This window comes from Tauraco erythrolophus, chromosome 2 (assembly GCF_009769465.1).
Source record: "Tauraco erythrolophus isolate bTauEry1 chromosome 2, bTauEry1.pri, whole genome shotgun sequence".
NCBI lineage: Eukaryota > Metazoa > Chordata > Aves > Musophagiformes > Musophagidae > Tauraco > Tauraco erythrolophus.
The window spans coordinates 27144866-27216954 of NC_141466.1; the positions used below are offsets into that span (position 1 = coordinate 27144866).

At 38.6% G+C, this 72089-nt stretch overlaps 2 protein-coding genes across 2 annotated transcripts; both read right to left on the bottom strand.

Moving 5' to 3' along the window:
• Nucleotides 1-13952: 13952 nt before the first annotated feature.
• On the bottom strand, nucleotides 13953-39776 carry FHL5 (four and a half LIM domains 5). The gene is made up of 6 exons (XM_086608180.1): nucleotides 39681-39776; nucleotides 22793-22963; nucleotides 20318-20492; nucleotides 17726-17895; nucleotides 15332-15518; nucleotides 13953-14104 (listed from the first exon to the last, which is right to left on the bottom strand). Exons 1-6 carry the CDS (start codon nucleotides 39774-39776, stop codon nucleotides 13953-13955), a joined length of 951 nt encoding a protein of 316 aa, XP_086464306.1.
• Nucleotides 39777-44042: 4266 nt separating this feature from the next.
• UFL1 (UFM1 specific ligase 1) lies at nucleotides 44043-68818 on the bottom strand. The gene is made up of 19 exons (XM_086608182.1): nucleotides 68736-68818; nucleotides 67814-67959; nucleotides 66741-66769; nucleotides 65898-65995; nucleotides 64942-65056; nucleotides 63136-63266; nucleotides 62429-62487; nucleotides 58207-58353; nucleotides 56872-57047; nucleotides 55999-56178; nucleotides 55492-55612; nucleotides 52156-52278; nucleotides 50066-50186; nucleotides 48918-49081; nucleotides 47655-47785; nucleotides 47433-47513; nucleotides 46606-46691; nucleotides 46058-46238; nucleotides 44043-45376 (listed from the first exon to the last, which is right to left on the bottom strand). Exons 1-19 carry the CDS (start codon nucleotides 68810-68812, stop codon nucleotides 45164-45166), a joined length of 2379 nt encoding a protein of 792 aa, XP_086464308.1. The 5' UTR covers nucleotides 68813-68818; the 3' UTR covers nucleotides 44043-45163.
• Nucleotides 68819-72089: the final 3271 nt, after the last annotated feature.

The following is a 72089-nucleotide window of genomic DNA, read 5'->3' on the forward strand; positions in this document are numbered from 1 at the left end:
TGAAATTACTAGAGTCAAGAGGTTAGGAGTAAGGACTAATTACAGTAGTGTCATTAATATTGTTTAGGAGAATATAATGGATAGAATATCACTGGATAGAAGAAATTTGAACCTTTTCAGTCATAGAATCGTATAATGGTTAGGGTTGGAAGGGACCTCAAAGATCATCTAGTTCCAACCCCCCTGCCATGGGCAGGGAAACCCTCCACTACACCAGGTTGCCCAAAGCCTCATCCAACCCGGCCTTGAACACTTCCAGGGATGGGGCATCCACAACTTCTCTGGGCAACCTGTTCCAGTACCCCACCACCCTCAAGCAGAGTTTAGGTGTGCTGACAGACTGTCAGCAAGAGTTCAGTCTCAAAGAGGAGATATGCTCCTAGATAGTATCAGCAGGACCTTACCTCCATGCAAAGAAGGAGCTCCTGGCTCAAGATGGTTTTATATTTGATTTTGGTATTAAAGGTACCGAATGTTACCTACCAAGTGGTATTGGTGTCTATAATGAATTACTGGCTTGCATGACAATTGGGAGGGAAATTAGAAAAATATTGTAGTTTTTTTCCTTTATGCAATGTCATGTGGTAAACCTTCGGGTAACTGGCAATGTCCTGAGATTATAGGTGGTCTTGGAATGATGGACAGATTGTCTGTCAAGTAACATGTAGCAACACTAAGTAACTCTGTTTTAAGAGAGATGACTTTCAACCCCAGAAATATAGAAATGGCAAAACTGTGTCACACTGAATACTTGTTGTTTCCAAGGAAGTGGCACGTGTTTTGTGATGATTTTAATGATAAACTTAATGAGAGTTAGCTGCAGTTGTCTGGCTGTAAATGATGGGCTCTATGAAGAGCCCTTTGTGAGTGGTACCATAGCTGACCTGATCAGCATGTGAAAGACAGATTCCTGTGGTAGGAGAGACAACTACTGCACTGCAGGTGATGTTTAACCAATTCTAATAGATCATCCTTTCAACAGCTTTCTTTAGTGAGTTTTGAATTTGTAAAGGATAATGGCAAATGACTTGCATTTCTGCTTCTTCATGCTGAAAGGTGAGTTTCCGGTCATTCCTGAGGGCTGACGTGGAGAGCATAAAAGCCACTTGCTCTGGTTTTCCATTAAACCTGTCAGAACTGCCACATCTCTTTCATGACCTGACAAAACAGGTTTTTGAGTTCACTGGAGAATGCACTCTGGAAGGCTTGTTCAGCACCAGCTTGAGGCACAGGACAGCGGGGGATGCTGTGTGAGCCTTGTGTGACGGGGTTGAGATGGGCGCTCACATCTCTGAGCCACCTTGTGTAGCTGGTGCACGTGGTGTGACAGGCTACACCTGGTAATGTCGATGGTAGATAATTTATCAAGCTGCTTGCATCTTGTCAAGCCACACTTGCGTGCGGTGAGCCAAGACAGGCTTATTGCTCTCTGACTGAGATCTTCTGTATGTGAGCGAAGAAGCCAGTTCTTCTAAATCATGTGGGTGCAAACCCAACTCTTATCACTTCTTCCTTGTAACTGAGGACTGAGTTTGTAACTGCGAATGTAGCCGTAAGGTAGGGTAGTCAAAGCCTCTTCAAAATTTTATCCCATTTCTGCTGGGCCCACAAGTAAAAATAATTGAAGGACTTGCTTTTTGTAGATCCACTGGAACAAAGAAAACTCCCTTCTTTCTTTGTGAAGGCTATGGGACAAGTGAGAAATAAATGCATACACACACTTACCTATCTCTCCAGATAACAAGATAAGGAAATCTGTGTGGTAACATAAAATGTTTCCATCAAGTGAAAATAATCTTAGCTAGCCTGGATTATAATGATAGGAATCTACACAGGCTCTTCTATATGAGGCCTAAGTGATGCAGACACTAAGTATGCTGAAAATATCAATCATTTATAGGGAAAAATGCATTTAAAATTGTTATGGCACTTTATTGTGTTAACTTGTCACCCAGGGACTGTTGTGACAATACAATAGACAATAAAACAAAATATAGGATAGTTATATAGGATGAAAGACTTTACTTGTAGGTATTTATTTCCTTTTTTTTTTTTTTCCCCAGAGATTACTCCTTTTAATACCTGACTGATTCATGTGGCAAGTCATTAGTTTTAACATCATCTTGCCATGACTAAACTGCTACATCATTATAATATAAGGAGGTTTTTCTGTTAATACTGATTGATGCATTGCTGTTATTTTCCTATATTTCATTTGCTCCCTTTCACTTTTCTGTTACTATGCTTGTCATTCTTAGAATATGGTCTGCATGTTTAATATTTGATATTCAGAAGACTTATATCTATGCTTTTGATTTGATATTTACAAGGATTATTCTGATAAATAAAGCTGGAGCTAGCTTCAACAATTTATTTTCTGTCTCATTCTGTTAGCTATTACTGGGGTTATTTTTCTGTTAATACACCCTTATTTCATAGCTTACACAACACCCTTGTATTTGGGAACTTTTCATCCACCTGTTACTTGTTATACCCGCCTTAGTACCCACCAGGGATATTGTTAGGGACAGTCCATTTTGATTTTATCCAATCATATAATAGAGTAAAAGTAATCTTTCTTAACCCAGCAATTCCTACTGGAACAGATCGATTGAGAGTTATTCTTGGCTCTTTCCATTCTATGTAATTTTAAAATTCCCATCTGGTAACATAGAATGAGAAGCAGAAAGTAAATATGTTTGAAAGGTTTCCTAGTTTCCCAATAAAATTTATGGATCACCACTTCAAGAATGCCTTTGGGAACATGATGCAAAAGGAGGTCTCAGGTCATTTGATCAGAGGTAGACCGTGACAAACTTACACCCCTCTTCAAGGGACCCACTGCCCCTTGGCTTGTCATTGTCCCAGCCTCTGGGTGTCCAGCACCTTCTCTACAAATCTGCTTCTCTACTGTTCCTCAGGAGACAGACCGTTCCCATCAGGGCCAGTGTTTGAAATCATAATGTTATTGGTAATGTCTATGAATGAGCTAAATTTCTTGCTTCCCATGTTTACTGTTCTGAGAAAATAAAGATAAATGCTCAGAATATTACAGCCAATATTACTAATTAATAACTGTGACTGTGTACCACCATGCTGAAACTGGTTCTATGTTGGTTTTGAAGGGGATCTCTCAGCTGAATCTGTACCATGACGTCCTTAGTGCAGTCTTGAGAGAAGCTAACAATGCCCTTGCCCTGTTGTATGAATGTCCGCAGAAGAGTTTTGTTTTTATCCCAACAAATCTTTGCCTCATTCTTGGGACTGGTTGATATAATCACATAGTGACTGTTGTCATCTGCTGCAGCTGGAAATGGATACTCCAGGTTTCCCAGCTGAGCAACATGACTGTGTATGATAGAGCTCTTTTCACATGTTTGAACTGATGAATATTTAACATGTTTGAACTGATGAATATTTAATTACAGTATGTAATATGGAAATTTCTTCAGCAAGAAATGCGATACTTGATTCCAGAATGCACAAAGAATCGGTACTCTTGACAAGACACTTTCTTGAAGGAGTTTAAATTCTTAATCCAAATTGGATAAAGAAGAGAGATGATGCTAGATTTTTCACATTCCTGGTGACCATGCTCACTGCTGAGCTTTCAGGTCTAGAAGAGTGGTAATGCACCAATGTCCTTCTGTCAAGACTGTGTTTGCTTTAAGTACTTGGTATAGAGCTGAAGTATCTTGGTACAGCTTTCACAGCTTTGAATCCCAGAGGAAGACGTGTTGCTTTCCTGCCCTTAATGAATTGGAAGTGAGTGGTGTGACTTAGCCTATAACCTTCCCAGCAATAGTTAATTTTGGATAACTGAGACACTCCGCCACTCAGTCCAATGGCTGCTGTGAGTCCTGGTTTTTGATCGTGCAGCCTCTCTGTTCCTTCTAAAGGGAAGCCTGTTGTGATTCCTTGGTACAGTGAGGTCCTTGCAATTTAGGTAGTGCAACATAGATTTTGTAAACCTAGATAAGGTGGCTGGAAACAAACATTGGTGTCTGGGGTATGTTTTTTCATCACATTAATTGCTGATGGCAGGCTATTTAGCAGTCTCTACCATTGCACAGTCTGTTGGATATCAGGCTTGAAAGAAAGCACATGCTTTTCTGCTAGATGGTGTATTCTTGTTTTAGGCAGCAAAAAAGAGGTGTAAGGTGCCTACTAGCTGCCCTCCCTTGGAGTGTGTTCTCTATTTGGTACAGAGTACAAATCCCAGCTTGCTCAATGCTCCCGCTGTGAGCCAGTAAGAGTGAAGGGTCTAACAGGGATGTGACCTTGTTCCCCTCCCACAATGAAACAACAGCAACTGTTTCTGTACCAGGAATGCAGGAGACTACCTAAGCCTCCAGGCAAAAGGGAAGCAAGGTGGGAATCCTCTTAAACCTAAATTCCTCTTTAATAGCTCTGGCAGGTCTAAGTTACTCTTGTTTAACTATCAGACTGTAGTTACAGCTTAATCTCCACCCTTGACCATTGCTTTTCATCACACAGAGTGACTTTAATTTCAGGAATGAGAATCCATTAGATAGATGGCCATACAGAGCAGTATCACAGCCTTATGTTCTGACCAAGTCTTTTCTCTGTAGTCAACAGCCCTGCGGTTTGCTTTCTGACGGGAAATCTCCATCTTCCAGAAACAGCTCTGTGGAAATCAGTGGGGGTTGCTTAGGGACAGAGAGGCAGTTGGGTCCAGTGCACCTCCCATCTCTGTGCCTGACAGTAGGACATTGACAGGAGAAGCAGATGAGCGTTAATAAATCCAGAAAATAAGTATTACTACATTTCTGAGGCAGTGCATTCTAAATGTACAGTGAGCCAGAGCCCATGGGGCACATCCCTGCCTCAGAAGAGAGGGAAACTTGATTGGATTCCTGTAACTGTAAGAGTTTATGACGGTTTACAGTCAGTGTCAGGTTTGCATCAGAGTGGCCATGGGCCAGGAGGCCACCACGCCATTTAGTAGGGGCTGGTGGGAAGGGCTGCTTGGGTGCCATGGCCAACCTTCTGCTCCCTCCTTGGCAAGGGCAGAGGGCAGAAATCCTGCTAAAGCCTTCTTTTGAAAAGCCTTGTGGGTTTTGGTGGGTTGCCAAAAATATTCAACAAAAATAAAGTGACTAATCCTGGCTAATTTGGGTTAGATTTTTTAGAGCTTGTCTCTGATCCCAGTAAGGAAACACTGGAATTAGAGCTACCTCTGTGGCAACCTTACCTCTCCTACATAGCACAGACTTTAAGCAAAACGGCCCATAACGATTATCTTCCTAGGGAAAACATTCCCCATTGTCCATGCAGAGTGGTTCATGCTCTCACAGCCAGCACTATCCTGTCTTGGGATTTCAGCACTGCTTGCTATGCAGCTCCATGCTGAAAGCTATTCTGAAGACAGAATTGGGAGCTTTACTCAGAGGTTGACCTCATCAGGTTGGTCACCAGCAGTCTGCTATGGAAGTGCTTTAGATGGATCACTTTTCACAATTATCTAACTAACTTGATTCCTCCAAGATGGGGAGCTATCTCCATTTTACAGCTGAAGAACTGAAACATGTACTCAACCTAAAATGCTTACAAGTGGTTGTCACCAAGCATGTAGTATCTGGACCACACATTAAGCAGAAGAGATGTAATTGGGACAAGTGGATTTTGCAGGGATGGCAGGAGACATCTCCAGGAGAGAAAGTTTTCCTTTTTGTTGTCAATTAGATTCCTGAGCCAAAATCAAGTGAAACTCCTGAACTCCTCAAAGAAAAGGTTCAGGGTTCTTTAGTATAGGGAAAACATCATATTTTTTCCTGTGTTTTGTGAAATGTAAGATGGTTTTGACTGAAATCTTCTGAGGATGAAAAGGAAAAAGAGGAAGAGGAAAGTGGGAACTGGCCTAAGAAGTCTGGCACAGAGCTCGGCTCAAAGCATTTAACTTTGACAGTGTTTTGCAGGAAAGTAAAAACATGCTTTAAATCAAAGATCTCAGTAACCAATAACAAATATTGCATACCCGCAAAAATCAATCAGTGTAGGTTTACTTTCCAGTGAGTTAAGAGTTAAGATTACAAAAAGATTTTGTAGTAATTAAAAAAAAATATCGACCTAACAAGGAATAAGATGGATATTGTGAGAAAGCCAGGAAATTTAAGAGTTAAAGTTTAAAGAAATCCAAATGTTTAAAACCATTGGAATGTGACGTTAGGGTGACCCAACTTGTCACTTCTCCAAGGCCATATGAGAACAGGCTGGCCCCAGCAGGGAACTGGTGTCCTGAGCTGGGTCCTCTGTACAGGTTCACAAAGTACATGCTAGGCTACCATTTCTGTTATAGATTTGTTATCAATTTTTCTATTATTTGAGATAAGTCCTATTCCTCATATTAGCAGCCTTTTGCGGCCATCTGCTTTCATAGCCAGAAATTTGTACTCAGATCACTCTTTCCAATGAAAATGTTTGACTAAGGGCTTGATTTGCTTTTTTTATGAGTAAAGAGCATGTTCTCAAGAAATAAGTAGTCTTTTTTTTTTTTTTCCTTTGGGAAACAAGAACAACAAAAAATGTAATTCAGCAGAACTGGATAAACTGTTTACGCTATTTTGCACTGTATTTTTTTGTTTAAACCAGGAAAGTTGTGCTTGGCTGGAGGATATTTTATTTATTTATTTATTTATTTACCTGATAATTAGTCTAGCAAAAGCTAATCTGAAGTCTAAGATGAAGACAGAGGTGGTAAAATGAGGATCTTACTCCAGGAACAATGTGGATATGGTTACCTGAGGTATGACTTTTCTATAAAAGATCTCTAAACTGAGCACTGGAGTTCAAATGTGAGCAACTGTCAAAGGTTGTCTGGATTTTGTTACTTCCAGCTGGGCTAATCCTCTATTAAATAAGTCACTCGGGAGATTCCCAAGGCTGGGCATTGTGTCAGACTGAAGTCCTTTCACAGCAAACTGCTCTCCTGGTCATAAGTGGATATTACAGGAATGCACCTGAGGACAATTAGGATGTAGGGTGTGAGAGGCGAGATAACAAGTGACTTGAGAGAGCACTGAGAGACTGGAATGAAACATATGAGCTCCAAAAAACTTGCTGAATTGTTTCTTGATTTTGCTAGGTAGTTTTCTGCTTGACTCAGTTCCTCAAACATCTGAGGCCATGCTCCTTTTTTTGCTCTGTAAGTGATCTCGTCTGAGTATTTTGGTGGTCACCTTCATATCTGTGCCCAGGCTACAGGCAGGAGCCAAGTGTTTCTTTGTTGTTTTAATGTGATTCGTTCTCACAGCCTCACAAAAACTACACACAAGAGGGACTGGTGGCTCCTGTTTTTCAGAGATGTGGTGGCAAGTGCAGCTTTTTATATGCAGTAACTTAGTAATTCAGTCAGTGCTAAAAAATACCTGCAGTGAATCAGGTGAGTACCTACCGTCTTGAATATCTTACTGGAGAGGACAGTAAATAATGTACAGCAGAGGCACGAGTTGGTAAAACCAGATATCGAATTATATCCAAGAGAGAGATAAGGTTTGTTAGCTTGGATGTAATGCTGTACAATGGTTGTTCTTCTGATATTGAATTAGTTTTCACTGAGCAAATCCAGGTTCTTATGGGCTGTATTCACTAGCCATAGCGCATGTCTGTGTGACCGTGCTGTAGAGATGCTCCTGTCTGGCCTCATCTTCAAGGAGCCCCAGTAAGGACTTGGGTGAAAAATGCAGGATGGAAGTCTACAGAAATGTTTAAATGAACACTATTGGACAAACATTCTCTCTAGCAAGCTAAGAAAAGCTTAATGATTCCGGCCAAAGCTGATAGCTTTAGATCGTTCACTGCAGCTATGTATTGCCGATTGGATGACATCCCTGTGTTACATCCCTGTGTGCAACCATATCTGTCCTCCACAAGTCTTATTTGTCCTCTTTTCATATCAAAGTACTTGTACCTGGTGCTTCTGAATATGATGAACTGAACCTTCTGTTTGGAAAAAGTCTGTAACCATGTTAGGTGTTTTGTACTTTGGTTTAAGTTGCCAGGTTTCCTGTGACTCAATCCATTCCAGTTTTGGCAATTTGAGGGTGAACAACCATGCACGAACACACATGTTTTCTTTGAGATATTATTAACAAGACTGTAGAGGTTTTCTTGCAGCATTCCTGCTTGATTGGTAAACAAGTTTGTTCTGGCTATAGGCTTGAATCCCATCCAATGTTTTTGTTTACAGAAATGATCTCCCAGCTTCCACTTAAGCAGTTGTTTAACATTACTTTCCTTCAGCTATTGGTATCTGTCATTGTATGAATGTTACTGTGTTTTTACTTGTCTTCTAATACACTAATACACTGCCCTACATCCATTCTATTAAATCAAATGAGATTCATAAAAACTTTGACCAGGTGCTGAAATTGCTGGTCAACTCACTGAGATACAAACAGGTACCTCCCCTCTTGTGATGGGGCCCATGAAGTGTTTGAAACTACAGGTATAGGAGGCCTTGCAAAACCTTGCCACTCCCCTCCTAATGCTCCTGTGGTTGCACTGAGCCGCTCTTACCATGAGGAAAGCCTGGGATGATATTCACTGGTAGAGTACAAGAACCAGTTGAACTTGCATGTGCCGAGATACTGCAGAAAAACTACACTGTGATGTGACACCCACTTCACTTATATGGCCAGAATACACCCTAGCTCTTCTCCAGCCTAGACTCACAGATTTTCTTTTCAGAAAACCAGAGTACAAGGAGAGAGCATGGACGATGTCTAGGTTTCATCCTAGAAATAAGTCATGAGTCTGGAGCATGTGCCTCTGCCTATGAAATGAAGGGAAGAAATCCTAGGTTCCAGCGTTACTGCTGTTTTGTGTTGCTTGCTACCATATTTACTGAAAACATGCCTGGACTTTAAAAGTAGATATCAGCCTTTTCCTGGACTACTTGCTCTCACTATATGAACTTGTATCAGAGTGAAAAATGTGACATTCAGAAATGTGGGTAGAGAAGGTTCACTTGGTAACAATACTGCAGGGCTTGTCTTCGTATTTTAAGCATGTTATCGCCGGGACTTCTCTGGCAGTGGTCAAAAAACTTAAATTTAGCCTTAAGCACTGAGGGAGGTAATAGGGCACCGATTTCCCTCTCCAGAAGTTAGTCCCAAATGGCAGCCTCCCTCCCAATCCCCTGGGGTAACTATGAGTACAGTGGAGATGTGATCAGGGCATTAGAGACATAACAGCACCTTAGGATAATTGAACTTGACCATAACCAAAGCGATGAGATTACCTTAGAGCTGGGCAGCTAATACACAGGGAAGAACTAGATATATTTAAAATAAAGCAGTATAATGTGAAAGAAAAGCACATGATGTTAAAAAAAATTAGCTTAAAGATAAATCTCTCAAACTTCCATCCTCTGAAGTTTATTAAAGAGAATTGAATTGCACTGGAGTCTGTACCCTGATCATCCCGCAGTAAATCAAATGTTAGCAACAAAGGCTGAAGCTGACCATCTGGTTCATTTTGCCCAGTGCTTTGCTATCCCAGGCAATCATGTTATACACACCATTTAACACACTGATCAAGCATCAATTTCCAGTCTTGAGGAGTTTGCTTGACTTTGTTCTTGAACCAAATGTAGTCTCTTGGTTTATAGTAGCCATCTAATCCCCTCCACGATCTACAGCCCTCTGGAGAGACACACTGTTCCTTCCTGCAGCCCTTCTCTGCACCTGTTCAAGTTGGATTTCATCTGCATAAGCAGAGGTGACCGAAATTGCATGGAGTACTACTGTATTTATGTCTAGGCATTGATAGCTGGTGATAGAGACTAGGAAATATCAATCTGATATCTAATGTAACTTTTATTCAAACCATTTGTAGCAGTCACATTTGTTTCTTGTTATTACTCTGAAGTGAAAATGCTCAGCTTCAGATTAGTCTGTAGTTTAGTTTTTTTAGTTTACTGCAGGAGAAATAAATAATTCAGTTGGTATTTCTAAAAATATAATTAGTTGATGAGTCAGAGAAGACTTTCATCTTCCTAAATGTTAAGGCTTGAAGATTGAGATTATCATGATCAGTGTGTCTGACCTGTGACTCTGTCATGTCTTGGGACTCTGCCTGGTAATTCTTACATCAGTTTGTAATTAAGCTGGAAGATTGTTCAGACAAGACGGAATAAAGGGCCCAAACCGCATTCATGCAATTTATTGAATGTTATTTCACACGACACAAAAAATAGGTACACCCCACAGACAAGCCTGAATCTGGTGATTTATCATTTTAATTTAAAAATTTAAGACAATTAGCATTCACTGAAGGGCTAATTTCTAATAACTCGGTGCATAGTCTTAAAACATCATACATAACTGTGAACCACTATATATGTGTGTGTGTATATATATGTATTTAAGGCAATGAAACGTATTTCTATTTATGGGAATCCAAGTCTTACCAAGAACCTGTATCAGCTATGTGAATTGTGAAAACAGAAAAGGAGACAGCTGGGATAAAATGAAAGGGCATAAACTAATCAAACTCCAGACTGCAATAAAAGCTGCCATGAAAGAAGAAAAAATGAAAAACAAAAATGAACACCACGTAGAGTAAAAGATCAATATTTTATTGACTGGAAAACAGACCTCTGTGTACTTGTTGGTCAGTCATTATACATATTGATTCTATGCCACTGCAGTTCAGCTCTGGCTTAGCTATGATGTGTAGGTTTTGTGCGGCAAGGTTTTGGTAGTGGTGGGGCTACAGAGGTGGCTTCTTTGAGAAGCTGCTAGAAGCTCCCTCTACGTCTGACAGAGCCGATGCCAGCCGGCTCCAAGACGGACCCTCCGCTGGCCAAGGCTGAGCCCATCAATGATGGTGGTAGCACCTTTGGGATAACATATTCAAGAAGGGGAAAAAAAACTGTGAAAGGGCACTAGCAGCTGAAGAGAGGAATGAAAATATATGAAAGAAACAACTCTGCAGACACCAAAGTCAGTGAAGAAAGAGGGGGAGGAGGTGTTCCAGGTGCCAGAGAAGAGATTCCCTTGCAACCCATGGTGAAGACCATGGTGAGGCGGGCTGTTCCCCTGTAGCCCATGGAGGTGAACAGTGGAGCAGAGATCCACCTGCAACCTGTGGAGGATCCCACGCTGGAGCAGGTGGATATGCCCAAAGGAGTCTGTGACTCCGTGGGAAGCCTGTGCTGGAGCAGGCTCCTGGCAGGACTTGTGAACCCATGTGAGGGATCCACACTGGAGCAGTCTGTTCCTGAAGGACTGTACCCCATAGAAAGAACTCACATTAGGACTTGGAATCCTACTCTGAATTAATCAGTAATAAGTGAAACTAATTTTGCCAAGTTGAGTCTGATTTGCCTGTGATGGTACTTGGTGAGCGATCTCTCCCTGTCCTTATCTCAACCCATGAGCTGTTAGTTGTATCTTCTCTGCCCTGTCCAGCCTAGGAGGGAGAGTGGCTTGGTGAGCACCTGGCATCAGCCAAGGTCAACCCACCACATATGCACATACAATTTTTGTTTTTTTCTTTTCTCTCTTTTTCACTTTTCTACCTAAAGCAGTGGCTGGCTTCAGTATGAATAAAGCCCACTCAAGTCAGCCAAATAACTCTTATGCACTGAAGGTCAAAGTCTAAATTAGAATATATGACTTAAAGACATGCAAGATGAGGACTAAACCAGTGCTGAGCAGTGCAGAATCTGGCATCCTTAATGTCACTGTACCATTCACAGTGGCCTGGTACAGACATCGTAACACAAATCAGGCCACTGTAACATACAGTATGGAAGAAGGAAGAAGATAAATGCTTGTAACTCAGCTCTAGATGACCTTTAATAACACACACTCGACTGCTGAAGCTCAGCAAGCAGATATAACCTTCTCAAAGCCAGCTACCTAGAAACTAATACCTTGCACTACAAGCAAGGACTGCCTAGCTCACAATGACAACATAACCAATTCTTGACATAATATTGGAAAATACGTGTAGCGTACGGTAAGATGAATCAGGTACTGGTTCTGAAGAGTTTATAGCCTGCTACAGACAAGCAGGCATTTACAAGAAAAGGGGTAGACGGTGAATCAAAGATCCAGCAGTGTGGAAATGGTAAGGCCATTAACAGTGTCTTGATTGCTGGCAAATGGGTTTTGAGGGGAGGAAATGTACAAGGTTAAAGGGACAAGTATGAATTGGCTTTTGTGCCTACTACTAGAAATATTTTTTTTTATGCATGTATTTGAAGGTCTAGTGAAGACAATGGAGACAAAGTCTTAAGGCATATTAGCTATGGGAAAGTGTACATAGAATCACAGAATCATAGAATGGTTAGGGCTGGAAGGGACCTTCAAAGGTCATCTAGTCCAACCCCCCTGCAACAAACAGGGATATCTCCAACTAGATCAGGTTTCTCAGGGCCTCGTCCAACCTGGCCTTGAATGTCTCCAGGGATGGAGCATCCACCACCTCTCTGGGCAACCTGTTCCAGTGTTCTACCACTCTCATGGTAAAAAATTTTTTCCTAATATCCAACCTGAATCTACCTCCCTCTATTTTAAAACCATTACCCCTTGTCCTATCACAACAGGCCCTCCTGAACAGCCTCTCCCCATCTTTCTTGTAGGCCCCCTTGAGGTACTGGAAGACCACTATCAGGTCACCCCGGAGCCTCCTCTTCTCCAGGCTGAACAGCCCCAACTCTTTCAGCCTGTCCTCATAGGAAAGGTGCTCCAGCCCTCTTATCATCTTCGTGGCCCTCCTCTGGACCCTCTCCAGCTGGTCCATGTCCTTCTTGTGTTGGGGGATCCACAACTGGACACAATACTCCAAGTGAGGTCTCACGAGGGCAGAGTAGAGGGGGCAGAATCACCTCTCTCGACCTGCTGGCCACGCTCCTCTTGATGCAGCCCAAGATGCGGTTGGCCTTCTGGGCTGCAAGAGCACATTGCCGGCTCATGTTGAGCTTCTCATCCACCAGTACTCCCAAGTCCTTCTCCTCAGGACTGCTCTCGATCCATTCTCCGCCCAGTCTGTATTTGTGCCTGGGATTGCCAAGACCCAGATGTAGGACCTTGCACTTGGCCTGGTTGAACTTCATGAGGTTGGCACGGGCCCACCTCTCCAGCCTGTCGAGGTCCCTCTGGATGGCATCCCTCCCTTCCAGCGTGTCGACGGCACCACACAGCTTGGTGTCATCATCATCACATCAGCACTATCCAATCTTGGGCAACTCTCACTTCTTACAGTAGCTCAAAATTATTATTTTTTTTTAATGTTCTAAAGCAGTTATGCCTGAAAAATTGAGTACAGTTAAACAATTTTGGGAAAGGACCTATCACTCTGTTTTTTGGATGACTAAAGATCATGTTTCTGAAGAGCAATCTCACTAATGAAAGGAAAATTACCTTTTTTCTCTTCATCTGGCCCTGGAATGCACCTTTCTGACTCGGTGGCTCTTCGTGTGAAAGTATGTTCTTCTCCTACCTTCTGGCTGCTTTTTCAGCAGCTTTTTTTTCCCAAAGTATGGAGGGAGTTAATATTTATAAATTGTTCTCATCACTATTATGATCGTGCCCAGCTTTCCACACCGAGGTCTGCATCTGTGAAGCAGCACTAATGCCTCATCATTAGTCATATGCCATATAGACTTTTCACAATCCTTCTTGGTTCATGAGAGATGAAATGTAAATTTTTAAGCTTCTAACAGCAGAGTGCAGTGTGTTACAAGGAGAAACACAGTGTAGTTAGATTTAAAATATATACTAGTCTTTTCTGCATTATTTTCCTAATCAGTATGGGGATGTTCAAATTTTTTTACAAGCAGTTGAGAAATATTATAGAATTTAAACTGCTATTGAATGACTAAATAACTGTTATACTTTTTAGATTATTTTCTTACTGCAGAGTAATGGAGTACATCATTACAGAGCGAGAATAATGCAGCTGTAAAGCTCTCCATACAGCTACGAAGCAGAGCCACATTCATGACAGAGGATATCATCCTGCCGAGTCAGGAATCCTTGGCCCACCAGCGAGACAGAGCATTTCGCACAGTTAAAACATTCCCCATGCCACTGGCGCTCTTCAAATGAAACAAATTTGGCACCTCCTGGAGCTGGAAGAGATTATGAGAAAGAAGATGTGGACCTAGTGTTTCTTGACATGATTCAGAAATGCAGCAGATATTGTTTTCTGATGTGTGATCAGGTTGTCATTCATATAGCAAACAAACTAATGAACAAAATTCTGTGGTCTGAAATATCTTTTGTTGGCTGAATTGAAAAAAAAAAACTTAAAGATTAAATAAAGTGGAAAATACTTTAAGCCACAAGTTGCTTGTTGTCCTATCCCATTGTGAACTCCGAACAGAATCAGTTTATCAGAATGTCCATTCAGGTTTGCTGATCTTCCCAACAAACTCTCATGAAAATTATTTAGATACATATAGTTTCTATACATCAGTGAGTGAAAATTAATGATTTCCACCTAATTTTCTTCAAGATGAAGTCTTTGGGAAATTACTAGATCACAGACTTCCTAGGATAAGTATCTGAAACAAAACATTGGTGGTTTTTGTTTGTTTGTTTGTTTTTCTGGATTGGTGGTTTTGTTTTGGGTTTTTTTGTTTGTTGTTTTTTTGTTTGTTTGTTTGTTTGTTTTTTATAAAGTCATGCCCATTTATTGGGTATTCATCATAATCTTTATTCACTTACATATGCAACATGCACCTGTAACAATGATGCAGTACTCTTCAACAGCTGAATCCACACATAATAGAATTAGAGTGCAGAGCACCAGCAAATGCTCTCAGAAAACTTCAGCTATCATAGACTGGTGACCTATATGTCTAGTTATAAATCATCTAAGCAGACAATGATGAACGCAATAGAGCTCTGTTGCATTTGGCAAGCTTTCTGGTTTGACAGGTGTGCCTTACCAGTAGGCAGTTAATTCGTGTCCAATTTTATCATATTTGCATTTAAAAACAAAGCTGAAGAAATTACAGACACAAGGGACTTGTGTGTACTGTCCTGGGAAGAGCCAAAAGTACCTTTTCATGTATTCTTAGGGATGATTTTTAGTACAGAAAGCACTAAATCAAACAATGGAAGAACTCCTTTCAGCACATAAAACAACTCAACAGTCGGGGAATGTGTGTGATCGGTATGTCTTAGCAAGACATGTTACGTGTGACAGAGAGAAGGTCTCTCTAGTAGTTAACTGCCTCAGTCTTTCATTATAATGGGACTATTTTTAATGCTGTTTTCTAAAGTAAAGGTCTGATTTGAGAGAAGACTGATGGCTTGTCAGTCTCTAGTCCCTTCTAGAGGATGAGACTTACCTGTAATAGGTTTCTTGCAAGCAGCACACTTCTTAGCGTACAATTTGCTGAAACAGTCTACACAGTATGGATATTCATCTTTGGAAATAAACCTTTGTTCAGACAACTGAGTTTTACATCCAGCACACACAAAGCATTCTTTATGCCAAGGCTGGTCGTGGTAGCTCACTCCTCCAGAGGTTATTACCTAATGTATTGACAAAAAGGACAGAGCAATGAAACAAAAGTGTGAATCCTGAAGGATTATCCAGTCCTTCATAAGTCCTTCCACATGTTTTTTCTCTTCCCATATGCACAATAGAAGAGAGTGTGGTCACATCAACTGCTTTTCATCTGGAATATCAACTGGACTAACTGCAGTTGAGCTGAACATGTCACTTTTTTGTTTTCCTTGATTTTCTGTCACAGGATAACCTCATGGTTTGTAATACACAGGTTATGTTTTTCTGTTACAAGTGTGGATAAAGGCTTAGCATCAGGTATGCTCTCAGAAGACCAGTTCTCAGTGATGGACAGTGGATGACAGAACCGATGCTGAGATTACAGGTAACCTCCAACTGGAACTGGCATTTTGCTGTCTCTCAACTGAAACAGTATTTTAAGTAGGAAGGAAGAGACAGTAAAGAAGCAGAAGTGAGACAGAAAGGAGATTTATACTGCCAGAAGGAAAAAAATAGTGTTTGTCAGAGTCATCAAGCTTCTCACTCCCTGCAACTCACTCACAGCTCTCCACTGGTTATTTCTAAAGAGGGAAATTTCCAGTTGCTCTCTGGTTTCCATATATGTGCTAAAGAGCTAGTTTCACAGAAGCTGTGAGAGACTGTATAGAGAAATTTCTGTAGAGATGAAGATGAGCTGCAAGACAGTGTTTCTACTGTCAAGTCACATGCATGACAGTGAACAAATCAATGAATGAATGCGGTTGGAACAGGAGGAGAAAAAGTTGAAGAAAATTAATTGTAAAAATGTTCAAACCATCGAGTTTCCCTGGGGAGTACAGTCTCAGGGAAATAAAGAATAATACTGGGCAATGTGAAGCAATAAAAAATTTAAATAGTTTCCAATCCTCTTAGCATTCTGGTATTGGGCTACTTCTAACTGCCATTTGCTTTTCCATTTAAATCTCAAAATCTCTGGCACAAAATTCAAGACTCCAGTTTTACAATTTAATCTCTTTAGGCTCAAGTCTTATTTATGGGAAATGATGCAAGTTTAAAGAGTAAAATTGTATTAGCTATTATGTAGGGGGACTCTTTGCATTCTTAGAATTTTAAGAAGCAAATCCTGGTTATTTCACATAAATGCTGCTAACCTCAACTTCTCTAAGAAACAGAGAGCAGAATTGCCATATTTGCCATGTGATCATTTAATGCAAATTAAAAGCTAGATGTGGAGACATGAATATATAAAAGTTCTTTCTAAAGTACTTTTTTCTATCAAAGAAAAAAACAAATAGCAGATTTTCCTTAAATTAAAAGCTTTTGTTAGAGGTAGAGGTTTATAGATAAACGTTGAAATAAATTCAGGAATTAGAAGTTATTTGATAAAGTGAGAAAAAAAAAAATTTGCTTCCAGAGTGATACAAGTACTAAAGAATAAGTGAAGTTCTGCCATAAATAACAGCTTAAAACTTTTCCCTATCACCCTAGACCTGTGTTTTTGCCAAGAAAGGTTGGACCAGATGATCCTTGAGGTCCCTTCCAACCTGGTATTCTATGATTCTGTGATGATTCTAGAATAGTGTGATACTTTGAGTGTTTTCATCAACCAGAGAAAATTTTTAAAAATGAGAAATTGAGGGAGGGATTAATTGATTTATTTGTATTTGAAGGAAAAAGAAAAACTAATTTGAAATCAAGCTTTCTGGTACCCACAGGGGAAGCATCATGTACTGAAACAGTGGGACTCTTGACTAGTAGTATCACATTTGAATATTACTTAATCTGATTATTGCCTGATACATTTCAAGAGAAAAACAGGCAAGACTGTGAACGCTTTGCTCAGCTTAGCTGGCTTATTATGCACATCAATATATCTGAAAAACGTTGGAAAGGGAGGCATGTTTATCAAGGCAAAATCAGATATTATCAGGAAAGAAAGGTTTTCATAACTTTCAATGAAAAATTCAACCTTTGTTAAAAATCACAATCAATAACAAAGAATTCCAAAGTATTTGCTTTGGTCAATAAATTTATTTCTAATATGATCAAGCTTATATTAATACTAACTAGAAGGGGGCAGCAGACACTGTGACAGTTGGCTTTCAGTGTCTACTACCAAAAGGAAGACTCTGCTCTTACTCTTAGTACACCAGACATTTTACATGATCCAGCCCCTTCCCACACAAGCAGTATTGCCTCACTATGGCAATTTTCCCATTCTATATTTAATTACCTTTTTGCAAGAGTAACAATGGTGAGCAAATTGCTTCTCAAAACAGGGCACGCAGTAGTTCTCGTTGTCTTTGGTGATCAGTGGTTTTGTTCCCAGTGGTTGCCGGCAATACTGGCAAACGAAACAGGATTCATGCCAGGAACTTCCCTTAAATTCCATTTTACGAGAACCTGCAAAAACCCAAAGTGAGCAATCCCCCAGTTATAGCCTTATAACATAAGTTTTAAATGTTGAGAAGACTTGTTTTTAGTTTTCTTTCTCAATACTGTATTACCTAAGAAAACACTTATCCTCAATTTAATAGTTTCTAAATATGTACTCGAAATTTCAAGAACACGTTCAGAGCCATATCATCACCTGGCAAAAGATGTGCTAAATAGATTCATAGATTCATAGATTTCTAGGTTGGAAAAGACCTTAGAGATCATCGAGTCCAACCATCCCTAATCCCCATTAAACCATATTGCTAAGTAGATCATCCACCCTATTCTTAAACACATCCAGGGGTGGGGACTCAACCAGTCCTAAGCGATGATTTTGAGAGTCTGTCATATGAACCTTTTAGGGTTACTTCTCTGTGATACCTTTCAGTTGCTCAGAGTTTCTCTCAGGCCAGTCAACTCAGTGATCATTTTCAGGTACCCGGCACTGTTATAAATTAAAGATGAATTTGCTTGGATGCACGCTATGCTGTCTCTTCTTATAGCTCAGCATTTCCATCCTAAATCAACTGTTCTTTTTATCATGGTCAGCTCCACGCTTTTGGTCCAGCACAAGGACAGATGCAATCCAAAAGAAAGTTGCTCAGTTAAATGTCTGCCAGACAGGTTTCAGAGCTCTTGGCTCTGTGTAGAGGTGCCCTGTACACCTTAATGTAGATGTGTAAGTCTAAGATATAAACATGTACCTGAGAATGACTTTTCCAGTGACACTTCACCATACCTTCCTCCTCTGCTGGTACCATCAAACTGCAGAGAGAGGTGCCAGGTGCTTTGCCATTCTTTCCACACAAAGACGAGAATTACTGATGTAACTAATTAATCCTGCAATACCTATTTCCTGGAGTGTGGGGTAATTGGAGAGAGAAATTGCTGGTTGCATTTCAACATAAAATATTTGCAGCTTCCTCCCAGCGATCTGAAGGCTGACTTCACTGTCTTTGCCCACTAGGTCTTTTCAACACAGAGCTAGCAAGCTAAAGATGAAGAACTTAATGCTTTAGAAACTGGTTGGCATCACCATGTTGCTTCAGTTCTCTGTTTACCCTGTTATTCCTGCCCTCAGCTCTTGCTGCAAGGATTTAGCCTCCTAGACTCTGGGGCAAAATCTGCAAGGTGTATCTACACCAGAGGACAAAAATGCAAAACCCAATATATTCTAGTGTTATCACATCTAGTAAGGAGTGCCTATTAGACAACATTCTTTTAACCATATAAAATTTAAGCAGTATATCATCTATAAATGGAACACAACTATATTGCTACAACATTTATTTCCACTAATACAGCTTTTACCTGTAATGAAAAGAAAATAAACTGTAAAAGTACACAGTTGCATCAATGCTACACATTGAACCATGACATCAGTGACTTAGTATTTATACTATGACAATAATTCTGTACAGCCCAGATCTTATTGTTGGGCATTAAGATCTACTGAAAGATAAAATTCCTGTATCACTGCCAAAATTAATGATGTCCTTAGTGAAAGGTTCCCAAACTAGTAGTCATGAGGTCATGGCAGATAGTTTGCAGCTGGTATTATACTGTGATCTGTAAAATCCCAATGTAAAAGCATTGAGGGTAATTCACCATTTCAAAAGTTAGTGACCCGTTTTCCTAAGCAACCTACTTCATTTTGCCACATACGATGCTGTTGCTTCTCTTAGATGCCTCTGAAGAGGCAGCTTTTAGGCAATCTCTCTGCTGTATGAGCTTTACTGGTGTGGCAGCAATGAAAGGCATAGAGGATGTCCTGAGTAAACATGAATGAAAAGCTGAGAAGCAGCTCAGTGGAAAGAGCATAATTTTCGGGGTTGCTAAAGGCAGGAAATAAACCCATTGTAAACGCTTTTGTACTTGTATTCTTTTTAGTAAAAATGCTGTTAATTATTTGAACACAGGATGTCATGTTTTGACAATTTAAACAGTTTTAAACATTTCTGAGTGAAAGAAATGGTAGGAAGAACATGAGCCAGGTCTGATACTCAAGGTCTGGTCAACATGACAGATAAAATACAGATGTCTTGTCTCATCTGGCATTCCTGCTGACGATAGCTCGGTTTGTCTACCTACGCTCACAGCAGGATATGCTTCCTAAGATTTGCAAGAAGAATCAAAGACTCGACATGAACACGTTTTACCCTGTCTTGAACTCCAATATTCCTTATAAGGATTCACAAGCCTTGTCAGTACTAGACCAGAGGTATCTGCCTGTCCTCTTTTCACTGCCAGGAGGGTACTACACATGAGGGAGAAGTAGTCACCTGAAAGCTGTCTGACAGTCAAGGACCTTGTAGCACAGTTACTCAAGGATTTGGTTGTAATTAAAAATGCAGTTCCAGTTTTCACCGAAGGGTTCCTGTTGTCTTACCAGGCATAATGGTCTTCTGGCAGTGGAAACACTTAGATGAATACTCATCAGAGTAGCATTCGGTACACAGCAAGAGCTCGTCCTTGGCAGCAAAGGGTTTCTCCACCAGCGAGCGGCTGCATTTGGCACACTTGAAGCATCCCTCATGCCAGTGGCGGCCTTTGTAGGCCAGATCCTTGGAGAAAGTAAGTCCATGTTAATGAAGACATTTCTTTAGAGCATTTTTATCCCTCAGCTCTTCCTAGAAATAGAGTGAAAAATGGAGAGCATTGCCATGGCAACTTGAAGAGATGACACATGCATCTGGCAGGAGGTGTGCTCAGAGGTGATACAGGTACTCAATGTCAGTTGGATATTTTGTAGATCTCTGGCAGAAGCCATTAGGAGCTGCTTTGGCACAGGCAAGAGCTCTATCTTATGTAACATCAGCAATATGTTTTTATTTGAAGAGCTGTTTTATATTTTACAGTTGGCCTTCAAGGGGAAACAAGTGATCAATGTTTTAATGTGCACAGGCCACCTGACAAGAAGTGCATTCTCTACAGGCTTTGAAATGAACTTAATGTATATTTTAACATTATTACTTTTTCTTCCAGCTGACACTACATAACACTAAAGAAAGATCCTATTATTGTGGAAAACAAGCAATTAAAATCTCATTGAGAACAAAATGATTCTGAGAAAGATTATTAAAAAATCATTGCTTTTGTTTACACCTAATATAACTCCTCCTAAAAACTTGGCAGAAAAATGTTTGTTTAAAGCTCAGCAGGCTTAGGGGATGAAAAAGCTAACAGTATATATATGAGACCTCCACTAAGAATTTAAAAAAAAAAAGAGCAAAGAGCAGATTTTATTCTCCCAACATTGAAAAAACATGGGAAAAATGCACCGCCAAACCCCCCTCACCTTAAAAAATAAACCAGACCCTTCTGGTTCTCCTTTATAAGTAAGAAGTACAAAAGGACAAAAATCCAATCTCATTTTTCTCCTTTGTCAGATGCCTGACCTTTAAAGTGCTAAAAATGTAATACATACCATGCTTCATTTCAGGAGGTGCTGAGCACTTACTGCTTTCATTTGCTTTAGTTAACACTTTCAGCCTTCTAGAAAATAGGCTATTGCCCCACAGCAGCCTGAGGCAAAGACTGGGTGAGATGGAGGGGAAAGGAGCCAAGCTCTAGCACTTTGGCAGAGGTAGGACAACCAGCTGTAGGTCTCTGTGGGCCACTTTTCTAGCTGACTCTGGCCTGTTGCACTATTTTCTTGTTACTGCTGTTTTTTTTCTCCCAATTTTTCCTTCCACTCAGTCCAAAGACATAATTTTTTGTTAATGATCTTTGTCCTTGATGGCCCTGCCACTTACTTAATATTAAATTTTAAAAGTGTAATTAGTGAGATTAGAGCACATGTTCTCCAGGTGACTCTGGAGCTACGTCTACAAATTCACTGTTGAAAAATGCTGATGAGAGCTTGAGAAGAGTCTTCATCCAAATCAGCATTTTTTTTGGATGATTCCTTTACAGTACTGAGCTGTACTCAACAATGTGCTTTGAAAACCATGAAGTGTTTTCGCTGGGAAGGCCTCCGAGAGGCTTATTTTAATAACTTTCTGACCTTTTATTTCAAAAGAACATAGTCAAAGTGAGCATGGGGAGAAGGTGACCATTACATACTGAACTTGGCAAAACAAAGGCATTTTGACAAGTTTCATCTGAACTTAAAATTCAAAGTCAACTGCACAGGCTGTAAATTGAATTGTGGAGTACTGTAAACCCTGTCAAAGACCACAGAGGAACTCATCTTATTAGTTAATGTTCTAAAAGAGGAGAGAGCTGAAAGGAAACCCAAGCCCAGAAACACTGCCACTAACATGCCATCTGTGAGACAAGCAAGATAAGCATGGAATTAAGTTAACATTAAAATATACTTAATTTCCAAAACATAGGCAATAATACACAAATTATAAACATGGTTTCTTTCCAGCTTGACATTGGCATGTCAACACCTACAGTAAAAGTAATTATGCAATACTCAAAATATTATTTTCAATGGACATCCCTCAGAAATTCCAAAGTTTCATTCAACCTTATCCACTGAATTACACCAGCACCCTATTGTCCCTCAAGTACTGTGCAGTCTCTGCAGCCAATGAGCAGCTGGAGGTGAAGGATAGAGTCCAGTTGAGGTCCACACATACACCACAGCCTTGCCATATATTTGAGATGTATGTATATGCAGATTTCCTAATCCTTGGCCCTGGAGCTTTCCTATTCTGGGAAAATAGCACTGTTTCTCTCTGCTGTGCATGGATGTACAACAGTTATACTTAGGCCTCTTCACCAATACAGGGACACGCAGAGGGCTGGATATAGAATCTGCCATTAAAGAATCGAGATTTGTGTATAATTTAACAAAGAATCGAGATTTGTGTATAATTTAACAAAGAACAAGAAGCAAAAGCTAAATCTTTACCTTGGAATCGCACTCAATGGGTTGCTTGCACTCTTCACAGGGGTTGGCAAACAGGCTGTCATAACACGTAACACAATAAGCGTTTTCTTCTCTTAATGCATACTTCCTTCCACGAAGAGACTGCAGGCAGTAATGACAGTCTGCACGACTGCTGGTCATTCTGATGGGGTTCTCCGTGTGATCTGGGAAGATGGAAAAATCATGTAATTCAGCTGGCTGTTTGCTTGCCCAAATAATGAGTAGTGCTGCTTTACCTGTGAAAGTTAAGACAGGCGTTTCTCGGCCATTTGCAGTCCCCTCGATTTCTAATGCTGAGTTGTTCCATAACAACATGGTAGTCTTTAACAACATATACCGTGTCTTGTGTTACCTACATATCAGGCAGCAAGAAGGCTGCTTCAGCTTAACCTAATGGTATGTACACTGATAGGTCAGGTACCTGAAAATGAAGCTGTCTTCACATTCTCTACGTACTACAGCTACTGACATTATGAGCACTATGTACTGGATTGCGAGGCATGGTTTTTCCAGAAATCAGGGAATGGAGGTAGAAGCTATAGTTCAAAAATTAAACTAGCTGTGGATTTAAAGATCAAAGAGAAGTGGTAAGCACTTTGTAGTGTGTTCCTGGCTTTCTCTTGCCATTCCTGTCTTTCTGTTCATTCCTTCCTTTTCAAAATACCCTCACCTCTACGTGACTGAACAGAAGGAAGACGAGGGACTCCAAGCTATATGGCTGTTTTTTGCATAATCTCAGCTGTGCTGTTAACATTTGGTGGCAGTGTAAGGTGACACAAATACTCCTGGCTAGTAAAAGAGCAAAATATAAAGAGAAATAAAGTAAATAAAATCCAAACAAAATCATGACTCAAAGCAAGTTTCTTTTGTTGTTATTGGAAAAGATCGTATTTTCTTACATATTTCTGTACTGCCAGGTTTCATGTTGGCAGTGCCAAAATACTGTGAGATAAATTATATTTCTCTGCCAGAGAAGTGCAGGAAATACCACAAATCTATTGAGAGCCAATTGTACGAGTTTCCCATCCTTCAATTTTCCAGGCTAAAGAGATTTGGATAAGCATCCAAACCTCAGCTTCTTATAGATATCTGCAATGCTGAATGTTTTAAGGATTGTGGAGATGAAGACTTATTTCAGTTTTCTTGTTGCTGGTTGGATTATCAGCACTTGGCTAAAATTGGGTCTTGATCCTGGGAATGAAGGAAGAAAAATCCAAAGTCCCCAGTGAAGCAAACTCAGAAACATCTGCTGGACTCATTGGATTGCACTCTTCATTAAACTCCTTCAGTGTTGCTGCAGTCAGTGCCAGCAATCATGAATTTTAGAGAATTTGAGAACAATCAGGGAGGGCCTTCTAAAATACTTACACATCAGTGACTTTTGGCAGCTGAAATCTTTGCACTTTGAGCAACAGTGAAAATTAGTTTATCTTAACCAGCTGCAAAGCCAGTGAGGAAGAGAAGCATATGAACAAGATTCAAGGGACCACTTGCCGTCACAGAGTTTACATCTAGTCCTTTGGAATCACTCCCTCATACTTAATTTTATACACTCACTGCCTGTCTTATACCCATAGTTTGGTTTTAAAAAGGCATTTCATCTTTTTCTGGGATTCTGCTTTGTGAGGTGCCATCCAAAATGATTGTCTGAACTATGAGAAAGAACAATTACTGCAGGTCTCCACTGGCGCCAATGCATAAGGTCAGGCATTTATTAATCTATTCCCAGATGGATAGTAGTAAGACAGTGAAAAGGGTGCAGGGAAAGAGGCTATAATGCTTATCTCAGACCAAAAGAAATGATTTGTTCGTTTGGCACAAGTTATGGGAAACTTGCTGTTGCTGTAAATCAAAAATCTTTTAAGTTGAATTGATTTACTGTATTTCTGACTGCCCTAAATCTTTGTGATAGTCAAGAGAGTAAAGAAATCAAATAATCTGTAAGTCAGATCAGTGGGAAACATGCTTGCTTAAAAATATTACAGATTTGGTTTATGTGATATCTTTGGAATAATAGTATAACAGGGCTTGAACGCAGACTTCCATTTCCTTAAGATGAAAAGGAGACTTGAATGTGAAACGAACGAACCCCTGTATATGAGAAAATGACATCCATCAGCTCTTACATCTACACAACACAACACAACATATAAAACCCAGACACAGTGCAGTAATTCAGTGCACAATCACTGCACAGTCATCGCCAAATTCAAGTTTAAGTGTTGTTCATTTTCTTTATGGGAGAAGCAGTATAAATTGGTGGCTGGGGAGACAACCAGTGGGAAGTTTATGGTTAACTGGGCTCCATATTCAAAGTCATAAGACAAACTCGAAACTGGGTTTCAGAGGAACTTTCATTCCTTTCGTTTGTGGGAGTTAGAGTTATGAACTGCCTCTGAGGATAACCCTGAGTAGACTACCTTTCTGTTGTCCTCCCTGCTGAATCAGTACCCCACCTTCCTAACACATTGTAGTCTCAGCCTAAAAGAGGTGACAGGAAAATCTTAACAGGGAATGCATGAAGAGCTTTTCTATTACTTACAGTGCTTTTTGTTATACAAAGCTTACCAGCAAATAGCTTCAGATATCTGCAGATACACCTCTGGTTTTTTCATTCTAATGAATGGCGATAGGTTTTCAAGTTACTGAAAACTCTGCATACCCAACAATTTTCTTCAAAAAGTGATTTTCTTTATTTTTTTTTTTTTTTCCCCAGGAATCCAATCTGTTCCAGGAAGCCTGGGTTACATACACATACAAGACCTGCTACTGTAATACTCCAGAACTTCCGAATTTGTAATGTAGTTATCCTTCTAAAAAACTATACAGATATGGGAACAAAGCGTCATTACTCTTGTATTACAGATGACAGAGGTTTCTTGAGAACATTAAAAGAGTACACCCAAGACCAAAGTCAAAGCCTGGAGGTCGTCTTGAGCTGCTCCTCTAGTAAAGCACTTAAGTCACACAAGGCTTTGTTTCAGAAAAACTCTTCAGGGTTTGACCATGATGATACAAAACCGTATTTGGGAATGAAGCAACGATGGTATGAAAAAGAATGATGACTTTTGCAAATCTCTTGGCAAAGGTCTGGGTAACCTTTGTGAACTACTTTTACCATTAGTGCAACAAAAAGAAGTGAATCTCGTCTCCCCCAGCACCACTTACCCTTGCTCCAATAAATAAGTAATGGTATGAGCACTACCCAGTTAAGTAGAATGTTTTTCTTGTGCTTTGATCCTAATCTCTAGAGAAATATGTTTACTTTAAGTTTGCTGGAAGCTAGACTTTGTGCTTTGAAGGTCAGTTAAGAAATCTCTGGAAGTCTGATGCTATTCACTCTCATGGAATGAAATGCTGACTCCAGCATTCCAGCTGCTAACTCATATCCTAGGCATAGGGAAAGACTGATGTCTTCATTCCTTGGGAAAAGAGGATTTTGTTATCTAAATTGGAATAAAGCTAAATACTATTGATTTTTATGTAGGCATGGATACATGATATCATATCTAGTGTTATAATATTCCAAGGGGGAGCACAGAGATGTTGACAAAGATGCGAGGATGTTGCAACTGGAGTCCCTGGGGTCAGATTTGAGAATGCAGCAGTCTCATGGTATGAAATATAAAGCAGATGAAAATAAAAAAATAGAGTTGGCTAGCCTGTCTGCTGTTCCAGCAGATTAAGATAGAATTAACTACAACAAATTAGAAGAGGGACTTTCTGTAGACTTAAATGGTTTCCTATAAGACGCAGAGCACTAGAAGACTTTCGGTGAAGAAATCCATAAGAAAATGCTTGTGAAGTTGTGAAACCTGATAAACGTAATGTAGAACCATCAGGAAAAGAATGCTTGTTTTCTCACTGGAGCTAAAAAGCACACCCACAATGTTGATATGTGTCATGTTTTGTGTGACAATATGTCTCTTAATAATTTATCTTGGTATTTTCTACAAACGTATGCTATTTATATAACTATAAAAAGCCCAGAAACATTAATCCTACTTAGATGGGAATGAATATACAGAGGCACGTATGTATATACATGTGTAAAAATATTGTACCTTTTGCTTTAAGGCAATTCTAATGGACTGTTTTCCGACCTAAATAACCCTGCCATTGAACTGCATCATGTTTTCCTTAAGAATATATAATGAATGGAACAAGGCTTTCTATTAGGGAGGCATAAAGAGAGAAAAATGATGGCAAAATAAATCATTGCAACGCTGCTGAAAGATAAGAAAAACAAATTGATCTATTATGAGGGGACATCCCTGCAAGCCATCCCAGACACCTGTGTATTTTCAGTTGAGTACTTTTCTAATCTTGGAATACGGTTTTGCATGAATTTTCTGATTTCGTTTTCTCTATTTTGTTTGTTCTTTTGGTGAGAGCTGCTGAACAATCACTCACATACATTCGCAAAATACATTAGTGACTCAAAGTTACAAATGCATTGTAAAGTTAACAATATCATTATAAGGAAAAATTTCTAACAATATCATTATTTTATAAATAAAAGTTTCTAACAAAGTTCTACAAGGAAATATTTCCTCATTTCAGGGATCATAGTTTCTTGGTTTCTCTGGATGCCTGTTATTTTGTTACTATGACTAGACCTAATAAAAGCCTTGACCCCTTGAGAAAAATGAACTCACAAGACAGTTAAATGTATGCTGTATTTTCAGAACAGTGGCAATACTCTTACTTTGTCTTTTTCCTCCCTTAAAGTAACTGCAGTTTTCCCAGCGATACCTTGAAGTTATACTCGAGTGTTTAAAGACACTAGAATTTTTGCTCTTCTAAAAATAGCTGGAGAAGCGGAAGGAACCAAGGGCATACATTACAGATCAAGTCAAAACAAGTACGTACAGGAAAGCAGAGACACAGATGTTAACTTTGAACAAGCTGCTTTATCTCTGTGGCACAGCACAGTAACATGAAGTCAGGTCCTGGGAGCATCTGAGTAGGTGCAGTGCTCTTGCTGATGAAGTTCTTTGAGCAGCCAGGACGGATGCCAACCAGGACTGTGCTGTAACAATATGACCATACAGCTTCAAGGTCCACAAGTGATACTGTTTTGGTGGACCATCGAGGCAAGACAGCTCATTTAGAGGCTGATCTGGTACCTCCACCACACTGCATTGTACCATGTTTACACATCCCATGATCACGAGCAAAAAAGGCAAGAGCTCTGGCTTAACTAGGGGACCAAGCATCCCAGGAATTCTGTTTTGCCTTAATTGGTATTACTGTCTGCTTTGTTTACACCATGCAAACTCAAACATTGATGTAGTCGTCTAAATTCTTCCTTTATCCCAGTATAGCATAATTTGCTACTCACCTAAGCGTCAAACTAGGACAAATTAGAGCAGTGAATGTACCTCAACAAAGTGTTCACAGTAATGCAGACATACAGAAATGCTCTTGTAGAAGAGACCTGACTAGCCTATGTCTCTCAAACTCTCTTTACTGGCTACAAAGTGGGTTGGAATAGCTTAGTCCCATTGCCTGTATGGCACACTAGGTATTGCCTTGAATTCAGCCACAGAACTTTCACCAGCAGCGTCCAGCCTGTCCAATACAACTTGTGCTTGCTACTGAGGTCAGCCTGAGTGATCTAGTTGCCAAAATTCAAACTAATGGCTCTGTATGCATCTCTCCTGAAGGATATTCTATCGTGAGCCTTGCTAGCAAAACTCAAGAATTACTGTCACAGTAAACCTACTGTACAGAGAAATTAGAGGTCAGAAATAAGCATGCCAAATTAGTAGCTGAAAGCAGTGTTTTTGGAAGAGGCAGACAGAAAAGTTGCTAACTGGCTACAGAACTAAACCTAGATTATTTACTGGATTTTTTTTTTTTTTTTTTTTGACTAATCAACACTTGAGAGTCAGGGAGTGCAACTCATCATTTAATACAACTAATACACTGGTGCCCAGAGATTCCGGTCCAGAATAACTGGCCTTGTTACTCTGAACACAAGATCAGCTGATCGGTAGTGTTGCTGGTCAGTAATACAGCTCCATGTTTAAGCAGAGACAAACTGTCTGTGGGGTGCTCAGTATTGATTCAAGTCTCTCCCAAGGTATTACTCAGGAACACAAATCTTTTTTGTCTGCTCAAATTCCTGGGTACTGTCAATATCTTCACCAGCATCAGTACATGAAAAAAAGTAAGGTTAATGTTAAAGCTTAGATAATTTCTTTTATTTTTCTGAAATTGTTTTTACCTACATTTTTGTACAGGTTTTCACATAGCCTGGTAGAGCCAGAATTTTCTCCTGTCTTCGTTATGGAGCTCATTCCTTTCTGACTAATGTCAGTTTTATAGAATAAAATGAAGCCGTGAAATATTTCAGCTGGGCATTAGTGTATCTTTTCATGTAAAATCCTGGCAGTATTCTCAGTCACACTCTCTATATTCAACCATAAAACAGGTTTGAGGATTGCATCTGGTACAAGAGAGCCATGTGATAAAGTATACTCAAATTAGCTGGTGAGATATATACTTTTAGAAGACATTTAGACAGTTTTAAATTGATTAGCTTCAGCTGCCTGAGTTCCAAAAGCAAAGCAGCCATGAGCCCAAGATGTGGATAAGAAATCATTAGTGAATCCTATGTACAATGTTAAAGGAGACAATTTAAAGTAATGACACTTAGTGGGATACCTCAGGGGTTGACACTGGGATCAATACTGTTCAACATCTTCATTAATGACCTGGATGATGGGATAGAGTACCCACAGCAAATTGGCAGATGACACAAAACTGGGAGGAGTGACTGATACACCAGATGGGTGTACTGCCATCCAGAGCAACTTCGCCAGAAGTGAGATGAAGTTTCATGAAGTTCAACAAGGGGAGATGCAAAGTCCTGCCTCTAGGGAGGAATAACTGCAGGTACCACTACATGCTGAGGGCCAGTCAGATGGAAAGCAGCCTTGCAGAGAAGGACCTGGGGGTCTTAGTGGACACCAAGTTGAAAATAAGCCAACAATATGCCTTTGCAGGTAAGAAGGCCAATGGCATCCTATGGGGCATTAGGAAGAGCATTGCCAGTAGGTCAAGGGAGGTGATCTGTCCTCTCTTTTCAGCACTGGTGAGACACATCTGGAGTGCTGGGTCCAGTTCTGGACTCCCCGGTACGAGAGGTATGGAGCTACTAGAAAAGAGTCCAGTGAAGGACCACAAAGGCAATTCAGGGACTGGAGCATCTCTTCTATGAGGAAATGCTGGGACTGTTCAGCCTGCAACAAGGAAGGCTCAGAGAGGTTCTCATTAATGTGTACAAGCATCTGAAGAGAGGGAATGAAGGAGAGAGAGAGGGTCTTTTCAGTGATGCCCACTGACAGGAGAAAATGCAATAGCACAAACCGAAATACAAAAGATTCCATTTAAACAGAATAAAAAATCTTTCACTGTGAGAGTGGTCGAATACTGGCATAGGTTGTCCAGAGTGGAGTCTCTATCTTTGGAGATATTCAAAACCCAACTGGATATGGCCCTGAGCAATCTGCTTTAGGTGATCTTGCTTAAGCAGGGGGATTGGACTAGATGATCTCCACAGGTCCATGCCACCTCAGCCATTCTGTGATAGACAACAGAAAGCTTATCACTGCTGAACAATAAAAGAGGGAGGGTGAAATATTTCACAAAACCTCAGCATTCCCTTATGGGCATTTGAGCAGGAGTGGGGTTATTTCCATAACAAGAACACAAGTCTCTTTTAGATGACTTATTGTGATTCCACATCTAAGCTAGACATGTGCGTAGTCTAAACATATGAGAAATGCTGTTGCTTTCAGCTGTAATATTTACATGCTTGAAGCTGAATGCACGCTTTAGAGCTTTGCTGCCTATAATAATAAAAAATTCAATTAAAAAAAGTATATAAGCAATTAGGTTATTCATTGCAATTAATTTCAATGTTTCCTGATATTTCAAATCTGGTAAAAATAATCTCTAAATCTTTCTCAATTAAAATACATTCAGTGGAATTGCACAAATTTGGTCACAGAACAAAGAACAAAGGAAACTAGTGATTCTAGATAATTTCTGTCAAAGAAAAAAACCAGTTTCAGTAGATTCAGCATTTCCACAGGGAAAAACAGCTTCCAACATTCTCATGTCCCAGTCATGTGTGAAACTGAGACACACATATTATTTTCTGCGTTGTCATTGAGTGTGAAACACGATCAACATGCCCTTTGTCAACCATTCTGATAGACAGAGTACTTCCCAAAACGTGGGTACTTTTTGATGCAAAGGAGTTAATAGCTCATCTGTAGTATCTGGTTTACCATAGTAAAGAAGATGGTCATTTTTGTTGTTGCAGGCAAAACTCCTTTGCCTCACCAACCATTTTACATTTCAAACTGGTGTTAATTGTTACAGACTACAGACTGTAGAAGAGATGCAAAGGTCTGGATGCCTTCAGTAAACCTGACTATTTTGATGACTTGGGTCAGAAGGAAACGTAGGCAGTGCTCTGCTGAGCCACTCCCCTGTAGAGAACAACGAACAATAAAGGAGTGTTTTGGGCACTGACGTCCACTCTAAATATTCTCCTTACCAGAACTCAGCAGGGAAAACAGATCTAAAAATTATTTTGCGATGACTTAAAGACTGTGCGAAGGAAAATGACTATAGCTGTATATAAGTTTTTTCAGTTCATCCTAAGGAAGATGCAAGCAACCCTAAAAGAGGTGGCTAAGCAACAACCTGCTCATGAGGAAAGTTTCCTAATCCCTTTTAGAGGATTAAATTCATGCTCTGAATCTTGAGCATTTATAAGCTTCCAAAACTAATATAAATTAAAAGAAAAGTTATTGCATCAGGGTATTTTTGGAAGAAAAAGGAGTTTAACATTAAGCTTGATCCACAATGCTCTGACACTTTTATTTTTGAAATGTTGATGGTTTTTAATAGAAAATATTTGTGAATTAAAAAAAAAACTTCATGGAAAATGTCAGTTTATTTTAGAAAAGTAGGATTTAAAAAAAGTGAAATGTGAGTGAAAAAATTAGTCTAAAAATGGATCTTAAACTCCCCACAGAAAAATATCTAGTAAAAACTTAAATTTGATTTTTTATATAAAGTTAAAAATTTCATTTGGAGAAGCAATTTTATAGCTAACTATGTTTTATTTTAGGAAACAAGATGGGAATATGAGTTCGAGTCATCTCATTTTAGAAGTAAAATCTGGCATCAAAAGGATATTTATGTTGAGTTACAGTTTCTTCAATGAAAATGGTCGGAATGTAGAACATATTGTACTTGCATGAAAATACTAATGTATTTTTCTTCTATCAACTTACAACCCAGCAATTACTAAATGTCTCTGAAAGAGAAAAAGAAACCTTAAATATTTGGGACTGGACTGGTCAAGATGAGAATTGATCATTGAGGTCACAGCTGATCTCTGGCAACAAATACAAAGTCTTCCCCACCACCCTTTCTGCCTCACCTTTCCAGTCCCCTTTCCTGCCTTCACCCTCATCTACAATCCCCTAGTCATGGAAAATACTTTCTAAAGTGCTTAAACAAAAAAGAAATTAAAGTTACAGATGAAGACATGTGCTGAAGTCCTGATTTGAGCTTTTTACCAATGAGTTCATCCCCAGTGTGCAAATCAGAGCAGCACCTCTGAGCAACCTCTGCTACAGCAGCGTCTCCACATCAAACATCTGCCTCCCAGTTTCCCTCCATACAATGCACTGAAGTCAAGCTGCCTGCACAGCTGAGCAGAAGTCCACCAAGGAATCAGCAGCGTCTTAGCAATATAGTAACACCGCTGGGCAGGGACACATCTATGTGAAAAGGACAGAAGCTTGCTTTTGGGACGGAAGGTTTCCCTGGGGAAAACAACAGCAATAGGAAACGATGCCTGTTGTACAGCTGGGAGTGAAGGGCTCACAGGCCGTGAAACGGAACAGCCTTGCCACTAACAAGTGGTCACAGAGCTTCAACAGGCAATGCTGATGCTGACTGCGGTCTTTAAGGTCTTAACAGAAAACAGGCCATTTCTTGTCTTTGCAGACGCAGCAACTGGAGAGACTGGATTTCCCCCACTCTTACGTTTTGTTTCAGGGACAGAAAGAAGGATGAAGAGTACCGTGTCTTCTGAGAACAGATACATCACATAAATTAAAATCCTTTTTTAAAAAAATAGCTACAACTGACTACATGGTACAACTTTTTTCTAGCTGGTTCTTTAAAAGCCTGTGACCTACTTTAGAACTGCTTTAAGAAATAAAATGAGCAGCAAGAAAAAGACGAGCAGCGGCAACGTTAGCAGCAAGCTAAAATTGGAAAGGATTTTCATTACCCTATTTTAAAAAAGAAAGACCTCCTTCCCCCAAAACCAAACATAAAACCCCCAAGTGGTAACAAAGCGCCTGCTGCAGCGGCACAGCCTTTGCCTTTTCTCTCCCGGTTGCACTGTGCCAACCCGACCTAGTTTTCTGAGGAAAAAATAAACCGAGCTGCAGCATTTTTGTAATAAAAATATGACACCTTATCAAAATGAACCAAATCTAAAGATTTCTAATCTGAGCTCTGGTAAAAGACTGTTGCGAGCTAGGTGGCATTACAGCTTAGAAAAAGCAAAGGCTACTGCAAAGGAGCATTGGTATGTACGATCCCTACTTCAGTTATCATTGTTCTCAGGTATTTCGATTTTTAGGCTCAAAAAATGGCCAATTTTGGTGCTTGCAGAGCTCCACCAGTCTTAGCTGCCAGCTTCTTACCAAGCTTTTCACTGAAAAAGGAGTTGACATGGTTCTGCAGGCAAGCCCTGGACTGCTTATTAAGCCCAGAGGAATCAGTTTGTGAAGCCGCTGCTGTGTACAGCCTAAGGAATGGTGACAACTGCAAACGCAGCCTCTCTTCCCATGATAGGTGAGCTGCTTAGGGTGACTGTGGAGGTCTCCTCTTTGTGAACAGGAACTCCACGGACCTTCCCAAGGGAAAGCAGGCTTCAGGTTGGGCAGTCCTAAGGGGCAGGATCGAATAGAGAAGGAATGGGCAGAAACATTGAGTAGAGTCTGATCTCAAAGCGAGGACTACCTACATGCTCTGGATTTTTACTCACAATTGGCATAGTAAGCATTGCTACAAGACCTAGCAGTATCAATCCTCTGCAATTGCAATCTCTTAGGAATACAGGGATCCAACAGTAACACAGCCTTATTAAAATACATATGCATATATCACATCTGCTAGGTGGACAGACTATGAAAGGTCTAATCCGGTGGAGAAGACCTGAAAGATGTGGTACTGCTTTTACAGTAATGAACTAGTTATACAATATACCTGAGAGGGTGAGAAGTTTCCAGGAAAGTGTACAACAACCAGCCAACATGAAAATACACTATGGGTGTTCCTAAGCAGACTTATTTAACTTCCTTCTGCCTCCCTCCAAGGGTTACATGAATGCCTGCTTTGTCTTCTCTTAGAAGAGGACCCCAGGAACACTTGCATATGTATGTAAATTAATGCAGCTGAATAATTTCACTGAATTCATGGATATCAAATTAGGTAATTTAACATTTTCTGGACTAGGTTTTTAACTGTGCATGTTAGGGTTAGTGTCCTCAAATCTGTTGGGGAGCACTAGGCACAATTCACTTATGAAGCCTCAACATCTGCACCAATGTTGCAGTAACGAACTACTACAATTTGGCAGTGTGTGCATCCACTAAACATGGAATTATAGCAAGGTGACTTTTTCCTTTTATTCTCTGTCCTGTATTTGTTTTAAACACATTGTAAAGCTGGAAAACGTTATTAGTTTAAATATGCAGGTGCATCAAGGGCAGGCTGCTGGTCTTGGGGCTGGGGGAAAAAAAAAAAGATAAAATATTCAGAAAGACATATTCTTTTATGACATGTCCTATATTCACTGTTGATAGTAAACCAGCACATTTCATTTCAACACAGCAAAAGGATATGTGACTCACAATGTAAAAACTCAGTTCTAGAAGAGAACTGACAACAGGACTTTTGAAGGCAAAGAACCCTTTTAGGAATGGAGCTGATGGGAGAAAGGGCGGCAAGTGGAGGTCTTAATCTTCTTGTTCATCCTCTGTCAGAGAGGAAAAATAACTGTGTTACTAGGACTGAGTATAGAAAAAAATGTTGGATTTGGATTCTTTTTTTTTGTTTCTTTGTTCTTTTATTTTTTTTTCCTCTTTTCTTTAAGTATGTGGCTTTGTGCATCATCCATTAATCAGAAAAAAATGTTAAATAAAGACCTCTTGAGTCTTGGGCAGTTGAGTAGATAATGTCCTGTCAAACAAGATAAAGTATATCATGCCATCGATTCTGTTTTAACTTCAATCCTCACGTCCTGTGAGCAGCAACATCGACCAGACCTTAGAGAGACTCAGCCCTGGGTTCTGCTCCTGTCCTGCCAGTGACCTTTGCCATGCACTTGAAATCTTTGTGCCTCTTATGTTACCTGTTCTGCTTACTTATGAGAAAAGGTCTGCTGAACAATTATGTGACTGGGTACCCTAACATTTCCCTTAAGCCTTAAAATCTCTGTGCCAGACATTAAACATATTTCTTTCTTTTTTAACATAGTCTACCTTCCTAAAAGTGGCTATGATTTAAAATTAGACGCTGCAATGAGTAGACCATGGTATTCTGTCTTTCTTTATTATGATGTGAGGTTAGTGACCCTTCAGTTACTGCCCTGCTGGGATTTTTGTAATGTCCTGGCATATGAAAAGGTCCTTTTTTTGGTTTTGGCACTATGACTTTCAGAGTGGATTTCTTTCTATGATTATAAATACATGTTATCTAAAAGCTGATTCAGTGTAGGATCGTCCTATTCCAATCAAAGGAAAATTAAAGCTGAAGTTTATCTGAACACCCAAGACAGTCAGCATTTGACTCAGACAAATAAAAACCATCAGTGAAGTCTAGAATTCTGGAAGAAATTTGGTAAGACCGGAGAAATTCCTTTCTAATATTTACAAACATTTTAAGAACATGCTATTTAACTCAAGGATATTGTGGAACAATGAGTCCACTGAAACCAGTAAAGTCTATTCAAGTGATGAGGTGAAGCCTGACACGTAGCAACCATCTTTTTGCAAACCTAGAATGGAATTGACTGGTTTCAATATGGGATGACGCTCAAAGCCCATAGCTCTGACAAGCTGTGGTGGATAAGGTTGGTCTGAGGAGGAGGAGAGTGGTAAGCAGCAGCAGAAACTGCATTAAAGATCAAATACAGTTCAAGTCCTTTTTGCTAATTTATGTTAAATTTGGGAAATGTTTTCAGTAAAAAGTCTAAGCAAGTGATTAAACAAATTAAGAATTCTGCTACTGTATTTAAAAAAAAAATATTTTGAGCTTTTAATTTGAAACATTTCTCAATGCTCCTCAGTTTTCAAGCACCAAACTAAACAAAGATTGACAATTAGAAGATCAGCATGAAACAGCTTTTCCTCTAATCTTTTCCTTTTTTTTTCATGCAAATAGAATCCCAGACTCACAGTACTCTAATTATGCCACAATTTGTCATGTTATAATACATAAATGAATTATGATGTAGCTGAATTTGAAATTTGAAGAGCTCACTTGAGGAAGACTGGGCTCCTGATAAATAGATTTACAGCCTAATACCGTTCTGAGCTTCTGATAAATAGAATTATAACCTAATACTCTGAAGTAATTTACAGTCTTCCTTTCAAAGGTTTCAGAACGCTTTTTTAAGAACAATAAAAAAGTAACCCTAAAACACAGTTTTGAGATACTTGTCTACAGAAAAGGTTAATGCTTGTCAAAGGAAAGCAATTGACTTGCTCAAGGTCAGAGAGCAAACCCGGAGGAGTGGGAAGAAAAGATGCCAGTTGCTCCACCGTTGCCATTAGATGGGTCTGCTCAGCAGGCTGTATCCATGGCACTAGTCTGGGATAGTTAAAAACACTGTACGAAGGTTGCCGGGCGGTCAACCTCCAGTGCTAGAGGTAGAAAGCACTTCAAAAATTAGCTGAAGCAATAAAATGTTCCAGTTGTGACCTTTGCAATTGTCCTTAATTACACTGAGGTTATGATTAATACTCTTACGCAAAATGTTCTCTGTGGAATTTTTCCAGTTTTGTGTCAAACCTCTTAGGGCTACAGTGGCTGAGAGAGCTCCTAATTATGAGGGATTTTCAAGTCAGTTTGGGTTGTTTCCAGACAGTTTTGGATAACACGGGCTTGAGCTCACTCTTTTTCTCCCCAATGTAACAAATCTGGTTTACAGATGGGGAACTGAGGCGCAGAACAACTTGCTGGAGATCACTCTGGACTGAGTTCTGGTCTCCTGCACGTGTGCTCTGTCAACAGCTACATCTCGCTCTGCCACGAGGTCATTCTTTCTATGAATTCTGCTATTTATACACAAACACACATTATAGGAAAATGAACGTTTTTCTGAGTTATAAAGTATCCAAGTGTGCGGCCAGCAATGAACCAGGGCAGCCTGTTCAGATCCATTATCCGTAAGACGTGCAAGAATTTACCAGTCCTTACATACGGACCCAGAAAAATTCAAACTCAAAGGCAACCATGGCTGAGAAGAACAGTAACCTACTAGCGTGAATGAAGTAGAATCGAAGAAAACTCAGCGTAAGAAAGGGAAACAAGTAGGGTTGATAGCTGATGTATACTGTACAATATCAGAGAAGAATGGGGATATTCACAAAAGCTAACATAAGCCTACTGAGGCTAATGAACAAGACACTTTTTATAGATAAGAGAGAGAGATAAAGTCCTCTCCAGGGTGATTTCTAGCAGAAACCTAATTTTACCATCATTATAAAGGCAACCAAGGGAGATTAGTTAACAGTTTTGTCCCTCACTGTATCTCTGCTACAGGATTTTAAGTCATGGGGTTTTATTAACTTGTTTTTAATACAGCAGTTCAGTGTTCCTGGAGTAACGTTTGCATATTTCTACTAAATTGTCCTTATTTCATCCCTCTTACATTTTACAGGAAAACACAAATGTACAAAACCAGGAGTTCAAAGCCTCCTTTCTCACTAGAGCTGTTCCCAGAGGAATGAATTCCACTGCAGGAGCGCAAGAGGAACATCAGCAGCATTTCACCATGCCAACTTCCAAACTTGGGGCTCCAGAGATTTTAATAGAAAAGCTGAACTGGAAATGATTAATTTTATGAGCATCCTGGAATGAGACATAAGATATCATCTTACCCTTAACTGGCAGGGAAGTGTGCAGAAAAACTCAGGTCAGTTTTATTCCCCAGATGATCTGAACAGCCTGAACAGCATCTAGAGCTTGTTTAGTCGGCAGGAGGGCTGCTCATTTGAACAGGGTCTGAATTTCACCTTCTGATTTTGGGCTTGACATTTGGAAGCACACTGGTTAAGATTTTAACATTTCTTTCTGTCTGACAATGGTTAGGTAATAATAAAAGTTTTTAACATTTTTTGAGAAGTAAAACTCAGATATGGAAAAAAATGAAGAAAACTGGGCTTATTGGTATATAGCCCACAGAACATCTGTCTTACCAAGTCAAACAAAAATATACAATTTGTCAAATATGACTGCCTGCAAATAACCTGGACCACAGGTCACAGCTGATCAAAATATCTTTCAAGCAGCTTTTGATTTCATTTTGCTCTACTCTTACAGAAGGTTCACACGCCATCTTAAGTTTCTACTTATTACACAACTTTGAATCAAAGTGACTTTTGTGACATTTTAGTACATGGCAAGACCATCAGCAATCTGTTATAACGTTAATATATTAAACCAGTTACAGCCTGTTCTGCTAAAATAATCTAGAAATGTCAGCTCATCACACAAACAGAAGAAAAATACGGGTGAAAATATTAAACAAAAACAAAAAAAAAGGCATCTGAAATTTGTTTTCTAAATATAAGAGATTTTGTGCTCAGCTTGTCATAAAACCAGATCTTTTGAAAACAGAGAGCTAAAGAAATATATTTTCAAACATTTGTATTATTAAAATGGAAATTATATTTGATAGTTTTGTCCAAATTTAATTATAACCTCATTATCAAAAAGACTGCCATTATGAAATTGGGTAGCAGTACAATTAATATACACAGACTTTAAGTTAAGGAATATTTCCCCCATTACCCATACTTCTTCTTTAATTCTGCAATATAGGAACATGTTTCCAGCACCATTACGGTAAACAGTGGTGTATCTTTACAATGCTACTCTTTCCCTTCAAATTCCAAATCAGAATTATGATCCTAAAAATGTGATAGCTAAAAGATAAAATAGTGTCTGAAGGAGAGATAATCTGGAGATGATACATGATTTTTATAACAAGTCGAAATACTGTTACAAACACCAGCTTGGAAACTGGTTTTACTTCAAAAAAAGGCAAGAACAATCCATGTTAGGCATTAAAGTTAGTTACGCTACAACAAGTGACTTCCCTTATGAGAAAAGACACTATCTAGAAAGTTTTCTTGCAATAGCAAAGAGCTATGAAAGCTTGCTAAGATATAAAAACGGTGATTCAAATGTCACAGCAAATAGCATACACTTTTTTTTTGTTGACTTGTTCTTTGGAGTAAACAAAATTAATCCTCATCGCATTACAAAGGAAACCCTGAACAATCTTCCTGTAAATTAATGAGACAGCCCATCAATAAAATGGAAACAATTGCGTCCAGAATAAGTGTGGTATCTCTTTTGGTATGCAAAATAAATAAATAAAAATGTATATGAAGAATTCTGCATCTAACTTAATTAGCAATTTTGTGTCTGAAGAAAAAAGTTCCCGCTTACTTGCTCAAAATGTTAAATTAGGTACCTTGTATACTACCACATTTAAACACTATGAAATAAAGGAATAATGGAAAACAGCCTCAATACTCACATCTGGTTTTAAGCTCCTTCTCTTGGTAACTTGTGCAGCGAAATAAAGGAAGAAATAATTACACGTCTTCACAGAAACAAGCATTCATCAAGTCCAAAAGAAACAGAACCCTTTGCCAGAGCTATTTGAGGGTCCCATTAGAATTTGGCTGGCTGAGGAAGGCTGAGGGTCAGTTTGTTTCCCTTAGACCTCATGACATGCAAATAGCTGTCTGCCTCACCACTGAATCAAATCATTCTTCCACATAACTGTGTTTACAAATTGCAAACACATACCATGTAGGAGGTTCTTAAAGGAACATATTTCAGATAGTTGTCAAAATGAAAAAGGCATTTCTGTTAAAAAACTATGGAATCAAAACCCCCAAGCCTCAAACTCTTTTAGACAAGGAAAAAAGATGGATCATCGTTCATTCCCAGATATACTTTGGTCCATGCACACTGAATCTAAAAGACCTCTTGTGGGCTTGTGAATCAGAGAAGAAATATAAAAGTGGTGATTACTGAAGTCTGTTTGTTGTATACAGGAAATGGGGGGTAGGGAGAAATACTCCTTCAATTTCAGGGAAGACTTTTGTGGCCCCAGCAGAACTCCTCTGACACTCCTGAGGCATTTTCTGGGCTGGAACAATTTGCTGCTCCTCCAGCAGGCAGGAAGGTGTCCATGTGCTGTTAGGGTCAAAGCAGCAGCAAGGGCCTCCTCCAGGTTCTCTCTGTCTCAGTGTTTCTCAGACCCAGCCCTCTCTGATTTGCAGCCATCTCTTGCACTTTTGGCTCGGACAGAGCAGGGGCCAGCTGACTTCCACAGCCAGTCTGCCGCGTGCACGGAGCACACAGAAGTGCTCGTACTTTGCGCAACACTCTATGCGGAGCTTTAATCAATCCCAGCTGAAGGTAAGAATATTGGGGCCACTTAAAAATGTAGCATGAAGTGAAACAGAGCGAAAAGAAGGATGGCTGCTTGTGGTATGAACCACTGCCGACCTCCGGACAGATTTTTCCATAACCAAGAGCCAATAGATCTGAATCATGTAGTCTATAATGTCAAGTGGGTGGGAGATGTTTTGTATCACAGATAGAAGAAAGAAGGAAAGATTTGAATGGTTTAAAGGTGTATTACATTATCTGAAGGCTTCTGTAAAATGGTCAAATCTGGACATGTTCTGGAGGTTATCTGTACCTAGGTAGCATCTTGCCATTAAGACTCATCCTCTGATTATTATTGCCAAGAATTGACCATCTCTACCTGTGGCTGGCTGGTTTATTAAACCTCTGCAGACACTTATTTTGTCATATACTTAAACTAGATTGAACGCTTTTCTCCTGTTTTGCATGAGCTATACATTTTTCAAGCTTGTGATTTTTGCAGGTTGAGGAGAGGACAAGTTACATGTGAATTAGAGCCCAGAATGAGAATCATGAATAGCTTCCTCTTGCCGTTACTTCCAGAAAGTGAAAAATGAAATTATGATTCTTGAACAAGTACCTTCTGAAGTTCACTAACCAGAGCAAGACAAAAGTATTACCCAAACAGGTCCGTCAAAAGAGCTAATGACACTTAGAGATAATTCTAATGCAGCAAGTTCTTTCCAGAAAGGATGAGAAGCAGACACCTCCTCCAGCATATCACTTTCCTTAAACTTCAAAGACTATCCTCAAATTAGTCTAACTGCAGATGGAGATCGTAACTACGTTAATACAAGATGTGCCCAGAGAAGCCTTTAAAACAGAATGAGGGGTTTTGCCAAAAGATGCAAATCGAGTAGAACTGAAGATGTCAACAAAAATTTTGCTGCTTCTTCAGAGTATCAGTTAGATGATGTCTACTACAGCTCTCACATCTCTTCCTGAACTTCTTGAAATAGAAAGCAGATTATTTCCTCTGCCCCCAGATATGAACTGTCTTGACCTAGCTTCCTCTTCACATTGAGGATATGGAAAATTCATCAACTCCTTAAATTCAGTTTCTCTTTAAACTACTCAAGTTGGCTCTTCCCAATTCAGATTATTATTTTCTTTAACTAAAAAAAAAAAATAAATATGTCATTCCTTAACAATTCCTAAAAAAAAAAAAAAAAAGAAGAAGATAAATAAATAACTTGTTTTCCTGAGAAAACATCTTTGGCATTTACTGAATATATTCTGTATTATGGGTTATTTGGGTCAGCAGAGAAAGGAATTCTGCTCTCTAAAGTATCCTGTTTATCCAAAAGCTTCAGATAATTACTATTTTCTATGTTTAAAGTACAATCATCACTCAAAAAGTTTGAGTAGCACATATTTGGAGGCTCAGAAAGCACTCAAGGGAAAACCCACTACATGCTTTGTTCTTGTATTCCTCCCTTGGCATCCACTTTTGGCCTCTGCTGGAGACACAATACTGGGTTACGCAGACCTTCTATCTGACTCAGTACACTCGTGTCTTCTGCATGAGTACTAAACTTCCTATTAAAACCCCCCAAAATCTATTCAGTTTTACAGAAATTCCCATTTTCATTGCCTAAGGAAAACATAACTGTTACTTCATCAAAAAAATATTCAAGGAGCCACCACTGCATCAGTAGCCTGCTCATGAGCCTACACAGAGAAGTACTGCAGTTTCATCTGAACAGGCTGTAAGATGGATTCATGCAGACAACAAATCCCAGTGCTATTACTTAAAAACTAGTGCCAATTATTTTTGTTGTTGTTGTTGTTAAGAAGCTGTGAAACAAGAGAAATGAAAAGAAGGCTGTGAGTTCTAACAGAGCAACAGTTTGCTTATTTCCAGCAGACTTGCAAATAACCAGCTACAAAAGCCACATTTTGCCACTTAAAAACAGGGAAAGGAAAGGCTGTTGCTGAGAAAGATATTATTCTACCATCCCAATTTGCTGAGTAGCAGCAAATGAGGCATATTTATAAATATTTGTGTACATATACAAACATGCACATATGCACGTCAGTTTTAGAAGTCTATACAAACATAACGGTGGTGTTTAAATACCACAGGTGAAGGGCACGAGAGGCTGACACCAAATACTTAAAACCAAAGTAAAAGTGCTAATTTGTATATTTTGTATTGCCTTTCATTTGCCAAAGGGCAGTTTTGTTTTGCGAACTGAACTTCTAACTTCCAAGATAAGATTACTCTTTGTCCTGCATACATTCTTCACAGGAAGAGGAAAAAAACTATAAATTAGCAAAATATTCAGGAAATTGTGAATATTCATTTCCTTTCTCTTTCAAAATACTTCTATTTCATAAAGACTGATTTTCCACTTCTAGGAGACAAAAATAAATATCTGGAAAGGTTTTCCAATCTATGCCTCTTTGAATTTTGTTAGTAGCCAGAAGATATCTCTGAATTTTAGTGCTGCCCTCATATCTACTTTAAAGAATATATATACTTTTTAAATCATTCTTATAACATTGACTACAATATAGCAAGCCTAACACGATATAGTGAATTTTATAAAAATTTCATTATTATTCCAGCATAAAACAATATCAAAAAACCTCAGAATGGTATGTTAAATCAACTGGTGCATATTACCAATTGCTGTCTGAAAGCTGCAAGTTGCAAGACGATCAACCATTGGCTAAGGCAACAGAATGCATTTTAAATACTTCATCATTTAATATTATTAAAATAATTTCATATTTGCATACAGAATGTCACATAGCATATTATTTAAAAAATAGCTCAACGGCATATAAAACTGTCTGCATTCAGCACAGGAATTTCATAATTATTCTGGCTAACTAACAACAAATCAAACCTCTTCCCTGTACGCAAACTATTTCTTAAACGGTCTGAATATTTTTCATCTCTTGCTCCTCGTTGTCCTTTATTGTCAGCTATGACAGCCTCCAGCCAGGAAAGAGAAACAAGGACCTTTGCCTTACCACTGGCAAACCGTTTTGCCTGTCAGTTGGTAAAAGATCAGCATTGATGTGAACACTGTTGAACGTTACTGCATTTTATATACGTATAACATTCAATTTTTTACCTTACCAATATTAATTTAACCTTGGTTAATCTGTTACTGAGCTTCCATACTTGGCCTCTTCACCTTTAATTTGTTGCAGTTTCAGGCTTGGAAATCATTGATTAAGCTTATAGAATACATGTAATGTTGGAAAATAGAAATATTTGAACAGAGTAGGGCTTGCACAGAATATGGTTTCTTTCAGCATCAAAGAATTTTGGTTAAGAATGGGTGAATAACATTTTTAGTGAAAACAACTCTCTTGTCTTACTACTCAAACTTGATTTTATGCAAAAATCTGAAATTACACACATGAAATCAATGGGCATTACTGAAACAATACGATTAAAACATTTCCTGTTTTCTATCACTAGAACTATCTTCTCTTAAAATTAAGTCAGAAGTACATTTGACATACAAGAATCATGTCTTTGACAGTGGGAGAACTCTATTTTACACATTTTTCCACTTTCCTGAAGACATAAAGTACCGGTCATGTAAAAATAAGGCTGGTAAAAAACTTGAGGGGACCGCTTTAGCCAATATTTTGGTCTATAAAATTTATGTAGAAAAATCATAAACTAAATTGTTTTCAAGAAACTCAGGATAAACAGAATACCATAAGTTCTCTCAAGGAGCTGACAGAATGCAAGCAAGCGCTTCTAACTGCTATGGGAACTGGACTAAGAACTCAGCAAGTCTGCTGAATGAACATATAGCGTGAAAAATATGGCAGGCATAACAGTATTTACCCACTCCCAAAATACTAGTGCAAAGGGTAGTATCACCTCCTCTGTCCCAATTACAAGTTTTAAACAAGCTGCTATTACAGACATTAACAGAATACCTTAATAGCATGACTGTGCTGATTTTCATAAGCTTACAGTAAATTTAGAAACTCACATTAGTACTGAATCACTTCTTTTAAGTTTAGCAATATACACTTGCACTCAATGTTTTTACTGTTTCGGTCCAGTGAAGAGAAGCTGGAAACATCCACTAATGATATCAAAAAGTAAAGATGGCCTTTAATTGATATACTATTAGGTATCAGTATATGTTTCAAAACTGGTCTTTGAAATTAAGATATACAGGCTTATATACAGTTATATGCAATCCTCAGATCCCTATAAATCCCAATCAGAGAAGTAAAACTGTAAGCCTGTGAGTGTATGGAACAGAATACACTGTTATTTAAAGAATAAGCATTTCCTGAGACCTCGCATGAAGATGCCAATTAAAACCCACTCGTTTCATACCCAAAACGTCTGAAACTGTGCTCTGTCGCATCTACATTTAATGTGTGTTACACGTACACTGTAGTAGTACACAACAAAACTCCATTTGTTACCATCACCAAACAACCGTGTCCCCTGGCTGTGATCTGTAATTGTTAGAAGCCAAATTTTAAAGCTTGTCAAGTATTTTCTGCTATCCTTCCCTTCAGGGTTAAAAAAAAATTCTGACTGTATCGTGGATGTGGATACACTGAATAATAATTTCATTCCTCTGTTACAGAAGATTTCCTAGGTCTGAGAACAAGATCCTTGATAGAGGTAGTGATTTCCTGGAGCTCTTTTCGAATGGTATCTGATCCTTCCTCCTCTTCCAGGTTATCTGTTGTGTCACAGTCTCCCTGTTCAGTTTTCTTAGTCTGGCTGATCAATTGTTTCACTACTAATCCCTGGTATTTGACTAACAGAGAATGCTGATCCTGAGGGGAAAAAGCAAAACAAAACAAAGGAATGTCAATGTTATGGAGAAGGTATACAGACCTTTAATTAAAGATCAAATTTTTAAAAAAGCATTCTCCCATTCTTGCCTAAAGAGGGTTAGTGATAGGTAAATATATCTCTATCAAGTTATTTTGCAACCTAAATTCTGAGAGACATTCAAAGAGGCAGAAAAATGAAAGTGTATCCATGCTGCAAACCAGGACAAGTAATCACTGAAGCAGGAAAGCAATGCAGTTAGTAAAGATCACCAGTTTTGGCAGATTAGAATAAAGATTTTCAATATTTTTATTTTTGAAGAGGTACATCTTTCTTTAAAACTGAATTAGATAAGTTTAAAAAGCAACCATCCTCTAGCTGGAAGGAAAGAGTGTAAAAAACTTCAGTTACACCCCCAAAACATAGCTGTGTCTACAGATAAAGGCAAAAGTTACAGTACTAATAACAGATTGACTTTTAATTTTATTAAAAAAACATTGAAGACAGATCCCTGAAATGACACGTTTGAAACACTACGGATCAGAAAACTTACATATGCTGTATATAAAGTAATGATCAGACATGAAACACAAAGGTGCCAGTCTTATGCAGCAGAAATAGCATAAGGCACAACTTTTATGTCCATAGTCACACTTTTCCCTTAAAAAGCTAGAAATGAATACCTCTGGGATCTTGCCACTTAGGAAATTAATGATCTGTGGTACTGATCTTCCTGGTGCATGAAGCATACAGTGGGTCAAAAACTGAAATAACAGCACTGATGTCAGGTGCAGAACAAGAGCTGGATCTTCTGTGACTTTTAGCTGTTCAATCAGAGCTTGTCTATGCTGAAACAGGACTTGCCTAAGGAACAGGAACACATTACATAAAAATATGTTTCTTGTTTTCTCTTGCAGTAGTTGATAATAGACTCGAAAACATATCTTAATCATTCAATTAATTTTATTTTTATCCTCTGACTGACTAGTTCTTCATGTGAAATTTCACAAGTAAGCAGTCAGTCAAGCGAATTACCTATATATGAACTTCCTTCTCCCATGGAATTAGAACTGCTTGGCTTTGTATTTTTCAGATAAAACAGTTTGGAAAGAAAGACTGTCTCTTTCTTAACACATTCTGTGTGACTGCTACCAAACTAACCATCTGACATTTATGCAGCAGCAGAGCTACATTTAGCATACAGTGCATAGAATAAATAAAATTAAGGTACCTTTCCTTCTTTTTGTCTCCTTTTTTCACCATAATACCACAAATATCCACTGCAGAATCAAGGCATGAAAGAAAATCTTCTACACTCTATTAAAAAATAATATAAATATTTAATCTGTGTTGGCAGATTATAAAGAAGGTTAACTACTGTTCACAATTAATCACACAAACAGATGACTGTGAACACATTTGGAATAAACTATGGAAGAAAAGAAGTAAAAATATTTAGTAGAAATTAATTTAATTTATCTTCCAATAGTTCATATACTTAAATACTAAAAAACCCTATAATCCATTAGTTTTAAAAATGGAATTAAAAGAGGAATACATGTTCTACAATTATTTACACATAATTTTTTTCTCAAGAAACATATCAGTATGGCCTTTTGCATAAAATAATTAATAAATTACTTTCCTTTGTACTTACACTGCCATAATCTGAAGCACTTTTTTAAAAATATCCAGCATTTTACTTGTTAAGAAACACATGGGACAACAATCAGGAACTTCAGAAACAAAATACAAGAAACATCAACCTCTTTAAACTGTAGATTCTCTCTCAGCTTTAACTTTTCTCATGTGGACATAAAAGATGCACTGGATTGCATCTAGAATCAGTATCAAAATGTAAGATCACCTTTTCACCTCTTAAAATTCACAGATATGAAAATGTACTTACTCTCACTGACTTACACAAATTCAAAAGATTATTTTGCCTTCATCCTTCACAGCAGCAGCTGCTATGTACTACACTATGTAGGTCATCTGTTTATTAGCATTCTATCAGCAGAATGGAAAATCTAACTCGAAGATTCTGGATCACTTTACCTTGCCATTCAGAGAAGTATGCAGTTTAGTTAAAGGACCTTTGGTGTCTTCTGGCAATTTACCTAAAATCTTGGTCCGACCCTGCATGAGTCAAGAATGGAAATAATCCACAATATTAATTACCATTTAGCTGTAGGCATGTTTAAACAGAAAATAATTAAATATGAAATAAACATCATTGATCTACTTGAGACTGTTAAAAAGGAGCTGTTATCTGTGTACCTCACTTGTGATTGTAGAGTAATTTTCTGTTGTCATCATAGAATCAGATGCTAGGAAGTTGAAAATAAGGTTTGTAATATCTGTACAGACAGTCTTCAACAGGTGCTTGGCAAGGTTAGTCTGAGTCTCATCTGCCAAAAGAAGTTAAGTGATTAAAAGCAACTTATAGTTATCTGATTCCTGTGACAGTTACAACAGCACTTGCTAAAACCTGGACTCTATCCACGTTGTAGTAGTAGTAGAGAAAGTTATCTGGATACATGAAGCTAACATCCCTAACATTTGCAGTTGCTTATGGAACATTCTTCAGTGAAAAATATGAGCTTTCAGGTCCGTAACTGCATTTTGATGCACTGTTAGTATTTCAAAGGTGTATCTGCATAAGCAGTAAAGTAGTCCCTGTACAATCCTCCTGAACCACTAATGAACAACCACTGCTCTCCACCATAGACTCATACATACACCAACAAGTAAACAATATGTAGATGAAAAGTCTACAGGATAATCAGTTAAGTGGAAGAGCAGGCACATGACTTAAGACTGAAACAGTAGAATTTTAGAAAAAAAAGAGGCTACAGAACACATGTACAAGAAGAGAGGCTAATGGGAAATAATTCCATTTATTCCTAAACATATCACCGTATTTTTGCTAGTGTTTCCTTTTGTTGTTAAGTTTTCCACAGTGAAAGTTCTCGAAGAAAGCTGAACACAGCTGAGAATCTTGGAAATGCCTACAATATGTTCCTAATTCTACTTTTCGGTCACAAAACATAGGTAGTTAAGATATCTTACAAAGTAACCCGCTGCAAAATGAATCTACCCCTTTTTGAAAAACTACCTTCAAAGAGCAGCTACTTTCAGTATGAAACCTAAAAGAGGTTTTAATGGGGGCTTCTAAGAATCAGGTAGTATTCAATTCTTTCATTAGTGGCACAGGTCACAGAATGAAGTAAGCTTACTAATATTTTTTTTTTTTCTTTTCATTTTCCCCATACAATAAAAACTGGGAACAGATGCAAACACTTTGGAAAGAAAGACAAGAACCCACAATTATCTTGACAAAAGATATGACATATATGGGTATGAAATAAAGTATTTCAATAAGTGCTCTCGAGCAGAAGGCCAGTGTTAGGCAGTGTAAACACATCTCTAAGTCTTTCCTTTTTACACTGCTGCTCTTTTTTGACCTTGAATGTAGATTCTGGTATAAATTTAACATCTTCAAGAAGTACATTCATTTTTTAAAGTATATATTTATTGTACCTGTGAAATGCTTTGTTCCTTTTTCAAATAACCGAATGTTGTTGTACAAGTTTGAGAATTCCTCCTGCAAGTCCTTCATAGTCTGTCTTCTGCTAGCTCCACCGGAAGATATTGAAGACGTAAAAACAGAACGTACAACTTCCTGATAAGTTTTTGTTAAAGGTCTTAGAACAGGGAAGAAGAAAGGAGAAAAAGGGAATATTAGGCAAGGTGTAAAACTCTAAGTTTTTCCAAATATTTCAGCAACAGAGAAGCTACCTCATTACACAGTAAATGAATGGAACATGAATGTCATAGATTGGTGAGATACATAAAAAGCAAATAATTGAAATCAGAAAAAAAGCACTAGGAACTTAAAATGTAGTTTTGTAATTGCAGAAGTACTACTGGTTACAGTAGGTATGGCACGTAAGTGCTTGCCAAAGTTTTAACTCATAACAACTCTTAAAAGGAAACAAGATGAAAGACAGAAAAGATTTCCAGAAGCAACACTATTCACAAACTCTTTCAGAAGTCTGTGGACAAATTTCAGATCAATGAGAGCTGTAAGAGGGGAAGACTTAAGTTGCATGAAAATAGCATAGGCCCTTCTAAAGATGTAGTTACCATTGCTCTCCAAGTTTATTCCAGGCTTGGGTTGTTCAGTACTATCATATCCTTTTTGCTCTGAACACAGATATTTACATCCTCTCTCTTGTTTGGAGCATCTTTTAAAAGATGTTAATAGTTTTTGCTTAGATCTGTTCGCTGACCTAGCTTACTACCCAGCTCACACAGGTAGCAGTGGAGCCACAAAAGACAGGCAACACGAATGTATAACAAGGGCTGTACAGAAGATGAGACCGGTGAAATTCCAACATAGATCACTGTAAGGGGGTGGAAATACACTCATGAACCTGAAAATATGCTTGCTGACAAAGGATGCAGAACCATCTACTGCTAAGCGGAAGAACTACTTCTCATTACCGTGTCAGCAAGGTTTTCTAATACATGAGCAAGTATGTAACACGGAGCTGTACAGAAAAAGAATATTGTGGTTCACTTCCACCGGTAAAATGTTTTTTCCTAAGCAAGAAAACAGATTGAAGAGAAGATTCATCTGACATGAATCACAGACTTTCTAACTCCAGTTGAATTACTGAAATTACCTTATTAGATGTTCAGCAAGTTCTGTAATAAGCTCTTCAGGACAATCCTGCATGTGGGTCTTTAAAACATCCTCAATTTCCTCTTGTGACATGAAAGGGAACTCCGGCTGCTTATTCCTACCTGTAGTGGCCATGAGCAACATTCACTGAGAAAGCATTGTATTTAGTCTTGCTGCAGTTACTCTGTGGCATGAGACACTGAAATGCTTCAAAGTCCCAATCTCCATTGAAGAAATGAATTACCAACAATGCAAAAAAGAGGAATGACTACAAATGACAGTTAAATTTTACACATATGAAAAACTGCCAAAATTTCTCTTTTGATCACTTAGAAGTCATTTTCTGTAACAGACAACTAGTATGTGAGGATATGCATTTTTGGTGAGAGATTTCAAACTGCCTGGCCCATCCATTAGTTCAGAAATCATGACATCACAAGGATCAAATCATTTTTTTTAAATGCCAAAACTGAATAGAACGATCCTATTCGAAGGATTTCACAAGGTTGCTGGTTTTTTTTCCTTTTAACGCCATTTAGTAAGGTACACAATCATGTAACAGAGAGTATCCTAAACTTGAGGTTACAGCATAAAATTTGAGACAGGATAGAGCAAGAATATTAAACTAAACAAGAAGTTCCAATAATAGAAGCAACTTACATACTGCTTGTAAATGCACAGAAATTAATGCATCTGCTTTTTTGTTTTGGACAAAACAGGAAGTTTGTCTGTATGCTGCAGAATTTAGTTTTTATATATAAGAATGAGATGAGGATAATAACAGGGAACCAGAAACGGACAGGCATTCCATGTTCCAGATGCAGCATAAACCAGGTTTATTCTGCACATAAGGTAACTGAAGGAATGGAAATCAATGATGTTCCTAGTTGTGCCACAGTAGCAATGAATAACATATAAGGCTATATAAACAGGTAGAAAGGGAGCTTAAATCAGGTTTTGGAAGGGTCTTATTTGAATTTGAATGGTTATGTCTGAATTTATCTTGGGATTTTGGTTCAATCTATTTATTATAATACAGCAACACAAGCAGTAACAATGGTAAAACACGAAAAGCTACAACCAAAAAAAGGTGATGTAACTGTTTCACTCAGTAACTGAGCAGTCTTGAAAAAGAACTTAATTTATATGTGAATTACAGTAATCCATGAGAGTAATATCACACAAAATTGAGATGCTGTACTTCAAATATCACGTTTAAAAGTATTTTTCAGCCAGTATTGGAAGCCTAGGTACTATATATAAAATGGAAGTACCTAGTTCTGGAACTCCATCAAATAAAAGAAGTAACACGTAATTATGATCATTTCATTTCCAGCCACTATTTGCTAGAAGTCTAACAATGTAGGTGTTTCCTTCTGAGGAAGCCATCCATGTTCCTCCTCCTAACAGTAAAGGCAGAGAAACGGGCACCAATAAGGAGCAATTCAGACTCATTCTGTAACACATATCTAAAACAAGCGAGACAGAGTAGGCCTTCAAAGCACCTCCTTTCCTCCATTACAAAGTCCATAGTTATAAAGCTAACTAGCTCATAGGTAGAAGGCTCATTCAGAAGAATCTTATTTAAAATATTAATAATGTTATTAATAATAATTAATAATAAAATATTTGACTATATTTTATACTTATGATCAAAAACATCTAAGTACTGTTTCACTGCTATGATTTGTTAATTTCAGCTAATTAAGCTTTGGAACTGGATGAGAACTTCTCCTTTTATCATATGCTATTCAGCAGGTGTTAAGAAACCAAGTATAATATTAATCCCCAAATCTAAGGCACTTGCTACATAAAATCAAATTTAAAAAAACCCAAAACACCTGCTCTCATTTTCCTTATTTAAATCTCTTTTTTATAGACTAAGTTGTACTATTCAGTGAATACGGTATGCCCATTTCATTTAGACAGCAGTATCATACCCATTGATACAATTCCCACAGAATAGCGTTCTCAAATTCTTTGATATTTTACTTCACCTTACCAATACAGTCGGGAAAAGAGAGACGTGGAAAAGCAAGTGATAGAAACATGTCAGTATGAGTAGATAGTGCTCAAAATAAAAAGACAAACCTGAGCTAGTTGTTTGTGACTCTTCATCACTGTCAGCATCCTTTCTTCCTTTCTTCTTGGTTTTCTTAATCTTGATCTCTCTAGCATTACCACCTCCTCCTCCTCTCACGCTTCCACTGCCCTCTGGTGGAGAACCATTTGCTTAGTACACAGTAAAGTTCTAGCACTTAAAAAAGTTTACAGTATTATGGTAATTTATCTGCATTACTCGCTAATGCCGAACTAAAAAAACACAACCTGATTCTAAACATCACCTACAATACATATTCCAAAATCTTATGGCCAAAAGTTTAATTCTTAAGAAAAAAAAGCAACTGGGTCAAAGCTTTGTTTAAGCTAGTGTCACTAATAAACACAAATACTAATCATATCAAATGTATGCATAATTAAAACAAGAAGAGCAATATCTTTTTCCAGCTGAAAACAGATGAGATACCAGTGTCCGTAATGTAATGGAAGAATTTCTGTTGGCTGAAAATAGCATCTTTGTAAGCATTTAGCATTTTTTTCAGCGATGCTAAGTAACTGAGCTACTCAAAAATATTCCAGATAATGTAACTTTGCTAACTTTCAGAGAAAGAATTCTACGTAGTAAGCATTTATCCAAAACATTCCTGGAAGTGTGCATTCAATTAACTAGAATGCTAATTCTTTTTCAACTATTCCTAGATGACTATAAAGCAACGAGATGTTCCAGTTACAACAAACATAAATTACTTAGTTCATAGGCCTTGTAATCCATGTATTCACACTGCAGACAGGATTTCTATTTGGAATACAGTCCCCTTCCACAAAGTAAGCTGCTCTGCTGTTTGCTCCCTTTATCACTGCTTGTTCCCTTGTTTTTTTCACTTGAAACAAATTTAAACTCCAGAATAGCTGGTTCTACACACGCACTAAGTCTTGAGGAAGTAGTTATTTCTCCATTTAAATATATGTCCAAGATTTCAAGTAACTACATTAGGCAACAGTACCACCATTTAAGAAAAGGAAACACAAAACCAATATGCTACAACTCACACAGCTAACTGCATCTGTTATGTGCTACAGATGGATTTTTAAGCATTACTTTGCAGGAACAGCAAACTAGTTCAATATATAGTCAACTGTGCAATATACTAGTTATTTTGGAAACAAGCTCCCTTCATTCCGTATTTCACGTTATAGCCGTATAGAAAAAGCTGCAATCTGCAGTCAGGATCTTATCCCCAGACAGATGAAGCAGGAGAGACTACTGCCAGAAAAACCATTTTATGACAACAGGATACACAGAGTGTAACATACACAAAGGATTACAAGAGTACATGCCTCTACAGATACTTGTTTGTAACAGACTGTTGCAAACGGTAAATAGAGAACTTATCTTCAAAATTTTCATTAATCCAATACATGGCAGAATCCATATTTGTGATGAACTGCATTAACACTATGCCACGTCACGTTACACTTAAAACAGCAGATATTGATATAGTCACATGCAGACCTTAAGATAGGCAATGTGACACTGGCCACATTCTGCTATTACACAATAATAACATCTAATCCTTAAACCAGGATGTTGATCATTTTAAGGTAATACATCTAACAGTCCACAAAAAACCCAGTGTGTCTAACCCATAGACATGCTCAGTAGAGTCTCACTCCTCAGCGGGTTTGAAACTGTAGTCACTCTACTGATGATTGTTCAATTAAAATTTAAGTTTTCCTCCTTCAGCTCTGGCCAAGAAAAATCTGTTGCTTCTTATGGCAAGAATAAGTTTAGATTCCACGCCACTGTCATGGCCTTTGTTCTGGTTTTGGCTGGGATAGAGTTAGTTTTCTTCTTAATAGCTAGATTAGTACTGTGTTTTGGATACAGTATGGGATTTGGTATGAGAAGAATATTGACAATACACCGATGTTTTCAGTCGTTGCTAAGACATCAAGGACTTTTCAACTCCCCGTGCTTTGCTACCAAGTGCACAAGAAGATGGGGAGCATAGCCAGTACAGCTGGCCCAAACTGGTCAATGGGATATTCTGTACCATATGACATCATGCTCAGATTATAAAGCTGGGGGAAGAATAATGAAGTGGGGGATGTTTGGTGTGATGGCGTTTGTCTTCCCAAGTAACCGTTACACATGATGGAGCCCTGCTTTCCTGGAGATGGCTGAACACCTGCCTGACCTATGGGAACACCATACACCTATGGGAAGTAGCTAATCAATTCCTTCTTTTGCTCTGCTTGCGTGCGGGGCTTTTGCTTTACCTATTAAACCATCTTTATCCCAACCCACGAGTTTTCTCACTTTTACCCTTCCGATTCTCTCCCCCGTCCCACTGGGGAGGAGTAAGCGAGTAGCTGCGTGGGGCTTAGTTGCTGGCTGGAGTTAAACCACGACACCTTTTTAAGAACAGAATATAATGTTTTCTTTTTCATATGAGTATATTCAGTTAAGCTACATGCATCAGTGCTCTGTTACTTTCAGCAGCTCATAAAACTCTGCATGTGACTTCAACACGGATTGCTCAGCTGTGCTGTAGCAACACAAGAGCCACATACAGTTTTGGGACTGAAAATATGGTCTTCAGCCTGAATAATATTTTAAAAACCAGAAAGATTTGAAAGGGTTAAACCCACACATTTTATTCTACCTCAGATTAAGATCTATTCCAAACAGCCACTACACAAGTGGAGAAGGCGTGGGATTAATTTAACCTAGAACATACCTTAAAGCAAACTGAAGGAATCTCCAAATAACCGTTATGCATGCCAACAACAGGTAATTGTCTGGCATGGGATTCTCAGAAAAGATGTACAGTATTCTCCAAAAAAGCCCCATCTTAATACCTCATTTCTCAACTGAGACAGAGTGATTTTGGAAGTAACTTCTCCAAACTTTTAAGAAATATTTTCATTTTCCTGGATCCCTGAAAAGTGGAGAGCAAGAGTGTATCTACATTGTGTAATAAAAGATGGTACGGAGGTCCCAGAGCTCATACTGGTTTGGTCAGTCCTCGCTGCAAAACTCAATCTTACGTGACCATACCATATACACTAATAAACAAACATGGATTTCCTGTTTCTAATGCCAGTTGCCTTGTGTTGGACTAACTGAAACACTTCCTCCACACTTCTAAATCTGAAATTAGTTCTCATGGACATAGCTCAGATGTATCTATACCAATAGGATAATGACGAGAAGTGGTTTGACTATTTCTTAAATATCTTCAGCAACGGAATGGAGGCAACTAATGGACTACAAAATATAATAAATTTACATTTGAATATTTCCAAGGCTAAATAAGCATCCTTTTTTTTTTTTTTGGCTTGAGCTAAATATTGATTCCTTACCTGTTGCTTTTTTTCTTCTTTCATCCTTTTTGTCTTTTTTATTAGCATATGAATTCTCTAAACCAGAAGCCTGTTTTAAATCTTCTTCAGTGATTAAATTAACAGGGTTATTTTTCATTTCCTAAAAGGAAGAACACGCACTTAATATCAAAAAGATACACACAGCAACAAAAGATACATACGAAACATTTAAGCCACTTGGCCATTTTTCAGTATAGTAATTGAACACCATCTTTTACAAGTGCAACACGCGAAGAGACATTTATTCTTCTCTTCAAAATTCAGCATCTGATCATACCATTAGTGTGATGGCACTCCCTGAGTGAAACTGAGTATACATTAAATTATACTGATCACACATACAAACCTTTTCTTCATTTTTGCCCTTCTTCTCAAGCTGTATTTCAGATGAGATGTAAAGAGATAGTAACAGCAAACAAAAAGTCACATAAACTATACTCCAACACTCAATGTATATTGTGACTTGACCGATAAAAAAATCTGTACCTTTTCAGCTTTCTGTTGCATCATATCAGAAAACAGATCAGCACAGCTGCTTAGAAATTTCTCACTGACCACAATAGTGTCACTGAAGACTAAACCTGAAGAATTTTTATTTAAAGATCTCATCACTTGCTGAAGCAAAATCCCAACATCTTCTATTGACAATGAACTGGGTAGAAGAGTCTAGGGTAAAGAAAATCAAAATCATTCACATTCAATAATCTGTTCTAGAATGGACAGACATACTTATATGTGGATAAACAGGATCCAAAGGAACCTCATTTGACATCTGTTAACTATTTAGCACACATTGCATTTTTAAAATCAAACTAGTAATTTAAGAGTAAACATTATTTTATATCTTCTGACATCTCAAATCGACATTGCTCTAGAATGTGTTACCTCTGGGAAAAGGCATGGCAACTTCTTCAAAATGCAGATCAAAAGATATGAGTAACACCAAACACAAAACAACAGCAGGCCTCCTTACAAGTGACAAAGTAGTGCTGTAAGGCCTAAAATTAGGATTTAGCCAGGACAAAACGGCTAATATCCCTCTGCTTACCAAAACTGTCCTAAGAGTTCAGTTTACACTTTTTTCCAAAACATCTCCACAGAAATATGTTGCTTTCTAGCAGAATATATTAGCACTAATTTTGAAATGAAAGTTAGTCTTAGGTATCTATCAACTGAATACTGACATGACAATTTAAAGGCAAATTATGCCTTTTTACTTGTTATGTTACTTAAACTGAATATTCTTCTTTGACAACACGGAATTTACATTATACATATGTGTAGCTTAAAAAAGGTATCATTTGATACAAAAATAAGACAAAATAAATACATCCAACAACAACCAAAAGGATGGCTTACTGCTACATCTATCCAGTTTCCAGAGCTGATGGCTTCCTCTACAGAAGCTTCAACTTGATCCACAATTTCTTGACCAACACAAGCTGCTCTCAGAAATAAGAGTTGTGTAGACTTGTATCTTTTTTTAATGTAGCCTGCTGGGTCAGGGATGCCAAGTCTGTACAACGCATCAAATTCTATAAAATAAGATGTCTGTTACATTTAAGTACCTTCATTTACCTTTTGTGGTAATTTTTTTTTGGAAGCAGGAAAAGAAGAGCTACGCATAGTTTTTATACAAATAAATGCAACTTCAAGTTGATGCTGACCTAAAATTTAGTTCAGTACAAGCTACAGCTAAACATAGTTAATAGAAATATGAGGATTAAATGCTAGACATGACTTCAGGCTGAGTTTCGGAAAAAATTATTTTTTCAGATTCTTATACCATTAAATTTATCTTTGCAATTATATCTTTCCAAAGTATTCTACTGTAACATCAACAATATTTACAATATATACAATGCCAAAACACTTTGTTTTCTGAAGTTACTCCAATATACTCATAGAATCATGCAGTGTCTCACCAGCAAAGAATTTCAACTATTTGGTAGTTTATACTTAGACGTTCTGAAAACATTCAAAGACTTTGACAGATACTCTATCAGTCAAGCAACATTAAAGAAACACTTAATAGCACTATGGTAAACTATGCCGAACCTTTTCAAACAGCAAGACTAACTGTTATTTAGGGACTGGCCCTTTGGGACCATAGGGTACATTCCTCTGCTTATTCAGGTCCACGTTTTCCCATAGCTCCTGTTTTAAAACACCATCATCCAGCATCGCCCAGCTTTAAGGTAAATAGACTTGTTTGCATTCCAATCAGGACACTCGTGCTACCCGCTCTAGTTCTACAAATCTTATTTTGGAGAAAGTTCTTCCTGTGCACTGCATGCTTGGCTATCTGGTTAATTAATAGACAAAGTCTGGTTGTAAATACGGACACCTGACTGGAAACTCCAACCATGTGGGTCAAACTCTGAAACGTCTACAATGAGCAGTCTAAGAAATGTTTTCAGAACAGTAATAAAAGTAGCATTTCTAACTCTGTTTGTGAGACATAAAGGTACTGTTTAGCAGTATGGTTCTCCCTGCTAAAATATGGTTCTTTGTGATAAAGTAATACACATCATTATAAGAAAGATGGTCTTTTAAGAAAAGGTATTGACTGCTGTATTGATTTCCATTTATTCTTGTAAGGCTTCACTCTAGACACTAGCTACATTAGGGTAAGACCAATTACCTAAACTAGTTTAGAAAGATATTTTATCTATGAGAATAAAGATTAATTACCCAAGTAACCATTCTGCTTGAAAAAGGAATCCACCCAGTTGCTCTGTGTTCTGGCATAGATGTCTGGAACAAACACAGCCTTATCCTGTCTCCCACCAATCACGGTGCCTTTTAGACGACCAGTGTTAACAAGTTCTTCTAGCACAGCTACATGAAGAAAATAAACGAAGCAATGTTTTCCACTTTGATATATCCATTAATCAAACCACAGCAAGTATTTTCCTTGGTTTGTTTCTTCTTTTTTCCCCACCCATTAGTTGTTTTTAAATGAAAGAAAAATTAAGACGGAACTGTGCTTGTTCTAGTGTAACGTTTTCGAGTTCTATAAATTATTTTTAATACTTACGAGAATGTCTTGATAAAAGCTCTGGAAATCATACAATGCTTCAAAAGAGTGAGCCACAATGGCAGGATCAAAACACTTTTTATTGTACGTATACCTGGACACTCGGAGCTTTTAATTTAGAAAGTGTAGTCATAAAAGAATCTTTCTCTGGCCAGATAATAAAATACATGAGCATTTTATTAATAATGTTCACTTAGAATTCACTGCTTGCATGATAACCAAGATGGAAAAAAGAGAGATCTGAACACGCTAAAATGACATGAAAAATTACTACCTAAAGTGCATAAATGTGAGCACCTACCAGTGACCATCTTCGTGGTTTACAATGTTCACACAGTTGCCAATAATAACCTCCTGATAATGCACAAATATTTCTGACAAAGAACCTATTGGTAACTGGTAGTACCCAAAAACTAAGCCCTTTCTTGATGCTAAATAAGGTATTTTCAATCCATTAAAGGTGCACAGGAATATCTGATTTGCCTTCTATGTTCTGCTTTTGCCTTTTCTTAAGTGACTAGATATATTAAAGAAAATCAGTGACGTCAACTGCCAAGCTCTGCTAATTTCTAGAGCTTTGCTACATGACTTTTTTACCTTCAGTTTGTATTGATTTCTATTTCATTGAAAGACAGATTTTACCCTGGAACAGAACACTAAAGGTTATCATATGGTATGGCTCCTTCCTCATTAAATACGAGTACTCGTCAACATTTCAACATGCCTAGTACAGCATATGGAAGTTTAGCTCACGTACACAGGAAAATCTCATTCCAGAAGAAAAACTTGTGTTTATTCAAAGTTTTTGGAAAAAGAGTAAAACTTTCATAGGTTTCTAATCATTTTGTGGAGCACTAGCAATAAATCAGAGTTTTTACAGAGAAAGGAGGAGAAATGAAGACATCAATTAATTTTTGTATTATTTCAAGCCCAGTTCTAAAACTCATGGGCAGGGATGGTGCTTTCATAGATTTCGCAGCCCCTGCTACAATTATCCCTAGATAGTCCTGTTTTAAAACAAGACCACAGGACCTTTGCAGAACTATCGTAATCTCACATTTATTTTTAAAGGTGATTGAGTAGTTTGCAGTGTCCTCTTAGGTCTCTGTCAAAGTCTGGCAAAGATGATAAGCATCCCTCCATGCCTGTCCCACGTCAGCAACATAACATTCAGAAATGAAGAACATCTGTGCTTTCATTATGCTTTCTAATCAGCGTTTTAACTTAAAACAGTTTCTCATTTCATTCATGGACAATGGGATCGAGTGCACCCTCAGCAAGTTTGCAGATGACACCGAGATGAGTGGTGTGGTTGACACACTGGAGGGAAGGGATGCCATCCAGAGGGACCTTGACAGGCAAGTTCAAGGTCCTGCATGTGGGTTGGGGCAATCCCAAGCACAAGGACAGGCTGGGCGGAGAATGGATTGAGAGCAGCCCTGAGGAAAAGGACTTGGGAGTGTTGGTGGATGAGAAGCTCAACATGAGCCAGCAATGTGCGCTGGCAGCCCAGAAAGCCAACTGTGTCCTGGGCTGCATCCAAAGAAGCGTGGCCAGCAGGTCCAGGGAGGCGATTCTGCCCCTCTACTCTGCTCTCGTGAGACCCCACCTGGAATACTGCATTCAGCTCTGGAGTCCCCAACACAAGAAGGACATGAAGCTGCTGGAGCGCATCCAGAGGAGGGCCACGAAGATGATCACAGGGCTGGAGCACCTCTCCTAGGAAGACAGGCTGAGAAAGTTGGGGCTGTTCAGCCTGGAGAAGAGAAGGCTCTGGGGTGATCTTATTGCAGCCTTCCAGTACTTAAAGGGGGCCTACAGGAAAGCTGGAGAGGGATTTTTTACAAGGGCATGTAGTGATAGGACAAGGGGCAATGGATTTAAACTGAAAGAGGGGAGATTTAGATTGGATATAAGGAAGAAATTTTTCACTGTGAGGGTGATGAGGCACTGGAACACGTTGCCCAGAGAAGCTGTGGATGCCCCATCCCTGGAAGTGTTCCAAGGCCAGGTTGGATGAAGCTTTGAGCAACCTGATGTAGTGGATGATGTCCCTGCCCATGGCCGAGGGGTTGGAACTAGATGATCTTTAAGGTCCCTTCCAATCCAAACTATTCTATGATTTGTAAAATTAATTATTTTCTGTCATAATTTCATGTCAACTTAACATGAACAGCAGCACAGCTATGTGATAGAACTAAAGACTGTTGTTTATCTTGTGCAACACTGTGTTGATTAAATAATTAGGTGTCTGCAAATTATTCAAATCATAGAATCACAGAATCATTAGGGCTGGAAGGGACCTTCAAAGGTCATCTAGTCCAACCCCCCTGCAAGGAACAGGGATATCTCCAACTAGATCAGGTTGCTCAGGGCCTCATCCAACCGGGCCTTGAACGTCTCCAGGGATGGAGCATCCACCACCTCTCTGGGTAACCTGAGGTGGTGGTATAGTACACTGAAGTTACTTTTTTTTTTCTAGAAGGGACTCAAAACTGAAAAAGACTACTTTAAAACATATTGCTAATGATGATAAACATAAAACCCAAAGAGCATAATCTACATAATTAAAAAGATATTTTTCAAGTTTCCAGCATTTATGGCATTGAAATGGTATCTCAGAAAATGGATAATATAAAATCAAATGCACTCTGGCAGTGAGTAAAAAGCTCTCTGAAACTTAATGAAACTGCAAAGGAGATGAAGTACAGTAATAAAAAGTAAAGAAAAAGAGGAACAAAATCACTGAAAAAAAAAAAAGCAAAAGAAAGTACTGGAAATACACTTAGCCATCATGATGATTAGTGATGACAGGAAAACACTAGAATTTCAATTCATATTAACACTGTACAATGAGCAATACATGATCATGTACACGCAGGACGTGTTTGAAAAAGACTGTAAACACACTGAAATTTTTCAAGTACTGCAACGTTACTACAAAGCAGTTTAACAAATTTTCCTTTTAATCTAGGAATACCTGGATGGCACATCCTGAAAAAAGAGGAAAACTTAAATTGATTATGTGAAAGCAGAGTGTTTATATGATTTTATTTAAATGTTAAGATTTCCATTTCTAATGAATAAGCTTGCCACAAAGAACAAGAAGGTAAGCAGAAAGACTTTATTGTGGAGCTCAAGTGTGCAATGCCCTGAAGGCAAAAAGACCCAATAAAACAAAAGAGAAATATTAACTTTCAAGAGAAGAGATCGAAAACCATTAAAGGATTCTGAAGACCAGCATAAAAGACTAATGATGCTTGAAGCAGCATTTTGGACATCAAAAGAAAAGCTGCAACATTAGAAGCGAAAAACAATTAAGTACTGCCTCAAAGTTTCAGCAGTTGGATAGAAAATCTTTATGAATCTCTATTTTAGAAAGAAACTGTAGAAAATGAAAGCAAACAGTTTAAGGATATGCTTTATCTCTCAGCATATAAAGACATTTAACTAAGAGCACAACAAAAGCTCTGCCTCCACTATCACAGAGAAAAGTCAGTAAACAAAATCCAGAGCAGTTAATGCCATTTGGCTACATAAAATCTGTCCCCTTTTGTGTGCTCCACTGATAAAACTGCCAGTAGCTAAGGGCAAATAACGAAACAGATGACAAAACGAGTACTGTACTTCTTGCATCATTCTGCCCCCAGAGGCATTTCATCAACATATGCTTTTATTGCTTTAGATGCAGAGAATCTCTCTTCATTTATGGAGAGCACAAAAGGTTTAACCCTTTTTATACTAGAGAGAAACACATGGTTCTTCATTCCAGAATTAAAGCCATATACTAAAATGTTTCTTTGAAAGCATCCTTCTAGTAATGGAGAATCTATGGATTAACTAACAAAAATACAAAACAGTCTGAATGAAACTCACAGTAAAGCAAATGTTCTTGAAATCCATACCGAGTGATCAAGTTACTTACAGGTGTAGGCCTTGGAAAAAAGAAAAACAAACCAACGTAAGTTAATGACCTGAAATCGATGTGGAGAATCTAGAAATAAGAGAGGTTACTCCAGATGGACAGAACTGTGCAGCGTCTTAGCCCCAGAGTGCTACACTGATGTTTAATACAGTTTACGGGGTTTTAATTTTGAATTATGAAGTTCTATCTTATAACAGAGCTACAGTAATTATTGTAAGGAAACTTTTGCTGTCTCAAGTTTTTTCGCTTCATACAAATTGACACGGAAGACTATTGATTTAATAAGAAAAAATCACCTATAATCACGTGTAGTAGGTAGACATCAATATGTAATTGACTGGGCAGTGGTGGAACGACAATGAAGACAGATACTCTCCAAGCAAATGAAAGAACTACTGATTAACATTTTCTTCAGCCAAAACACTTAAATATGTTGGATATTGTACATTGTTATACTGTCCTTGTTCTCCTTCCAAAAGGAGGTACCCATTTCAAAAACGTGAGTCTAATATTTCACCCCAGGAACCGAACTACACTTGAAAAAAAACCTATCCACAGGTCTTTATTTTCTTGTCTTTTTCAATCGCAACTGAATTTGGTCCATAAAGACGTATGGTAAAAATATTTTAATACGTGGTTTGCTGGTGTTGAAATTTACCGAGTGATTGCAGTGAAGAGACCACGAATGCGTGCTCGATGCCGGGACACAAAGGCTTCTGTAAAAATCACCCCACGGTTTTCCTGGTCTAGCTGTCCGTGAATAATTCTACCCAAACGCCTGGATAACGCCTGTAAATAGAAGCTGGGATGACTGCTGAAATTGTATATTAGCGATGTTGAACAAAAATTAATCAAAAAATCCGTATTAACAGATCACCAAATTAGTTTTCCTAAGACAAAATATTCAGAAATGAGGACTAAAAGTGGAAATTATTTAGGTGTATAGAGAATGTGTCATACTACATGTATGTTGATGCCATTATGGCCCACACTCCAAACTTCAGGGAATTCAGCTTTCCTAACAATGCTTTCTTCCATCAGAGATATGTGTATCCAATGATGAAAGAAAACTTTGCAAAAGAAATAAGTATGGTTTGGAGATGCACAATGAAGACTAAGATTTAACCTTTGTATTAATTTTGTACAAACCAGTGGCACAGGAATTCACTATTCATTTTTTCAAACAGTGAAGACAAAAATAAGCAACAATAAACACGAAAGAAGTGCAAACAGTTTAAAAAAATGCATCCTTGCGAAGTGAACTAAACCCAGGAAATATTGCCTAGGAAACACAGAGAAATCATGTAATAATTTTCATATGTTATAAATTTTTTTTAGAAGCTGATCATGCAACGAATATTAGAAGAATTCTGTTCATAAATTGAGAGTCAAGAAGGTTGTCTGTGATACCTGACTCTTCACCTAACACATGACACAGGATTACCCTTTGAAAAAAAACATCTTCCAGACAAAATCCAATTTTGAATGAAAGTCAACAATGCTAAGAGAATTCTCCCTAATCCTTTTAAACGCTACAATAGTCACTAACAAAGGTAAACAGTTTTTTGTTTCTACTCTGAATGTCTGGCTTCAGCTTCTAGAAATGAACATTTATTTTACCTTTTCTGAATAAACCAAAAGGTCTCTACCATTTTATTTCTGCTTCCTAAGTAGCTCATGAGACTGATGAAATTTCCCCTACATCTTCTCTCTAATATTTCAATCAAAGAAATTTTCAGATCTTCTATCAAACTAATCTGTTCCTAACAGTCATAAAGATTCTGAAGAAATTCTGCCCAACAGTGAAAAGGCAAACATCAACCTTAATCTGTGGATCATAGAATCACAGAATCATAGAATGGTTAGGGTTGGAAGGGACCTCAAAGATCATCTAGTTGAAACCCCCCTGCCATGGGCAGGGAAATCCTCCACTACACCAGGTTGCTCAAAGCCTCATCCAACCTGGCCTTGAACACTTCCAGGGATTGGGCATCTACAACTTCTCTGGGCAACCTGTTCCAGTGCCTCACCACCCTCACAGTGAAAAATTTCTTCCTTATATCTAATCAAAATCTCCCCTCTTTCAGTTTAAATCCATTGCCCCTTGTCCTATCACTACATGCCCTTGTGAAAAGTCCCTCTCCAGCTTTCCTGTAGGCCCCGTTTAAGTACTGGAAGGCTGCAATAAGATCACCCCAGAGCCTTCTCTTCTCCAGGCTGAACAGCCCCAACTCTCTCAGCCTGTCTTCCTAGGAGAGGTGCTCCAGCCCTCTGATCATCTTCGTGGCCCTCCTCTGGACCCACTCCAGCAATACCCCTTACACTGCAACCTTTATGTATCTAATGTTTTTCTGCTTAGAATGACAAGCAGCTCATCACAATTAAAGCCATGGATATTGTAAAGATAACAAAAGAAGGTCAACACAACCAGTTCTACATTTGTTAGGCTGGTAGCTTGTATCACCTGTATCAGGAAGTCTCCCGGAAGGTCATACGCCTTGCAGAGTTCCGATATTGTCACTTGGCCAGTTTCCTGCAGTTTATCATTTATTTCTTCTGCTAATTGATTCAGGTAACTCCTTATTTCAAAACAAGAAAAAAAATCCCAACACATTAAGTGTGACATTCAAGATCAACCTGTTATCCACATACTGAACTACTAATTGACCTGGCACTGTACTTCTTTCTGTTGCAAAAATAATGTCCAACTTATTTTAAATGAATAAAGGAAAATGATGTCAGTGAACATGTGGGTTTTTTTAAAAGCTTGCTAACCGGGTAGCTAGTATTAAAATTGGTCATTTATCTGCCTGTATGAAACTGTCAAAAAGCAAAAACAGGAAAACATTGTATATCAGTGTAACTCAGAAAAGGGCTTCAGTGAGCAAGATAGGTCTTAATTATTTCAAGAGAGCCAGGAACTTCACATTATTTGCCAAGAACAAATCCTGCAGCACGATCAATAATAGAGACAAACCCATAAGAGTATTCCTCAGTGGCTGTTAGTGTGCCGAATGCCATGAGATAACTTGCTCATACATCTTAGGCTTGTGAAGTAAAGAAAGAGGAGGGAAAAAACGAGAGGGTTTGTCAATAGCTGAGGCAGACAGCAAAGCCACAGAACAAATGAGATGTGGCTCCTGTTCGCAAAAACACTGGGTAAGAAAGGAAGCCTCTTAACTGCAGGACACTGGGCAGAGACATTCAGTAAGGTCTTTGCTCCATGGATTCACTGGATGCTCTGCTGAGATAGGCCTCACTCACCATTTGGAAAAGAAGCACTAATCACCACCAATCCCTAGTAGCAGTCAAGAAATATGTATTTCACTTCAGAAGCAACAAAGTCTGGCCATCACTTTTAGTCTGCGTTTTAAAAAATAAAAGATGTGAATTATGCATGTTGCTCCTGAAAGTACTCACTCATTTATAAGCTGTCCCAGCACAAGCTGAATACTTTTTTCCGATTTAACGATGTCATTAGCTCTGTTTTCAATGTGCAGAAGGTCCACATTTATTACCTAAAAAAAACCAGCAACAAAACCTGTTATCAGAACTTTAAATTGAAATTAATTCTCAAACATTGAGATATTATACATTCCTATGTCTTGAGGAAAGCTGCTTTTATTTTTTCCTACTACTGCATACGTACACAGTTAATCTGTGATTTGGAATAAAGCACTGACGCTTTAGGGCAAAAAGCTTCTTTGCAACCGTGACAAGGTTAAAAGAAACCTATATAATAAAAAATTTCAGAAAGCTATGCACAGAAAATACTAAAGTCTCTTTCAAAAAGGTTTTCTGATTGCAAGTAATTTTACTCAAGCCAGAAGGGAAAATTAGTCACAGAGGAAGACTACTGGAGGATAAAGATTAGTGGAGACTAGAGATTAATGAAGAGGGAAGATTCAGAGATGAATGTAAAGTTAATTATGCATGCTTCTGCAGCTTTAAATTTAAATGGGAAACATATTTATTTTCTGTTTGCCCTCCCAGTTTAAAGAGTTCATAAAGAAAATCTGTATATTTCAGTGGTGATTTCAGAGGTCCTAGATTATCATTAAGCAGAGAGAACCTTTCAATAAAGGAGCAAATAGAAGGATTAAGTAATGTGCAGTACTCTGACATAAGCTATAAGCTCTTCATAAACTCTGTTCTCTCTTAAAAAAATAACTTAGCTGGAGTGTAACTGATAAATTCCATATTTACAATATACATGGTGAAGAAAAGAAAGAAGTATATAGGTTTTTATTACTAAAAAGTTACCTGTTGTAAGTCAACAATGTTTACTCGACCTTCAAAAAAAAGTACAAATATACTTTTAGTACATAAAATGTTTGAACAAATTTAGAATATAGCATAGTCCATGGTGTATAAAATATTTCTTTTTACTTTCTTTTTACTTTTTTGTAAATCAATTAAACCAACTTCAGCTTTATATATTGCCAAATCACAGAAATCACAAGTGGTCAGTGCAAGATATTCCATACTGTTCTACCTTGCTGACAATCCAACGCAGAAACCACAGAAATAAAAATCACCGTTCAAATTCCCTCTCAATTAGTTTTTGCCTTGATGCTGATCTGGATTTGACCGCTGAGTATCAAAACGGAGATCACCAAAACTTGCTGCCTTTGCATGATGCTACAACTGAAAACTAGCAACTTTCAATTCAATTCAAGCTGTCATACGGATATGATACACAACGGCACAACACAAACTGAGGCATACTTGTGGTAATCATAAGAAAATGACTAATCTGTATGAACATAGTAAGAAAGCTAATTTTCCAAAACATACGATGCCGTGAAATTCACCCTTAAATATAACTAAAAGTATAATATACTGTCTTCTCAAAACCGTTGACAAAAAGCAGTCTGAAGCATATTTGTTTTCTTATGCATCTAAGTCAGATTTTACAAAGCAAACTGGCAAAATAAAAGACCCGTCAATGACAATTTTAAAATGTTATTATTATTAATGATGTGAAGGGAGAAACTCTGAAACTCTGACTCAAGACCAAACATCTGGGCCTGATACTTAACCATACTAAAATGCCAAATTTGCCTTAAAAGGGTTCTTAGACCACTTCTACCTCAGAAATTCTGCAAGGGTGAAAATGAACCACGTAACATATCTGATATTCTTACCTAAAAGCTTAATACAGATCTGAAGTGAAAATAAAATAATAGTAGGTGAATTCATGTGTAGATGAAGCAATACGAAGCAAGCTCACTTTTTTTTGCAAGACTAAGAGTATTGAAGAAAACTTAAATTCTTTCTGTGGTCTTCAAAATTAACTTCCAAATCCGGAGAAAGAAAGCAAATGCCACACTTACCACCACAAACGTGAAGCTCATCCCGGATCTCCTTACTAATCTGTGCTGGAGTGACATACTCTTTTCCATCAAGTGTGTGCACCACTTCCAACTGTTTTTCCGCAATCAGTTTAGTGACAATTTCTATACAGTTCCGTTCCGACAATCTATCAACAGCATAAAAAACAATCAACTATTCTAATAAGTACTTGCTAAAATTACCTCTAAATTGGTGTTTCAAAAATACTAAACACAGGAAACACAGTGAAGATTACTTGCTGTTCTGTGTAAACACGTTTTACAATAAAAAACTAATTTCAGGATCCTGCTTTTCTCACAGCCCCCCGAACCATCCATATGGCTTCACTTCTGTGGGTCATCTCCCTAAAATTACTCTCGAACAGCTGTCGACACCTTGTGCTGTAAGAACGCACCCGCCCCTGAATTTAGGAACAGCTGCGTTTATAGAATTTGTGTCTTTCGTCCTTCGGTGCTTTTTTATTTTAGGTTTTTTGCTTCTTCGGGATTTTTTGTTTCTTTTTTTTTTTTTTTTTTAACAAAAACAAGCTCTGGGCAACACCCTGAACCGCTCGGCACCACATGAGGCAGAAGCGGAGCACTGGGGCCGTGACGACGTGTGGCAGCTCTCATTTAACGGCGACTATACACCCCCCGCGCTTTCGCGGGCCGGCGGACACCCTCCGGGCGCCCCGAACGCCCCTTCGGGGCTCACAAGCGCTGACGCACCGGTCACCGTGCCCGGTCGAACACCCACGAGTCCCCGCCGTGGGTCGGGACCGAGGGCCGCGGCACAGCGCCCCCAGCCCCCCCCCATCCGCCGCGGGGGCGGAGTGGGGGAAGGGAGGGGACGCCGGCGGGCGCTCCGCGGCGGCAGGCGGCGGGCTCTGGAGGCCGCGGCGAGTACCGGCGCCGCCCTGCTCACCTGTGGGCCACCTCGGCAAACTGCGCCCGCTGGAAATCGGCCGCCAGGCGCCGAATCTCCTCCCAGGCGGCCGCCATCGCCGCTTCGCCGCCACACGTCAGCCCCGCCGGGCGGCCTACGGGCAGCGAGCGGGGACAAACCGCCCCGCCGCGGCCGCCGCCCGCAGCGCCGCCTGTCGGGCGGGAGGCGCCCCTACGCTGCCGGACCTCGCTGCGGCCGTGAGCATTATTAAAAAAAAACAGAAAACCCAAAAAAAGCCCAAACCAACATACAAGGAAAAAGCAAAAAGCAGTTTCCTCATGCGGGCCTGACTCCAGCAGCTGGAGCCCAGTGGAGTGAGCGGAGGAGGTGTCCGTCATGGAAGACCACCACCTCCCGCCCGGCGCGGGGAAGCGGTCCGCGCCGCTGGCGCTGCGCCGGTGTCCCGCTGGATTTCCTGCGGGGCAAAAGCCGCTCTGTGGATAGGGATCCTGCGTGGCCGCGATTTTCCCTGACGCTGAACGCGAAACGGCGGTTTGTGTCATGCGGTTTAGACAGCGTGAACAAACAGTTCGCACGGCGTTGGCGCAGCAAATTTTAACTGCGTTTATCGTGAGATGAGCGCGTGGCTTCGGTTTTACCGGTCACTGCGATGAGAAACGAGGGGCAGGGTGCATTGAGCTCGGGCATCTGACCTGAGCTGTCGAGGCTCTTGGAGCCCTTCACAGACAACGAGACAAAACTCCTCAAATTGTTCAGCTCTTCCTAAAACGTACATCTGAGGCAAGTTAACTGATTACTCACTGGAGCTGCCTGGTTTTCTCCATTGCCAAAGAAAACGGCAAGGAAGATTCCTAAGCCGGAGCCTTGATTTAGACATCAGTATTTAGGTGGAATGAATAGTGTATTGGAAGGGCAGGGGAAAAATGTGATAGCGATTGTGGAGGCAACTTTTATGAACATTACATAGAAGGAGGCTATTATATGGAACATCGGGAAAAAGAACTGGATCTTAGAACTGGATTCCTCCTACCTAACCTTCAATGTATCTGAAGTGCTTTAATTACGAGTATAGTCTACAGGCTATGGAGAATCCCACCCAAAATCTCCATCTCTCTTTGGGCTGGCCAAATTGGGCACTGTAGTTAAGATCCAAAAATGAAGTATTATGGTTTTGACCTTCACTTGCGTGGTGTGACTTGAATTCAAGCCACTGTTGCAATATCTGTGGAAGTAGTCATCTGTAAATAGAGCTGGGTTGTTGTTTGTTTTAATTTTTTAAAGTTGTGTTTTACCAGTGGGCAAAGAAGGGCAATGAATCATGTAAGCATACAACAGTTATAAGCATACTGATATTTCTAAATTGCAGGTTCTGTTTTGAGTCTGCAATCAAAGAAATTATATAAGACCCTTTTCTTTCAAGATGTAGTACACATGAACAATATGTGCATTAATATTTTCTATTCCTAATTGTTATTAAAATAACAATTCAAATATTTTTTTCTGTAGAAATCAATATTTATAAATTAAATCTTCTGTTAAAAATATAGTAACTGATTCATTTTACTATACGTGCACAAACCTCTTGCAGTTAACTGAACTCTAATGTTATTATCATCTCTTTTATCCAATAAGTATGTTACTTAAAAATAAAGTCAATATGCAATTTATTTTGCTACAGTACTCCAAAGTTGACTGGTTCCAGAACCACCACATAACAGAAATGTTTATGTTTCATTGTTGCAGGTATATGAACTAAGTGTGAAGATTTTTGTAGCTCTAATGATAGCAAAGGTTTAAATAAACCTTTACATAATAATTATAATATGTATTGATGGCCACATTTCATTAACATAAACCAAAGCAAATAATTTCTTATGAAGGCCATCTACAATGTTGCATTGATTCGCTCTGGGAGTATCAATTACCCTGTCTTAACTGGGTGCAGTAAAAGAAAATGTTGAGGTTATTAGGCCTGTCATAATGAATCAGTGTTGTCTGTTTGACATAAAGGACATTATAAAAGTTAATACTGTAATATTCATGCATGTTCATATGCACTATTCTGAATTCTTCTTGGGGAACTTGGAATTTCTACCAGTTCACTGAAGTTGCATGAGTTAAAGGAACAAATTTTCAGTTCTGTGGTTGTTCGTACTTGCTGATGCAATGCATTAATCACCAAAAGAGCAAAACTTAAAGAAATGGACTGAGTCGCTGCTGTCTGCTGAGTATTACAGAAAGTTATATCTAATGGGTCCCCATTCCTGTCAGTTGAAGGTATTGTCTTCCAGCTAAAAAAAACCTAAAGGTTCATACAGTCGTTAAAATATTTAGAGCAGGAGGTAAACATGATACTCAGGTACACAAGCTTCTGTTACTATTTGTGCAGAAATACCTAGTTCTGCTCCAGAATTGTGGCAAAAGACTCCAGGCACGTGTATTTCCATACTCTGGAGTGTTGGCTCCTAAGGCCGAATAGGAGTGTCCTTGAATTTTTTTGAGAACTCACCTTTCAACTCTAGAAGCCTTCCTGGAAGAAGGCAAGAGCTCTGAAAAAATCTGTGGTTTTCTGTTTTCCATTGTGATCTCTGTGTACACACATACTTTGGTTGCATATTTTATGGTGTCTGTTACTTTATAGCAATTATCCTGAAAAAGAGATTAATTACTAAAAACATAATTGAAAGAAAACATTGATACAATGGCTATTTGAAGTAATTAGTGACCCAGCAAAAATGCCTCTGGTGCATCCACCTTTACTGCAGAGCAGACTCTTCAAACATTGATGATGCTGTCTGAAATTGTTAGTATTTATTTAGGAAAGAAGAGAATGTAAAGATGCAGTCAGGCCTCCCATATTAAACTCAACACAAAAAGGTATTGTTATTAATGCCGTTGAAATCTGAATAGCTAGGGATAATATGTTAAATAACTCATGTCACTCGATGTAACTCCTGTTCATCTCAAGATAGATTAGGAAATGAACCTATTGATAAAGGAAAATCCATAGGATGAAAAGACAATGCTACAATGTTAAGTAACCATGCAAAAGATATGGTAAGTGTAATGTACAAACAAATTAAACCGATAATATAATAGGTGGGTTTTTTTTGACCACATAAAGTATTTTTAGCAATATATAGAAAATGCATAAAAAGAATGAGTAATGCAAAATAGACAAGAACAAAGTTCCTAAGAGATGTGGTTTATCAGAAGACCTTTTACTTGGCATAAAAAATGAGTTAGAGGAATTTTGATATGCATAGTATATTTTCCTTTCACTCAGAAAGAGCAGTGCCACACCTTGTTCATCTGGGAATGGAATCAATCTGATATTGACAGGGGAATAAAGCATAAAGATGTGATTATTTG

Coding starts and splice junctions, on each gene's coding strand:
- UFL1 (XM_086608182.1), bottom strand. CDS start 68,812: ATGGCGGCCGCCTGGGAGGAGATTCGGCGCCTGGCGGCCGATTTCCAG. Junction 67,960..68,735: donor TTTGCCGAGGTGGCCCACAG/GTGAGCAGGGCG, acceptor TGCTGTTGATAG/ATTGTCGGAACGGAACTGTA. Junction 58,354..62,428: donor TCAAGAACATTTGCTTTACT/GTGAGTTTCATT, acceptor TTCTTCATGTAG/CTGTGCTAGAAGAACTTGTT.
- FHL5 (XM_086608180.1), bottom strand. CDS start 39,776: ATGCTTGTTTCTGTGAAGACGTGTAATTATTTCTTCCTTTATTTCGCT. Junction 17,896..20,317: donor CCAGAAGACCATTATGCCTG/GTAAGACAACAG, acceptor GGGTTTTTGCAG/GTTCTCGTAAAATGGAATTT. Junction 15,519..17,725: donor ATTGTTACTCTTGCAAAAAG/GTAATTAAATAT, acceptor TCAATACATTAG/GTAATAACCTCTGGAGGAGT.